The 72,089-nt window shown below is 38.0% G+C and overlaps 1 long non-coding RNA gene and 3 other non-coding genes across 4 annotated transcripts; 1 reads left to right on the top strand and 3 right to left on the bottom strand.

The window, feature by feature from the left end:
* Positions 1-41,858: 41,858 nt before the first annotated feature.
* Positions 41,859-41,965, bottom strand: LOC115721628 (small nucleolar RNA R71). Its single transcript, XR_004012635.1, has one exon. It is a non-coding gene; the product is annotated as a small nucleolar RNA R71 (small nucleolar RNA).
* Positions 41,966-44,050: 2,085 nt separating this feature from the next.
* Positions 44,051-46,432, top strand: LOC115718802 (uncharacterized). The gene is made up of 2 exons (XR_004012042.2): positions 44,051-44,200; positions 46,071-46,432. It is a non-coding gene; the product is annotated as an uncharacterized LOC115718802 (long non-coding RNA).
* Positions 46,433-47,678: 1,246 nt separating this feature from the next.
* Positions 47,679-47,785, bottom strand: LOC115721634 (small nucleolar RNA R71). Its single transcript, XR_004012641.1, has one exon. It is a non-coding gene; the product is annotated as a small nucleolar RNA R71 (small nucleolar RNA).
* Positions 47,786-54,282: 6,497 nt separating this feature from the next.
* Positions 54,283-54,389, bottom strand: LOC115721554 (small nucleolar RNA R71). Its single transcript, XR_004012569.2, has one exon. It is a non-coding gene; the product is annotated as a small nucleolar RNA R71 (small nucleolar RNA).
* Positions 54,390-72,089: the final 17,700 nt, after the last annotated feature.

Raw genomic sequence — 72,089 nt, 5'->3', positions numbered from 1 at the left:
AGATTTGATTGATACCTGCTCACGATTCCAACTGCATAGCAGATGTCAGGTCTAGTGCATAACATTGCATACATTAGACTTCTAACTGCAGAAGCATAAGGAATTTTCACCATGTCCTCTATCTCTTGAGGATCAGTAGGAGACTGTTCCTTAGATAGACGAATACCGTATCTAGAAGGCATATTCGCCCCATTGGTGTTGTTCATGGAGAACCTCTCTAAAACTTTGTCAATGTAGGTTGTTTGAGCGAGAGCAAGAGATCTGTTCTTCCAGTTTCTGATAATCTGAATACCAGGAACATAGGCTGCCTCACCCAAATCTTTCATATCAAATTGAGTGTCAAGCCATTCCTTGATGTTAGTCATTTTCTTGATATTGTTTCCAATAGTCAAAATGTCGTCAACATAAAGGACCAAGAATACTACTACTTGTTCTTCCTTGAGTTGGTAAACACAAGGTTCATCTTCATTCTGAAGAAAGCCGTAGGTCTTGATGATTTCATCAAACCTTTTGTTCCATGAGCGACAAGCTTGCTTAAGTCCATAGATAGACTTATTTAATTTGCAAACTTTCTTTTCCTGCCCTGGAAGAACATAGCCTTCTGGTTGCTCCATATAGATGGTTTCTTCAAGTACCCGATTAAGGAAGGCAGTCTTGACATCCATTTGCCAGATTTCATAATCGAAAGCGGCAGCTATGGAGAGAAGAATTCAGATGGATTTGAGCATGGCAACAGGACTAAAAGTTTCCTCATAGTCCACACCTTCTCTTTGGGTATAACCCTTGGCTACAAGTCTAGCTTTAAAAGTTTCGACTTCGCCTCCAGCGCCTCTTTTCTTCTTGTAAACCCACTTACATCTGATTGGAAGATAGTCATCGGGTGCGTCTACATATTCCAAGACTTTGTTCTTTTTCATGAAATCCATCTCTGAATCCATGGCGGCTGACCATCGTTTCCGTTGCGGACTTGCCATTGCCTGTTTATAGGTTAATGGTGTTGGAAATTATTTTACCAGGATCTTAGATATACTCACAAGTATGTTTATTAACACCCTAAATATGAACTTTCTAAAACGATGAAATAAACACGTATAAAGTTTAGGAAACCTTACATTGGGTGTAGCGGAATTAAATGACTCCTTCCGTTCAGATATCTAGCCCTTGATTCCTTTCTGTAGTAGAGCATTATCAATATCTGAACCTGGATCTATTTCTCTGAATCTTTGATGCTGAAACCTCCTTCTTGCTGAAAGTCTTTCTTCACAATCTTCCTCACTATGATTGAGGTATCACTTGCTGTGTGTGGGCACTACTCATACACTAAGAATTTTGAAATCTCAATGAGGAAGAGAGAGAGAGTGGGTTCGGCCAAAGATAGGGAGAGAGAAGGCTCAGTTTTTTTTCTGAATTAAAAAGTAGAAAATTTAAGTGTAATTTTTCTGAAGCCTTCACTATCTATTTATAGCATTCCACTAGGGTTAGGTTTGAATATTTGGCATTAAAATAATGAAAATATCAGTTTAAATTTCCTACGAAAGATGTCGGCCATGCTTAGTGGACTTGGGCCTCACTTTTTGCAATTTTGCAGTTTTATCTTTTCTGCATCTGATTTTCTCAAAAACGCCAATTTTCAAATTCAACCATTTAAATGCCAATTCTAACTATTTAATAATAATTATTAAATAATATTGTCATTTATCATATTTATTAATTGAACCATACAAAGTATCATAATTAACAAATATGCCCCTAAAACTCTTTCTTTACAATTTCGCCCTTACTTAGTGAAAAATTCACAAATAGACATAGTCTAATTTGAGAATTATAATTGATTAATCAAAACCAATTACATGAGTCTTACAAGCAATATTATCTCAACTAGTGCGGGGACCATGGGTCTATATAACCGAGCTTCCAATAAGTAGATCAAGAATTTAGCACTAAAATTCACTAACTTATTAATTCTTCGTTGAATCCACGCATAGAACTTAGAATTGCACTCTCAGTTATATAGAATGCTCTATATGTTCCACCATATAGACACATCATTAGTTATCCATTGTTATAATCCTAATGTGATCAATGATCCTCTATATGAATGATCTACACTGTAAAGGGATTAAATTATCGTGACACCCTACAATGTATTTATTCCTTAAAACACTTGACCCCGTATAAATGATATTTCAGCTTATGTGAAATGAGTACTCCACCATTTATGTTCGTTTGGTCAAGCTCGAAGGAGATCATCCTTTGCTTACTATTCGCCAGATAGAAGCTATAGATTCCATGTTTATGATAGCGCTCCCATTCAATTGCACTACCGTGTTCCCAAAATGTACATATCACCCTGACCCAAAAGTAGGCTTAACTAACAAATCAAAGAGCACGAATAACACTCTTGAGATTGAACCTAATCATATCAGGATTAAGATCATTTGATCTAGGATCAACTAGGCAATAGTGACTTGAATAGATATTACGGTAAGTTTAATAAATCTATGTCAAAGTTCAATATCGGTCCCTTCCGATGCATACTCCATGCACCCAACCCAAGCTTTACTTTAACCAATTCTCTGGAAAGAACATAGCATTTCTCCAAATGCAAGTAAACTCTTATTGTAGATTATCATATCAGTAAAACCCTATGTCTGATAAATCTAGGAAACTTTATTCACATAGTCATGTTTACTTTCCAATGTGTTGACGGCACAATAAACAGGATCAAGTATGTGAAAAGGGTTTCAGATAAATTCATACATTATGTACATATAAACATGAAATAAATCATGTGAACCATGCAACATTAAATGTTATTTCTGATCTATATTAATAAGTAAATCTGATTATATTGAAATGAGTTTTATTTAGGGCATAAAACCCAACAAATGGGTCGTCATCAATACAGTCACTGAGGACCATATTGATTTCACCATCCAAGCCATAACGAGCTGGTTTTGTGAAAACCCTCCCACTACGACGAGGAGCAGTGATCTTCTGAACAGGAACTTTGGTAGTAGTTTTCTCAGTTGGTTCGACTGAGGGAGTGGGATTATCCTCTTCTTGAGTGGAAGAGGACGGAACATTGGAAGGAGTTATATATCTGAAAGCATTTCCTCTAATACAACTTTACTTTTCGGTTTGTTGTCTTTAATATAGTTTTCTTCAAGAAAAGTAGCATTTGTAGAAACAAACACTTTGTTATCCTTGTGACTATAAAACAGTCCACCCCTAGTCTCTTTAGAATTCCCGACAGACATGCAAACTTCAGTTCGTAATTCTATAATGGCGTAAACTAGGTGTACGACCATTCTATAGTTCGACGGGTGTCTTAGGGACTGCTTTAGATGGAACAACATTTAAAATGTCGTTTGCCATCTGTATAGCATATCCCCAGAAGGACGTAGACAGAGTTGAATAACTCAGCATAGACCTAACCATTTCCAAAAGAGTGCGATTTCTTCTTTCTGCAACTCCATTTTGCTGTGGAGTGCCTGGGGCAGTGTATTGGGATTCAATTCCAAGTTCAATTAAATGATCTTTGAACTGCATATCCATATATTCTCCACCCCTATCAGTTCGCAAGATCTTTAATGTTTTACCTAATTGGTTTTGAGCCAAAGCATGAAACTCCTGAAACTTTTCAAACGTTTCAGATTTCTTTTGCATTAGGTAAAGAAAACTATATCTAGAGTAATCGTCAACGAAAGTGACGAAATACTCATAACCACCTCGGGCTTTGACATTCAGGGGTCCGCAAACATCTGAATGCACTAACCCTAGGGGTTGATTGGCACGCTCTCCCTTTGCAGAGAAAGAACGCTTGGTCATTTTTCCTTCTTGGCAGGACTCGCATACTGGCAATTCACCTAAGACGACATTTTTCAATGGACCGTCTTTGGTTAGCCTTTTGAGTCTATCAAAGCCTATATGACCTAAACGTAAATGCCATAGATAAGTTTGATCATCATTATCAATCTCTTTTCTTTTCAGGTTTCTAGGTTTAGCTACATTGAAAAGTTCACTATTTAGTGAGATTTGTGTACTTGGTCTTAAAACATAAAGCCCTTGTTCCATGTGAGCAACACATATATGAAATCCATTACGAGAAATTGAACAATAAGAACTCGAAAAATTCAATATATAAGATTGTGTTTGTAAACATGAGACACTAATCAAGTTTCTACTAAAGTTTGGAATAAATAAAACAATTTCTAAAATAAAAAAATTTTGTTGAAACTTGGTACGGGCTTTTCCTCTAGCTTTGACCGATACTAACTCGCCATTCCCAACTTTAAGATTTAACTCTTTTGGAAGTAGATTTTCCCAAGTTTCAAGAAGCTGCAATGAAGAACATACTGTTGGGTTTTGTGCCCTAAATAAAACTCATTTCAATATAATCAGATTTACTTATTAATAAAGATCAGAAATAACATTTTATGTTGCATGGTTCACATGATTTATTTCATGATTATATGTATATAATGTATGAATTCTTTTTAAGTCCAGAACATATGAATTTGTTAAAGATTATAGTGTTGTCAGCACAGTGCAATATAATCTTAATTATATGTTCGAAAGTTTATTCCATGATTTGTCAGAACACTGGATTTAGACTAACATGGTATAATCAGCGATAGGTATTCTTACACCTTGGAAAAGTGTTATGTCCTTTCCAGGACATTAGCAAAGTTTACCAGTATCGGATGAATGGAGTATACATCGGAAGGGACTGATATTGAACTTTGATTAGATATATTAAAACTTGTGGTAATATCTATTCAATTCAATATCACCTGTTGATCCTAGATCAAATGATCTTAATCCTGATATGGTTAGGTTCAATCTCAAGAGTGTTATCCGTGTTCTTTGATTTGTTAGTTAAGCCTACTTTTGGGTCAGGGTGATACGTACATTTTGGGAACACGGCAATGCAATTGAGTGGGAGCGCTAACATAAATATGGAATCTATAGCTTCTATCTGGCGAATAGAAAGTAAAGGTTTCCTTCGAGCTTAACCAAACGAAAATAAATGGTGGAGATCTCATTTCACTTTACTGAAATATCATTTATACGGAGCTAAGTGTTTTATGGATAAAATACATTGAAGGTGTAGCGGTAACAGTAGTGCCTTTTCAATGTAGATCATCTATTAGAGGGTCATTGATCACATTAGAGTTATAACAATGGATAACTAATGACGTGTCTATATCATGGAACATATAGAGCGTTCTATATGACTGAGAGTGCAATTCCAAGTACTAAGTGTGGGTTCAATGAGGAATTAATAAGTTAGGCAATTTACTTGGTAAATTCGGTTCAACTTATTGCAAGCTCGGCTATATAGACCCATGGTTCCCATACTAGTTGAGACCATACTACTTGTAAGACTCAGTTAATTGATTTTAATTAATCAATTATAATTCTAAAAGTTATTCTATGTCTACTTTATGAATTTTCACTAAGCAAGGGCGAAATTGTAAAAAAAAGAGATTCTAGGTTTATTTATTGATTAAGAGACTTTATATGTCTAAATTAATAAATATATTAAATGGCAATATTATTCAATAATTATTTTCAAGTTATTAAATAATTAGAATTGGCATTTAAAAGGTTAAATTGGAAAATTAGCATTTTTGAGAAAATGGGAATGGAAAATAACAAAATGGGAAAGTTGCAAAGTGAGGCCCAAATCCCTTTGTATGGCCGGCCACATGCACTAGGAAATGCCATTTGTAGTTTCCATTATTTTAATGCCATACAATTCTAACCTAAACCTAGAGGGTTTTCTATAAATAGAAAGTGTTGGCTTCAGGAAACATACAACTTACACACAACTTTGATCATTTAGTTTCTCTCAGAGAAAGCCACACGCCCCTCTCTCTCTTTTCTTCTCTCTAAATTTCGAAATTCCTTGAGTGATGAGTAGTGCCCACACACATCAAGTGGTATCTCAATCATAGTATGTAAGACTATGGAAATCTGCATCAAAGAAGGAGAAAAGAAGATCCAGATTCAGATCTTGATTATGCTCTGCTACAGAAGGGAATCAAGGGCTAGAGATCTGAATGGAAGGAGTCATAATATTCCGCTGCACCCACTGTAAGGTTTTCTAAACTTTATATGTGTTTATTTTCATTGTTTTAGAATTTATATTAGGATGTTAATCAAACATACTTGTTAGTAAATCTAGATCCTGGTAAAATTAATTCCAAAAACTGGCAGCAGAGCCATGATAATGATTTACTTTCATGTAATATGAATTAAAACGATGATTTATATGTTTTTGTGTTGATTTGGATGGTTTCATGTGGTTTATGTGTTAGTTGATGAATGTATATATTGTACAGTCCTTTTTTTCCATAAAAATATTTTTTTTTTATTTTTGAAAATATTTTGTTTGGATTTCTTGTGAAAATTTAAGCAATTTTCATTTTTACGGAACTTGATTCCGATAAAAATTGAGAAAGTTATGAATTTTGGAAAATCGGGATTTCGGGTATGCATGGGTGCTCAATCGCACGCATCAGGAGCTTCGGACAAGCTCCTCATCCGCGCGCGTGAGCTGAGCACCCAGCCCGTGTGCACCCTGCTGTTCCGCCCGTGTGATCCTGCCATCCGCCGAGGTCTCTCGCCCAGCACCTCCTCATTCCCCAAAATTGCGATTTTTTGGGATTTTTCCCCAAAAATCCAATTTTTTCATGGGATTGTTACCCAAAATGTATTTTTCCAATTTTAAATATTTCTAAATTAAAATATTTTCAATTTAGAATTTTTCCAATTTTAAATATTTCCTTTTTTGGAATATTTCCAATTTTAAATATTTTCTATTGTGGTCAGATTTAAAAATTGTTAACTTCTTTAATATTTATTTGTTATTTAATTATAAGATTAGATATTTTGATATTTAATATATTTTAAATTTAAAGATAACTTTGTCTTTTTATTTAAAATATTATATTAAAATTATCTTATATGACAAATTAAATAATTAATAAATTTAAAATTAACATAGATATTTTTATAGATATACTTACCATAATATTTTGAAATTCAAAATTTGTTATTTAGTTAAACATTTAATTATTTATAGATTATAAGTTTAAAAATGATAATTTTCTATATATATATATCATTTTTTTTCTTATTGGAAATTTATAAATCATATCTTAAATATTTAAATAACATAGATATTTTTTTTGTAGAGATTTGAATATTGCTTAATTTGAGATATTTTGACATATAATTATGGTAATTATTATTCATTTATTATTTTATTCCCAAAATAATAATTATCTAACCAAATCTATTTTAAAATTGGTTTATTTTATTAAATTATAAGATCTGAAAGTGATATTGAAGATTCTTTCCTTTCAAATCATTGATCTTATTAGATATTTAATTTAATTTGATTCAAATAAACCTAGATATTTTAAAATTAGTTTCCTTTATTTGGTTAGTTTAAGAATAATAATTTAATTATATTAATATCTTATTTCACATCTGTTACATGGACAATGTTTGTTTATTTTATATTGTTTATTCAAATTTTTTTTTACAAACCTATTATTTATCTGATCTAAATTGCTATGATTAACTTGTTGACAGATCCAATGATCTGATTTTAATCATAGTCCAATTGTCAATAGATCTTATAAATAATTTGTAACAGGTAAATTTTGTACTTCTTTCATCTGTGTAAACCTAGTAACATGATAGGGCCCATCCAAATTATTTGACCTGTGTGAGCCTATATGTTTGCTTTCGGGCTTAGATACATATAGGAAGCCCATTTAAGTTTTACTAAGTAAATTGACTAGGTTGCTAAAATAAATTTTGACATAAGGAAATTTATTTAGGTCCAATTAGATTTGGGCTTATTCAATGAATAACAATTGTTTATTTAAAGGTTAAATTCCTCTCTTTTGGGCCTTGTGTGAGAGTTGGGGGTCAATAGAAGTGGGTACGACATACTGAACCCAGCTTCCCCTCACATGAACTACCCCAATTGTGAAGGCCCATTTGCCTTATTTAAATAATTGTATTAGGTTAATTATATTAGTCTAACCTAATTAAAATTGAATTAGCAACATAATTAACTTTTAAAATATATGAAATTTATTTTTCATTTTAATATTTTAAAGTTAATTTTAGAAAAATACTTAGTTAATGATATATATTCTAGATAGTTATTTCTAGTACTAATTATTATTTCTAATATTAAATAGGAAAATATCATTGATTGTGAAATTAATTGTCTCATAATTAATTTTGGTACAATCTAAGTTTAGTATATTTTCCTAGTATTAAACTAGAATTAATAATTAAGTTTCCTCTATACTTAATTATTTATTTCTTGAATTTAATATATTTAATTAAATTGTAAAATTTTAATATCTAAGTTGATTTTCATCATGATACTTAAATATTGTTATGTTATTTAATTAAAGTTGGAAATTATTTAAAGTTTGGAATCTTATTTCAGAATAACTTAAATTTGAATAATTTTCAATATATATTTTATTTTATTTTATTAATCATTTTCCCAAAATTTCGAAATTGCATTTTTTTTAATGCAGAAATTTCGAATTTTATTTGAAAAATAGATTAAAGTTGAAATTATTTATTTAATTTTGGACCAACTTAAATCAATGATTTTTTCATTTAATGATTAATTAAAATAAATGAACTAAAATATATTATAATTAGAAATTGAATTAATTAGATTATGAAAGTCTAGATAGTTATTATCTGTTTTGGTTGAAGTATTTTTCTAGTGTATTTAATTAAATAGAAAATTGATATTTAAGTTGATTTTTTATCATGGTACTTAAATATTTGAAATTTTTTTAGATATTTAATTAAATAGGAGATTATAATTTTTGTTGAAAATTAATTTTTTATTAATTTTGGGCCAACATAAAATTAGAGTAATTTTCCAGGATTTATTTTTATTTTATTTTAAAGTATTTTCGAAAGTAGTATTCTTATAGACTTCATTTTTCGAAATGCAATATATATTTATGGAAAATTAAATTTGAGTTGTAAATTAATTTAAATTAATTTTGAAACAACTTAAATTGAATAATTTTCTAAATATTTATGGAAATTATTACTAAGATGGGAATAATTCACGTTATTTTTTATATCCATCTAAGTATAATTTATAAATATTAAATTAAAATTTATATTTGGAATTTTTCATTCTGAATTGGAAATTTTAATTAAATAAATATATATTTAAAATAAATTGATTAAAATAAATATTAGGAGAAAATACAATCTTCATTAAATAATGAGCTTTATTATTATAAGGATATTCGATCTCCATTGTTGGTTTTACATAGCTATTGTTTTAGTGAGTAATCCTCCCTAATAGAGGAACATTCATTAGCAAGTTAGCACCGTTTAATCTCGAAAGATAAGTAATCTTCTAAGTTTTTCATATAGTATTGACCACCCTAACGGTGGCGACTGTATAAGACTTGCAAGAATATGAAACAATGGTGGAAGCTCATAAGATAGAATAGCCTTGACTCTTGCCTAAACGGGACAACGCGGATTCACATCTTGATCGAATAAAAGGTTGCTAGAATGTTTGTCATTTTAGATGAGCTGACAACTCTATTCAATGGATGGTAGCTTTGACTCTCGCCTAAACGGGACACTGATATCAGTTTGTTGAAAACCTTGGAAATTATTTAGGATTGTATGTTTTAGTATTTTCACTTATCATTCCTACTTGCTATGTGATTAATAATTTCTGAATTGTGTATGAATTTGTATTGAACCATGTTATTTTCTGTTATTAAATTGTACTTTAATTTCGAATCTTCATTGTTGGTCTAACTTGGTTTGTTTTTCTAATGAGATAAATCCCTAATGGATTTTCACCATTAGATTAACATAATAGTGTTAGATCTCGAAAGATAAATATTGTATATGCAACATTTAGCTGTTCATCAATTGATGACACCTTAGACTAGTATTTATCAATGTGAAACAAGAAGATTGTATAAATAAGATTACTTTGACTCTCGCTAATCGGAGCATCGTTGGATTCTTATTTAAAACGAAATTATCCTAATTCCTCTTAGCTTATTCATTTCGAATTAGCTCAATAACATATCGTTGGATGAATGGTCTATAAATCATTTCATGTCATTTTATATTTTCTCTTAAGAAATTAGATGACGAACTTGATTATATTCCCGAAATTCTATCCCAAAATGATATAAATCCTCAATCTTAGAAATCTCCTACTTGTATGGGCAAATAAGACTTAGATTTAGATTAGTAGTGGTGGTCCAAGAAAGAATTACTAATTATACAGTTACACTTTCAAAAGTGTTTCATAACCATTTTCTTTCAATGGATTTAAACTGTATGAGTTTAGTATTCTGAGACCAGAATCCACTTGCACTATTCTAAGAACTCTTTGATATAACTAAACTTAAGTCATCAAAAGATACAACCACATATTTTATAAATCTATGGCATTTGTATCTTGTTCATAGTGGTTTTGACAAGATCATTCTCTGCAAAGAGTTAATATGCTTATATCTAGTGAAATTAAGTTCATCTCATTCGCAGATGGATGTACATTCAGGGGTGGATATGAGTCTTTGTTGTATTCTTAAAACGATCACTCTAGATTTTACCTTATGCAAAAGAAATTTGAAATGTTTGAAAAAATTTCATGAATTTCTAGCAATGGTAAGTTGTTAAAGATGTTGCGAATTGATAGGGGTGGAGAAAAAGTTAGTAGATATGCAGTTCAAAGATCATTAATTTGATTTTTGAATTATATCCAAACTTACCTCCCCAGAAATTCAATTTGAATTAGTTACTAGTCGTTGCCTAAATCCTTCTATGGTAATATAATTTCAGAATGATGCAATGGTTGTATACTTAATGTAAATCATTACTAGATTCATGGATGACCTAATCGAAATCTTAAGAAAAGCTAGAACTGCTAACCATGGTTTGCATGTTTGTTAGCTATTCTAAGTGATTAGGGGTGGATCATCCCATAGTCATTAAATAAGAAAGTGTTTGTTTAAACAAATACTACTTTTCTAAGAAAATGACTAAGTCTGAAAATAAAGTAGCAAATAAAGGAGATATTTTTTTTCTTGATTCCATAAGTGTTCTATCATCTTATTTGTTACAAGATGATCCCACTGCCTCTGTTGTCTTAACACAACCGAAGAGGTCAATACCATTTTAGTTTTCTTAGACATAATTCACGGTACCTTGTCGTAGTGGGAGAGTTTCAAGGAACTTTACCTTCTCATGACTTGGAAGATACTAGTGATTAAAATCTATTGTGAGTTTAAACAAGTAAGGGATTGTCAAGATAAAAAACTAAGAAGAAAGCCAATAGAACTATGGTTTGATCCATTCACATGGAGTGACCTAAAGTTTTCTGTAACAAGGACATAAAAGGAAATTTTCGTTAATAAGTCTATTCAATGGACTTAACAAAACTTCCTGTTCCTAGTATTACAGGTTTAAGTTTATCTAAACCTATGGCTTATGGTATACCTGATAATTACTTACTCTAATGCAAGCAACTTACTTTAGTAAGATGCTGAAGCATTTTCTTTCCAATGGCAATCTATAGAAGCTTCACAACTTCTTAGATATAGATTTTATTTATCTAAGGAAAAGTCCCAACTATTCCAGAGAAGATAAAGCCATGAATGAATTTCTTAAATCAACAGTGAGAGGTCTCAGATATGCTTTAGTATGCCTTAGACCAGACACCTGCTGTTGAGTGAGAGTAATGAGTAAGTATCAGACTAATCCATGAGAGGAACATTGGAAGACAATCAAGTAAATTTTAAGATCAAGAAGAGGAACTATATGTTAGTCAATAAGGGTGGTTTTGAAACTCTTAGACTACACCACATCAGATTTCGAGACTTGTCTGTGTGCTAGAAAGTCTGCTGATAAGATGGTGATTACTTTGGGGGTGGAGTAGTGATTTTGGAGAAGTGTAAAAACCTATCTAAAATCTCTTAGTCTACCAGAAAGAGACTGAATGTTAAAGTTGCAGGAAAGGTACTGTTGACCGAGGTTTTCAGCAACTAATAAAATATGATTATACTATTGAGCTGTAAGAAAGTGAGAGAAGGATTTTTACGTGGTTGGGGCGTTAATGAGCCTTAGTCCACGAGTCTTTGTTATTAATGGATGTATTTAATACAGATTTTATACTTGGGAGAATGTCACCCTTAAAAATACAGAGAATGTTCTTGGTGAGTATTTACTCTTCTTGCTCATATGCAGCCCAAGATTCTCGATCCCATTTAATGAGCTTTGAGGGGGTATTTATAGTGTTTTGGTGGGGTAATCCCTAGAATTGTTCTTACAAGTGTATCTGTAAGTATCCATAAAGTTGGGTATTCCCAATGAATATACCATGAGTAATCCATGGTCAAATCCCTAGGTGCTGTAGGGTTTTTATAAGGAATGTTGTAAAGCCCGCTTAGTTAATTTGGAAATTAGCAGTTGTTTATGTTTAATTATGAAATTATTTATAGCTATTTAAATAATTTATTACTATTATTTATGGAATTCTGAAACGCATGATTATGTTATCAGTAGTTTTTCATATTTTGCATTTCCGGTGTCCGGTATTTTGGAACTCGGCGTTTGGCTCAGTAGAAATCACAACTTAGTATGTTAGTAGTTTGGGGACGGGTTTTAGACATTGGGAATGTCGGGAATGGCCGGGAATTTAGAATGTCCCAAAAATACCCCTTTAGTTTGATTTATGTGATTTTATGGTGGAGGGGCAAAATGGTCTTTTTGCCCCATTAGTGTTTTGTCTTTTAGTGACTTTTTATTTGGAAATTAAATGTTTATTTTAATTGTTATTTGGCTGAAATAAATGAGATATATGGCTTTGAGTTATTCACCAATTTTTACAAAAATTAGACTAAGTGTTGAAAATAGAATTTTCCAAAGAAAACACTCTCTTTTCTCTCTCTCTTTTTCGGCTAAAACCTGGGGTTCAAGAGCTGGAATTTTTGGTGGTGATTCAAGCTTGGGTTGCAAGCTCTAGTAATCCTTTGTTGAGGTATTTCTTTATGTGATTTCTCTACCTTGTTTTCTTGAGTTTGTTTGATGAAAAAGTTGAGAAAATGCATGTTAAATTGAAGTTCTTGCTGCTGTGAATTGTTGTTGTTTTTATGTTCAAAATGTTGGATTAATTATGTTTAGTTAGGTTGGAATGCATGCTAGTTGTGTTGTTCAAAGCCTTGAGATTTTTAAGCTTAAATATGTGATTTTGGTGAAAATAGTGTGAATCTGTTGCTGGGTTGTTGTGTATGATTTTACTTGATTTCAGAGGCTTATTTATGCATGATTTAGTAGATTCTAGCTTGTTTGAATGCTTGATTGTGGGAATTGCTCAAGTTTGAGTTTAGAACTCAAAGCTTGAGCTTTAATGGTAATTTTTGCATCTGTGAATTCTGGGTTAGTTTGATGCCTTAGATTTGTTCTTTGGGGTATTTAGAGCAGGTCTGGAAGGTTTGGAACCAATTGGGTTTGATTTGGTCGAGTTAGGAATTTTTGAAAAATTCCTGCGAGGAACCTAATCGGTTGTGCAACCGGAATTCCGGATGGGTGTCCTGTAATTCCCAGAACCGGAATTCCGGTTGGGCAACCGGTCTACCGGTTGGGGAATTTTTCCGAACCCTAGTTTTCCTCGTTTTTAGGTTTTTAGGGTATTGCCATGCTTTTTATCGATAGGGAAACTTTTAGTTCCAAGTTTTAGTCCCCGGGAAGTGATTTAGCGTGTCACTTATAGCGTTGTGATTTTTATGGTTTAGGAGCCGATGTCCGCCGCTCAGCTTCAGTTCCAGTCAGGTTGACCGGCACACCTGAAATCGGAATCCAGGTAAGATTAGTATAACAGTATGTATATGTAGATTACATGTTTAGCGTGCATGTAGGATGCCTGCTAGATTACATTAGTTATGTATATAGGCTTCGAACCATCCAACCCTGTCACGTCGGTACAGGCTGGAGTATGACCGACGGCGGATTATGACCGGTTCGGCCGATCAGTCGACATTTGGTTGGTGGTTCGATCTTATTGACCTATCCCGTCGGTACAGGCTGGAGTATGACCAGCAGCCGCAGTATGACCGGTTCGACCGATCAGGAGGATACTTGTCAATAGTACCGTCCCTATGAACGTTCAGAACTCAGTACCATGTTGGACATGGCAGTAGTGGCTCAGTACCATGTTGGACATGGCAGTAGCGGGACTCAGCATCGTGTTGGACACGGCAGTTAGTATTATGTATGATATTATTATGCTTTTCTAACTGAGTCTGTCGACTCACAGTTTATGTTCATGTGTAGGTAAAGGCAAGGCTATAGGCCCCGATGGGCCGAAGTGAGCGAGCTTATGAGATTGTACATGTCGGGGCGGTTAGGCCTGGAGCGTACGATCCTCGGGACAGCAAGGCTGAGTTTTTTGTAACTGGTCGTTAGACGACTTTTATTTTATGTAACAGTTAAACAGTTGAAACTTTTTGTAAATGATTTTATAATCGGGATCCCGAGTCTTTTGTAATGTGGTTTATAAATTTAATTAAAAAGCAAAATTTTAATTAATCACGTTTTTCCATAAACCTCGTTGATTAGCAACGAGCTGCACAGTACGTTTAAAAATCACGTAATACGCCTATGGTAGTTAGGGTTTTACAATTTGGTATCAGAGCCGCCAGGTTGTCTTCCGAAGATCGTCACGACATGTACAATCATCATCAGCAGTTAGCTCGGTTCACGGTTCAGTAAGCCTTTATTGCTTTAGTAGTTTATTTTATTCAGTTATGAAAAAGAGAAGCCTGTTAGGAAGCATGTTAGTAGCCTGATAGTAGAATAGGCGCATGTTTCGTTTCTAATTTCCAAATTAAGCGGCATTAGTAAGCTCGCCTTGAATACGACCTGATATGCCAACTCTTTGTTTCGCAGGCGGTTCTAACTAGATGGACGCCAGGCGGACTACCAGGAGTCAGGGCAACTCCGTAGGGTCGAACCAAGGACAGGGAGCTCAGTTTCCCCCATCTGCTAGGGGCCGAGGTAGAGGTCCCCGAGGCAGGGCTCGTGGTCGGGGTGATGAGAACCCGCCACAGGCTGCCCAGGCTCCCCCAGCCGATCAGGGAGCCCCGAACTGGGAGTTACGGTTTGCGGAGATGCAAGCCCGGATCGAAGAACAAGACCTCGAGATACAGAGGTTGAGACAGCAGGGTGCTCCTGCAGTTCCAGTGCCTATAGTTCCAGTGGCACCTGCCCCTGCTGCCCAGGCCGAAATAGTGGTGGCAGCCCATAGATTGGAACCATTGTATGAGCGGTTCCGGAAGCAAGCACCTCCAGTATTCTTGGGAGATCCGGACGTAATGAAAGCCGAGCAATGGCTGACGGTGATCACCAAGATACTGAATTTCATGGGTGTCACCGGTAATGACAGAGTGGTGTGCGCCACGTTTCAGTTCCAGGAGGACGCTTTGGTATGGTGGGACATGGTGTCTCAGATCCATGACGTCACCACCATGACCTGGGAAAGGTTCCAGGAACTCTTTAATGCGAAATACTACAACGAGGCGGTTAGAAGCGCCAAGAGGAAAGAGTTCGTTCACCTGACCCAGCGGGAGAACATGAGCGTCACTGAGTATACTACTCAGTTTGATCGGTTGGCGAGGTTAGCCTCGGGAATCGTGCCGACCGACTTCAGCAAGAAGGAGAAGTATCTAGACGGGTTGAATCCCAAGATCAGGCATGACCTGATGATCACCACCGACGACAGCACCACCTATGCTCAGATGGTGGAGAAGGCACTGCGAGCTGAGGGCGCAGTGGGGTGTATGTCAGAATCAGCCAGTACTCCGGTGAGTGGCGGAGCTCCTACCCCTCCTGCATCAGGATATAGCAGGGGGAGTAGTGGTTCGACCATTGATCAGAGGAAGAGGGCACCCACTGCTTCCGGCAGCTCGAGTCAGAACAAGAGGTTCCGGGGGAACCAGAACAGAGGGAGTCGTCCTGGTGGTACTGAGACTCGATTCTCCTACCCCGAGTGCCCTAGCTGCAAGAGGCACCATCGGGGTGAGTGCAAAGGTCAGGGATGCTTTCATTGTGGCATGCCCGGACACTTCAAGAGGGAATGTCCCCGGCCCGAGCCGGAGGCACCGCGAGCTCCAGCGATACCCACTCCAGCCAGGGTGTTCGCTATCACGCAGGCTGATGCAGATGCCAGCCCATCAGTAGTCACAGGTCAGCTTTCTACTAACAACTCACTATATTCAGTGCTGTTTGATTCTGGGGCTACACATTCCTATGTGGCGGCCAGAGTCTTTAGTAAATTGGGTAGACCCTTTGATAGATATGAATCAGGGTTTGGAACCCTGTTACCTGGCGGAGAATTGGTTATCTCCAATAAGTGGATTAGGTCTATGCCGATCAGGATAGATGGTAGAGAGTTAAGCGCTGATCTGATAGAGATGAGCTTAGTCGAATTTGATATTATTTTAGGAATGGATTTCCTATCTAAATATTCGGCGAGCATTGACTGTAAAAGGAAGATGGTGGTCTTCCAACCGGAAAGTGAAGAACCGTTTGTATTTGTGGGTTCAGTTCAGGGATCTCGGATTCCGGTGATCTCGGCTATGTCAGCGAGAGAATAATTGCACGGCGGGTGCTTAGGGTTTCTGGCCGTGGTGGTGGACACCACTCGGCCAGACACCAATCGGCCAGAGGACATCAGAGTGGTTCGGGAATTTTTGGACGTTTTTCCCGAAGAACTTCCAGGGTTACCACCTCAGCGGGAGATTGATTTCGTGATTGACTTGGCACCAGGGGTGGATCCGGTTTCCAAAGCCCCGTATAGGATGGCTCCAGCTGAACTTAAGGAATTAAAGATTCAGCTCCAAGGGTTGCTAGATATAGGGTTCATTCGGCCCAGTGTGTCACCCTGGGGAGCCCCGGTTTTGTTCGTCAAGAAGAAGGATGGATCTATGAGGATGTGCATCGACTACAGGGAGTTGAACAAGCTGACGGTGAAGAATAAATACCCATTACCTAGGATCGATGACTTGTTCGATCAGCTTCAGGGGAAGACAGTCTTTTCTAAGATTGATCTCCGTTCGGGTTATCATCAGTTGAGAATCCGAGAGGAGGACATTCCAAAGACGGCTTTCCGCACTAGGTATGGACATTACGAGTTTCTGGTTATGTCATTCGGACTAACCAATGCTCCTGCAGCATTCATGGACCTGATGAATAGAGTATTCAAGGATTTCCTCGATATCTGTGTGATTGTGTTTATCGACGACATCCTAGTGTACTCTCAATCAGAAGAGGAGCATGAGTTACATCTTCAGATGGTACTGCAACGACTTCGAGAACATAAGCTCTACGCCAAGTTCAAGAAATGTGAGTTCTGGTTGTCTCAGGTGTCCTTTCTAGGGCACATTGTGAGTAAAGATGGGATCAAGGTGGATCCCGGGAAGATTGAATCCGTCAGGGATTGGCCGAGACCGAAGACAGTGATGAGATCGAAGCTTCTTGGGATTAGCTGGGTACTACCGTAGGTTCGTGGAGGGGTTCTCCAAAATCTCAATGCTCCTAACCGAGCTTACAAAGAAGAATCAGCGGTTTATCTGGTCAGATAAATGCGAAGCTAGTTTTCAAGAGCTGAAACAGAGGTTGGTTACTGCTCCGGTACTAGCTTTGCCTTCGGATAAGGAAAAGTTCGTAGTCTACTGTGACGCATCCAAACAGGGTTTGGGGTGTGTATTGATGCAAGCCGATCGGGTTATCGCTTATGCCTCCCGTCAGTTAAAGAATTATGAACAGCGATACCCGACTCATGATTTAGAATTGGCCGCAGTGGTTTTTGCACTGAAGATTTGGCGGCATTACCTTTACGGGGAGAAGTGTGAGATCTATACCGACCATAAAAGTCTCAAGTATTTCTTTACTCAGAAAGATTTGAACATGAGACAAAGGCGTTGGTTGGAATTAGTGAAGGATTACGATTGTGAGATCCTGTATCATCCCGGAAAAGCCAATGTAGTGGCCGATGCCCTGAGCAGGAAGGGTCCCGGGCAAGTAGCTAGCATGGTTCAGATCTCACCCCAGCTAGCTGAGGATATGGTTAGATCCAGCATTGAGTTTGTGGTAGGTCAGCTTCACAACTTGACGCTGCAATCTGATCTATTAGAAAGAATAAAAGTCGCTCAGATGACAGATCCAGAGTTAGTGAAAATCCGAGATGAGGTATTGGCTGGTCAAGCCAAGGACTTTTCAGTGTCAGATAGTGGGATGCTTTTGTATAAAGCCAGGGTTTGTGTCCCGAACAGTGTGGAACTTAGAAATGAGATCTTTGAGGAGGCTCATTCTACCCCGTATTCTCTGCATCCCGGCACCACCAAGATGTACCAAGATTTGAAATCGTACTTCTGGTGGAGCGGTATGAAGAAGAATTTGGTAGAATTCGTATCGAGATGCCTCACGTGTCAGCAGATTAAGGCTGAACATCAGAGACCAGTAGGGTTGTTGCAGCCTCTAACCCTACCAGAATGGAAATGGGAGGACATTACAATGGATTTTGTGGTCGGGTTACCTAGGACCACGGGTTTATTTGATTCCATCTGGGTAGTGGTGGATCGATTTACGAAATCTGCTCACTTTCTGCCGGTTAGAACAACGTTCACAGTGGATCAGTTAGCAGAACTGTACGTCAGAGAGATAGTAAGACTTCACGGGGTACCGAAGTCTATAGTTTCGGACAGGGATCCGAAATTCACCTCCAAATTTTGGCAAAGTTTGCAACGGGCAATGGGTACAAAGCTAAAATTCAGTACAGCGTTCCATCCTCAGACAGATGGTCAGTCCGAAAGGATAATTCAGATATTGGAGGATATGTTGAGAGCCTGTGTTATGGACTTTGAGGGCTCATGGAGTAAGTATCTACCGTTGATAGAATTCTCTTACAACAACAGTTATCAGAGTACGATAGGGATGGCTCCCTATGAACTGTTGTACGGTAGGAAATGCAGATCCCCTATCCACTGGGATGAGACAGGGATGAGGAAATACTTAGGTGCTGAGTCGGTACAGCGGACCAATGAGGCGATAGAGAAGATAAAAGCTAGAATGCTTGCCTCACAGAGCAGACAGAAGAGTTACGCAGATCCGAAACGCAGAGATGTTGAGTTCCAAGTAGGGGAACATGTATTTTTACGAGTATCTCCGATGAAGGGGATTAAACGTTTCGGGAAAAGAGGCAAGTTATGCCCTAGATTTACAGGACCTTTCGAGATTCTCGAGAAGATAGGTCAAGTGGCATATCGGTTAGCATTGCCTCCAGCCTTGTCAGCAGTGCACAACGTATTCCATGTCTCAATGTTGAGAAAATACGTTTCAGACCCCTCTCATATACTCAGTTATGAGAGTCTTCAGCTTCAGCCAGACATGACCTATGAGGAACAGCAAGTGCAGATCCTGGATAGAAAGGATAAAGTCCTTCGGAATAAGACCATAGCTTTGGTCAAGGTTCTCTGGAGAAACAGTAAAGTGGAAGAAGCCACCTGGGAGCTTGAGTCAGATATGCGAGCTAAATATCCAGAGTTATTCAGGTTAGATTTCGGGGACGAAATCCTTTTAAGGGGGGGATAGTTGTAAAGCCCGCTTAGTTAATTTGGAAATTAGCAGTTGTTTATGTTTAATTATGAAATTATTTATAGCTATTTAAATAATTTATTACTGTTATTTATGGAATTCTGAAACGCATGATTATGTTATCAGTAGTTTTTCATATTTTGCATTTTCGGTGTCCGGTATTTTGGAACTCGGCGTTTGGCTCAGTAGAAATCACAACTTAGTATGTTAGTAGTTTGGGGACGGGTTTTAGACATTGGGAATGTCGGGAATGGCCGGGAATTTAGAATGTCCCAAAAATACCCCTTTAGTTTGATTTATGTGATTTTATGGTGGAGGGGCAAAATGGTCTTTTTGCCCCATTAGTGTTTTGTCTTTTAGTGACTTTTTATTTGGAAATTAAATGTTTATTTTAATTGTTATTTGGCTGAAATAAATGAGATATATGGCTTTGAGTTATTCACCAATTTTTACAAAAATTAGACTAAGTGTTGAAAATAGAATTTTCCAAAGAAAACACTCTCTTTTCTCTCTCTCTTTTTCGGCTGAAACCTGGGGTTCAAGAGCTGGAATTTTTGGTGGTGATTCAAGCTTGGGTTGCAAGCTCTAGTAATCCTTTGTTGAGGTATTTCTTTATGTGATTTCTCTACCTTGTTTTCTTGAGTTTGTTTGATGAAAAAGTTGAGAAAATGCATGTTAAATTGAAGTTCTTGCTGCTGTGAATTGTTGTTGTTTTTATGTTCAAAATGTTGGATTAATTATGTTTAGTTAGGTTGGAATGCATGCTAGTTGTGTTGTTCAAAGCCTTGAGATTTTTAAGCTTAAATATGTGATTTTGGTGAAAATAGTGTGAATCTGTTGCTGGGTTGTTGTGTATGATTTTACTTGATTTCAGAGGCTTATTTATGCATGATTTAGTAGATTCTAGCTTGTTTGAATGCTTGATTGTGGGAATTGCTCAAGTTTGAGTTTAGAACTCAAAGCTTGAGCTTTAATGGTAATTTTTGCATCTGTGAATTCTGGGTTAGTTTGATGCCTTAGATTTGTTCTTTGGGGTATTTAGAGCAGGTCTGGAAGGTTTGGAACCAATTGGGTTTGATTTGGTCGAGTTAGGAATTTTTGAAAAATTCCTGCGAGGAACCGGAATTCCGGTTGTGCAACCGGAATTCCGGATGGGTGTCCTGTAATTCCCAGAACCGGAATTCCGGTTGGGCAACCGGTCTACCGGTTGGGGAATTTTTCCGAACCCTAGTTTTCCTCGTTTTTAGGTTTTTAGGGGTATTGCCATGCTTTTTATCGATAGGGAAACTTTTAGTTCCAAGTTTTAGTCCCCGGGAAGTGATTTAGCGTGTCACTTATAGCGTTGTGATTTTTATGGTTTAGGAGCCGCAATCCGCCGCTCGGCTTCGGTTCCGGTCGGAGTTGACCGGCACACCTGAAATCGGAATCCAGGTAAGATTAGTATAACAGTATGCATATGTAGATTACATGTTTAGCGTGCATGTAGGAAGCCTGCTAGATTACATTAGTTATGTATATAGGCTTCGAACCATCCAACCCTGTCACGTCGGTACAGGCTGGAGTATGACCAGCAGCCGGAGTATGACCGGTTCGACCGATCAGGCTGACATTTGGTTGGTGGTTCAGTGCTATTGACCTATCCCGTCGGTACAGGCTGGAGTATGACCAGCAGCCGGAGTATGACCGGTTCGACCGATCAGGAGGATACTTGTCAATAGTACCGTCCCTATGAATGTTCAGAACTCAGTACCATGTTGGACATGGCAGTAGTGGCTCAGTACCATGTTGGACATGGCAGTAGCGGGACTCAGTATCGTGTTGGACACGGCAGTTAGTATTATGTATGATATTATTATGCTTTTCTTACTGAGTCTGTCGACTCACAGTTTATGTTCATGTGTAGGTAAAGGCAAGGCTATAGCTGATGGACCGTGAGCGAGCTTATGAGATTGTACATGTCGGGGCGGTTAGGCCTGGAGCGTACGATCCTCGGGACAGCAAGGCTGAGTTTTTTGTAACTGGTCGTTAGACGACTTTTATTTTATGTAACAGTTAAACAGTTGAAACTTTTTGTAAATGATTTTATAATCGGGATCCCGAGTCTTTTGTAATGTGGTTTATAAATTTAATTAAAAAGCAAAATTTTAATTAATCACGTTTTTCCATAAACCTCGTTGATTAGCAACGAGCTGCACAGTACGTTTAAAAATCATGTAATATGCCTATGGTAGTTAGGGTGTTACAAATGTCCTTTTTGCCTTGTGATTGATGTGACTCTTCGCAGTGTAGCCGTCGCTAGACTTAAATGATCATTACTGTGGCGCTGCTGGTTGGAGGTTGTGCCGTCAGACTTTATTGCGTGTTGCAGTCCCAACACGCTTCCTCCCATGCAGCATTAAATGCGACTTGATTGCTCAGGAGAAGCCTGACACCTCACGGAGAGGCTTTATGCTATGCGAGCTTCCGAGAGCACCTTGCACTCCGGGTGCCTCCTCCGGGACCTATGCCCAGGATGTTTCCTAGTGGCATTCAAAGACTTAGCAAATATTTATAAATTATCTGATCCACGTGTCCCTGTCCGGTTGGTCCACGTATATTGGGTGAAATTAGGAGCAACATTTACCCTCCAAGCCTTGTTTACTTGAAAAATAAACCAAGGCTTGCTCAGGTGCCTCCGGTTGACTCCTCGGTTTCCTGACTCAAGCTTAGAGCGCGTGAGGGCGCATTTAATGATGGCATTTAATGCAGCGATTCGCTTTTTGCAGAGTTGTCTCCGGCCGACTCCTCGGTTTCCCGGCACGAGCTTAGAGCGCGTGTCGGTGCATCTAATGATGGCATTAAATGCAGCGATTCGCTTTTTGCAGAGGTCGATTCGTTTCATGCCCATTGATTGATGCAGCGCATTGATGGTGTCAGACGGATACTCAAACGTTTCTACCGCCTTTATTACAAATCAATCTGGCCCGTTGATCTTTGGGTATTTGAATCGTGCGTTTCCCCCACCGTTCGATTGGTAGGTGGTGACGCCTGTTCCTCATGCACTTTTGCCTATAAAAGCCACCATCTTTCCTTCATTTCGGTTACTTCCCATTTCTTGCCAACTTTGCTCGAATTTCCTAGAGAGAAAATTCTCAAACCCAGCACGAGACCTTTGAACACTTTGCAATTTTCCCAGCTCTCCCTTGCTTGCTGCTATCAGTCCTTCTCGTCTTTACTCGACTCACATCAGGACCCCCAGTTCAACACTTCATTGTAAGTTTTCTTGCATCCTCTGGTAGTGATATGCTTTTACTCGTTCTGTTTGTTCTTTTCTGGGTTTGCATTTGAGATTTCTGGGCATGCAAGTGTTTAAGTTCTTCAAGTATTCTGTTTTGCATTTACTGCTTTAGTTGTAGGATCGCCATTATCATACCTCTGTTATTATTGTGCATTTTCGTTGAAGAAGACCATACGCTCTTCGTTCAATGGTTGTTTAGGGCATAGAATAGGGTCTTTTTCTTTCTGTTCCCCTTATTGTGTAAAACCACCTTCTGCGATTTTACTGCACCCGACACTTGTTCAGGGAATCTTTCTAGGGTTTCCCGTGTGACACGTGTCCGGAGGGGGCCTCTTTCCAGCGGTTAGGGGACCCCCATTCCCTTTTTCTTGACTTAGAGTTTGGTATGGGGCCTAACTGCTGGAATTTTCTCTTTCTTCTTTTTTTTTCACGGAATAGAAAATGTCTGCCTCTGGTTCGAAGTCTTCGAAGAAAAGCGGGAAACGCATGGCTACTTTAGAGGAGGTCTCCCTGGGACCCGTTGCCCAGGAGGGGTATGAGTCCCGGGCAACCGGATGGGAAGCGGCTGAGCCTCATTCCACCTTAACTTGTCCCCATCAACTGGAGAATATTGTGGAAGTTGCAGGGATCAAGCCTTCCACCTCAGGAACCTATCATCGGCCACCTCGCGACTCGGAGACGCCCAACCATAATTACGGCGGCTTTGGAGCCTGGAGCCAGACGCACCTGATGGCCGGTGCCATGCTTCCTCTTCGGGACTACTTTGTTAATTTTCTTGTTTTTGTCGGCCTTGCGCCATACCAACTCATTCCCCAAGCTTATCGCCTGCTCTCAGGCTTATTTATTTGTTATGCCGCCCGCGGATGGGGATCTCCCCGCCCGGCGGAAATTTTATATTTTTATGAACTTGTATCCGTCCCCAAGAAGGGGGACAAACTTAAGGACAGCTTTTATGGGTTCCGGATCCATCCTGCTAACGAAGGGGTGGTTCCGTATAATAGGCAGACTCACGTCAAGGAGTATCGCCGCCGCTTTTTCTTTTCCTCCGGGTTCAGGGCAATAGACCACCCGGAGCTCCTTACCGAGTGGGTGAGGATCCCTCCCTATCAGCGGACGGCCCCTACACAGACCTTCCTCCGGAGGGCCCAGGCCTTTGCATCCTATGACCGAGCCGATCTTGACGTCGGGGGTTTGGTCACCACAAAAAACTGCAGGAAGGCCAAACTTATCCTTCCGCATCAATCTGTGGAGGACTCTAACCTCTCCCGGGTCATCTGTCCCAATGTAAGGGCGCCGGTCGCGGAGAAGACCTTCCGGGACGAGATTATCGCCACGGCAGAGAAGAAATACCAAGACTATCGCTACCGGAAGGCCCAGGAGAAGGCATACTCTCAGGCCCAGGCGGCCTCTGGGAGGGGACTTCGTGTGGGAAGTCCGGTGGTAAGAAGAAGCCAGGCGATTGCCGGGAAGTCCGAGGCTAAATTTTTTGACAAGATTCTTCAAGAAGAGGTTGGAGATCGTCCCGCCGGGAGGCCCCTTCGCATTGAGGATTCTTCGGAGAGAAGGGCTCCCAGGCCACAGGCTTCGGTTCTAGAGCCAAACTCAGGGGCTCCTGGTGCCAGCACTTCCGGTGCCGGCGGTAAGTCTCCTTAGATAATTCATTATGTTCCTTCCGTTGGCGAATACGCCAGTCGTAGGCCCGTAGGGTTCGACGAGCGTCTACATAGGTTTAGGATGCCATCGACCCGGTGGGGGGATCGTGTGAAGGAATTTTATTTTTCAAACTTAGGAGACTTTCTAGGTCGGTCCCGGATGGGTTCTGGCCCTCCGGAACCTGTTCCCTTAGGTCCTTCAGCTTACATTACATCCAGCTGGTTCCGGCCTTCGGACAGCTATCTCGGAGATGATGCTGCCAGCATTAAAGTTCATGACTTTGCTAGGGCCGAATTAGGAAGTCCGGGTAGGAGTAGCTTATTTGCCATATCTTGTGTAAGTGGTTTCCCACGGATGTCTAACACTTGCCTATTTTTGTAAAACAGGTATCTCCATGGACGCCATCTTGGACCAGCTTGCCGGAGTTCACACTCCCGTGGCTCCTCCGACCTTTACCTCTTCCCCAATAGCCCCTGCCCTAAAGGTCTCTTCCAGCGCTCCCCCTGACACTATTGATTTAGTGGACGACGAGGAGGTGCTACCGGGAGAAGGTCAAGGAAAGCAATGGGGCTTTTCTGAGGAAGTCGCAAAGGGTGCGGGAGAGCTCCGGGCTCTTCCGGAGGAAGCTGAAGAAGGTGAAGAAGAGCCTGAGGTTGGTCTGATTCCCAAGCTCAAGGGCAAGATGGTTGCCCAGGACGAGCCCAAGCAGCCTCGGAGAGCTGACACTCCTGCCCATGGTCTCGACGGTGGGGTCTCCCCCATGGAAGAACATCCTGCTCCTTCCAACATTGTGCTGACTCCAGTTCCTGGGGACGAGGTGAGGCAAGAGCTCCGGATAGCCAAGCATAACTATGCCATGGACGAATACTCCCAGGGGTATGCCGAGGTGGAAGCCCTTAGGAGGGTTTTGCGGGTTGAGGTACAGGAGAGTATCAACAACCCGGAGTACCAGGATCCGTGGGACCTTAAGTTGGACCCCCTGTCGGACTGGTTCCGTCGCTTCCTTGGGCCCACCTTGGCTCCTTTCGCCGCAGAGATGACTGGCGAGTTCGCTTCTCAGCTTACCCGGTGCGCGCCTAAGCGGTTCGCAACTTGCGCCTCCCTAAACTCTATCTTCCAGGTCCAGGACCTCAGCCATTCCCTCACCGTGGTAAGTACTTTACAATTTCGCTTTTCCCTTAATTTTTCTTCTTGGGAATTCTTTCTTACACTTGTGTTATTGTTCAGCTTGCTGCTGAGGCTGGCCGCCTCTCCAAGAACATCATTAATCATGGCTTCGTTCTGTCTGATTTTTGGGACATGAACGACGTCAGGAAGGTCCTTCAGGACCTCACTACGGAGAGGCAGCTCTACCAGGAGGCTGCTGAGCGCCGGGAGGCGGCTGCCAAGGCCAATGAGGAGGAGGCCAAACGGAGGGAGGCCCAGGCGGAGGCTATGATCCGGGACGAGGCCCAACGGAGGGACAGGCTGGAGGCCCAGCATCAGGAGGAGCTGAGGGCACAAAGCGAGGCTGCTGATAAGGCCAACCGGGAACTCCGGGAGGCCAGGGAAGCTTTGGACGAAATGGTTGCCAAGGTGAGATCCTTAGAGGAAACTCACCAGGCGAACTTAGAGTCCAAGGCCGCTCTAGCCGCGGAGCTGAAGGAGCTCAGGGACTTCAAGGAGCAATCCATCAAGAAGGCAAAAAGAGCCGAGCTCCTTTCTCCTGTTTCCTGCGCCCGGTGCCCAAAGCGCTTCGATGATGGGGTCTACATGGCTTGGTCTACCAACGACCAAAATATCAAGCTTACCTTCTATCCCAAACCTGAGGAAATGATTGCCAAATTTCGGGAGAAGAAGAAGAAGCTTGATGCCATGGTAGAGGCGCGTATTGGACCTCGCCTTCCTCCACGCATTGACTGAGCTGCTTTGAGATCGACCCAGTACAACCAGGATTCCACCCACTTCTTTTATTATTATTATCTCTTTTTTTTTTCTTTGTACATATTTGCTGCTGCCTTGGAACGATATATTTAGGTAGCAGTTTTTATTCGAAGGGGAGACAATTCTTTCAGGCCTATCCCCGGGCCGTCTGTATGTATATGACCTGCCCTTTGGGTCAGGATATTTATATGTGATCTTTTCTTTTGCCACATATTTCTCTTTTTAACTTGTCCTTTGGATCAGGATTTTTATACTTATGCTTTTTATTTTTGTGCATACTTTTTGACCTGCCCTTTGGGTCAGGATATTTTACTTAGTTTGTTTTTCTGTCTGTCCGTGCGGTATACCCTAGTACCCCCCTGAGTGGCATAGAAACTTTGTTTTTAAGGCACTCAGTTTTATTTAACATGTAGAGGAGGTATACATTTGGACGGTACAAACTCTTTGAACAAAGTCTAAGTTTTATTTCGCTACTGGTAATATCTTCTGAGGTGATCGGCATTCCAGGCTCTTGGCACGGTGGTTCCGTCCATTCTTTTTAATTTGTAAGTGCCGGAGCCGATTTCGTCCTCGATCTCATATGGTCCTTCCCAATTTGGCCCAAGTACCCCCACTCCGGGTTCCTGGGTGGCTGGGAAGACCCTTCTTAGGACCATATCCCCAATAGCAAATTTTATGTTTTTAACCTTAGAGTTGAAATACTTGGTCACCTTCTTTTGATAAGGAGCCATCCGTATTTGAGACTCATCCCGGAGTTCTTCGACTTGATCCAAAGCCTCTTGAAGCAGAGCCTGATTCGTGGCAGGATCGTAAGTCGTCCTCCTGTGGGATGGGAATAATGTTTCTACCGGGACCATCGCTTCACAACCGTACGCCATTGAAAAAGGCGAGTGACCGGTCGTGGTTCTGGGGGTCGTCCGGTAGGCCCATAATACCCTTGGCAATTCTTCAGGCCAGTTGTTTTTGCAGGCCAGCAGCTTCTTCTTCAAGGTGACCTTTAGGATTTTATTGACTGCTTCCGCCTGGCCGTTTGTTTGAGGCCTGGCTACCGCGGAGAAGCTTTTCACTACTCCGTGTTGGTTACAGAAGTCAGTAAATTCCTCGCAATCAAATTGCTTTCCATTGTCAGAGACTATTTTGTGAGGCAAGCCGTATCGACATACTATGTTTTTGATAACAAAGTCCAATGCTTTCTTGGCAGTTATTGTCTTCATAGGCTCAGCCTCTGTCCATTTGGTGAAGTAGTCTACTGCTACTATTGCATACTTTACCCCTCCTTTTCCTATTGGCAGGGACCCGATAAGATCTATTCCCCAAACCGCGAAGGGCCAGGGACTGGTCATCAGGGTGATCTCATTTGGAGGGGCTCTCGGTATGTTCGCGTACCTTTGGCACGAGTCACACTTTTGGACATAGTCTATACAATCTTTTTTCATTGTTGGCCAGAAGTACCCTTGCCTCAATATTTTCTTTGAGAAGCTGGGTCCTCCCGTATGATCTCCACAGAACCCTTCGTGGACCTCTAGCATGATTTGTCTAGCTTCAGGGTCCGATACACACCTTAAATAAGGCATGCTGAGTCCTCTCCGGTAGAGAATTTGATCCATCATCGCATAACGATGAGCCTGATACTGAATCTTCCGAGAGAGTGCCCTCTCTTGGGGCAACTCACCTGTTGTTATGTATTTTATGATGGGGACCATCCAGCTGGGTTCTTGCTCAACCGTTAGTGTGGTCTCTTTTATTTTGATGCTTGGCTCTGCCAAGCGTTCCACTGGTACTACCCCCAGCTCTTCGATTTTGCTATCCGAGGCTAACTTAGCCAGACAGTCCGCGTGAGCGTTCTTTTCTCAGGGGATTCTCTCTATTTTGTAGTCCGCGAACTCGTGGAGCAGTTCTCGGACTATTGTTACGTACGCGGCCATCCGCTCGCCGCGGGTTTGGTATTCTCCGGATACCTAGTTTACGACCAGTTGGGAGTCACTGTAGACTTCCACTCTTTTGGCTCCTACAGCTTTTGCCAATTTCAGCCCTGCTATCAGGGCTTCATATTCGGCCTCATTGTTTGAAGCTGCGAAGTCGAATCGGAGGGCCGACTGGAGTCGCAGTCCAGTTGGTGATATCATAGCCACTCCGGCTCCGGAACCGTTCTCATTAGAAGCTCCGTCTACAAATACTTTCCAGGTGGGGATTGGCGGTACCGGCGTATTTGCTGTTGCCTCGGCTTCGTTGCATTCAGTAATGAAGTCTGCCAAGGCTTGGCCTTTTATAGAAATCCGGGGCACGTAGTGCAAGTCGAATTGACTTAGTTCCATCGCCCACTTGAGGAGCCTTCTGGATGCTTCAGGCTTTTGGAGAACTTGCCGGAGCGGGTGGTTGGTCAGAATCTTGATCGGATGGGCTTGGAAGTATGGCCTTAACTTCCTTGACGCCATCAGGAGGCAAAATACCAGTTTTTCAATGACCGGGTATCTCGTTTCGGCCCCTATCATGCGCTTACTGACATAGTACACGGGATGCTGAGTTTTTTCTTCTTCCCGGACCAGGGCAGCGCTGATCGCGTGTTCGGAGACGGCCAAATAAAGAAACAAGTCTTCTCCGAGGACGGGTTTTGATAGGATAGGAGGCTTGGCCATGTGGTCTTTTAGCTTTCTGAATGCCTCCTCGCATTCGTCCGACCATTCGAACTTTTGGCATTTCTTTAGCACGTTGAAGAAGGGTATGCACTTGTCCGTGGACCGTGAGATAAAACGGCTCAATGCAGCTACCTTTCCGGTCAAGCTCTGCACATCTTTATGCTTCTTGGGGGATGGCATATTCAGGTGAGCCTGGATTTTTTCCGGATTTGCTGCAATCCCCCTTTGGCTGACTATGAAACCCAGGAACTTTCCTGATTTGACCCCGAAGGTGCATTTCTTTGGGTTGAGTTTCATGCCGTATCTCCGGACAACTTTAAAGCATTCTTCTAAATCGCTTGCATGGCTATTGCATGCTTTGGATTTGACGAGCATGTCGTCCACGTACACCTCCATGTTTCGCCCCAGGAGGCCTTTAAACATCCGGTTAACCATTCTTTGATAGGTTGCTCCGGCGTTTTTCAGTTCGAAAGGCATGACTAGGTAGCAGTATACCCCCTTATCGGTCCTGAAGCTAGTGCACTCCTGGTCTGTCGTATGCATTTTTATTTGATTGTACCCAGCATAGGCATCCATGAAGGATAACAGCTTGAATCCGGAAGTGGCATCTACCATTTGGTCGATCCTGGGCAGCGGGAAACAGTCCTTTGGACAAGCTTTGTTTAGATCGGTGAAGTCTATACAAACTCGCCAAGTTCCGTTCGGCTCGGGCACCAGGACCGGATTGGCCAGCCACTCCGGATAGTACACGTCGCGGATCATGTCGTTAGTCAAAAGTTTGTCCACCTCTTTCTCTAGAGCTTCGGCTTTCACCGAGTCGAGCGGGCGTCTCTTTTGCTGGACAGGGGGCATGTCCAGGTTGACATTGAGTACATGTGTGATGACATGAGGGCTTATGCCAGTCATGTCTTCTTGGCGCCATGCAAAGATGTCGATGGCGCCCTTCAGTGTTTTTATTATTTTGTCCTTTTCCTCCGGGTCCAGGTTCTTCCCTAACCAGAGTACTTTGGTGGAGTCGACGTCGCACACTGGTATTTCTTCGACGTCCTCCATTGGTTCCACGATTCTTTCGGACCCTACACGAGGGTCCAACTCATCCTCTTCAGCCATTTCTGGCTCAGCAGACTCCCAGACCATAAGTACGGGCAGGTGGGTTGCGACATTATAACATTGCCTTGCTTCCCCCTGATTTCCCCTTACAGTTCCGACTCCGGCCTCCTGGGTAGGGAACTTTAGGCACAGATGTCGGATTGAAGTGACTGCGCCAAAGTCTACTAGGGCCGGTCGGCCGAGGATCGCGTTGTAGGCTGTCGGACACTCCACCACCACGAAGGTGCAGTATTTGAATGTGCTCTGGGGAGTGTCCAGGCACAGGGTGACTGGGAGCCTCACCTTTCCCATTGGGATAAGTGTCGTCCCGTTAAACCCTGTGAGCTGGGATCCACTAGGCGAGAGGTCACGATCTGTCAAGCCTATCGCGGTGAAGGCTTCTTTGAAGAGCAAGTTCACGGAACTCCCATTGTCAACCTTTTATTCGATCAAGATTGGAATCCAGTGTTGTCCCGTTTAGGCGAGAGTCAAGGCTATTCTATCTTATGAGCTTCCACCATTGTTTCATATTTTGTAAGTCAAATACAGTCGCCACCATTAGGGTGATCAATACCATATAAAAACACTTACAAATATACTTATCTTTCGAGATTAAACGGTGCTAACTTGCTAATGAACGTTCCTCCATTAGGGAGGATTACTCACTAAAACAAAAGCTATGTAAAACCAACAATGGAGATCGAATGTCTCTTGATTAAAGCTCATTATTTTAAAATATGTATTTTATTTAATCATTTATTCCGTATTATAATAATGAAAAATTACAAATTAAAGTTGGATTTGAAAAAAAAAATTACATATTAAAAAATATCCAACTTTAATTAAATTTCAATTATGATTTAAATTCGAAATTTAAAATAGAATAAATTTGAAAAAACATCTTGTTTAAGTTGTTTAGTAGAATCTAAAATATCCAACTTAAATATCTTTCAAATTAGATTTAATTAAATATAAAAATTAAGTTGTAACCACTTAATTTGAAAATATTCCATTTTAAGTTTATATTTGAAAAAATATCAACTTAAAAAATATCTAAAGAATCTTAATAACCAATTCCTAAAATTCCTCAACTTAATTTTGAAATTTAAAATTCAAAAGATATTCAGATTTAAGTTGATGAGTTAGAAATAACTAATTTTCAACTTAAATAGGAATATTTAATGAAATAATTTAAATTAAGCTTCAGAAAGAATCTTGTTGGTTATAATTCTATATTTAATTAATACAAGAAAATACATATAGCTTAGCTTTGAATATAATTCATTAAACTATGGTTTTCTTAAATTAATTCCAAAATAAATGAAATTAATTATGTTGCTAATCAATTTTATTAGGTTAAACTAATTTAATTAACCTAGTACAATTATTCAAATCAGGCAAATGGGCCTTCACAATTGAGGTAGTTCATGTGAGGGGCAGCTGGGTTCAGTATGTCGTACCCACTTCTATTGGCCCCCAACTCTCACACAAGGCCCAAAAGAGAGGAATTTAACCTTAAAATGAACAACTGTTATTAATTGAATAGGCCCAAAAACTAAATGGGCCTAAATAAAATCTATCAAAATCTATGACATTTTATTTAGCAACAACAACCTATATGCATCTATAACAAAATTAAACATATAGGCTCACACAGGCACACTTTTGGATGGATCCTATCATGTTGATAGGTCATACACAGATGAAAGAAGATTGTAAAATATACCTGTTACAAATTATTTACTTGACCTATTGACAATTGAACCATGGGTTAAAATCAGATCATTGGATCTGTCAACAAGTTAACCATGGCAATTTAGATCAAGCAATAATAGGTTTTATAAAACTTACACACAAGCTAAAACACATACTCCTGCAACAAGATGAATTGGATAGTTGGATGTAGGAATTATTTAATTTTAAATAATAATTTTCGAAAAATAATTAATAAAATAAAAATATTTTCGGTATTTAAATAAAATTAAATTAAAAAAAAATTAAAATTAAACCTACAATTTTTGAAAAAATAGGTTTCAACTAACCTAAATATCATTTCAAAAATATTTGCTAACCACCTTTTTAAAATTTTTTTTAAAGTTATTTTATAAATTAAAATAAAAAAATATATTTTCAGATTTTATAATTTAATTTAAATAAAAAATAACAAAATTTAAAAAGTTAGCAAAATATCTTACTTCTATTTAACCTTACATGATTATAGTAATCTTATTTTAAATTTAAATAAGGTCAAATAATTTTAAAAAAATTAATTTAAAAATAGTTAATATCTGACCTTTAAATTTAAAAAATAAGACAAAATAATCAAATTTAAAAATAAGATATAAAATCAAGCAAAAAGATAGATTTTTACTTGTTTTCAAATTAAAATTACACAAATATCTAAGATTAATTTTAAAAAATTCAAATTAATTTATTTCTGATATTAGATTTGAAAATTGAAAAGTAAAAATCAAAATACAAAACTACACAAAAAATCGGAAGTTAATTCCATGAAATAGCATGAAAAATCGAAGAAAACGAAAAAAATTTGTGAGCTGTACGGACAGTATGCAATGCATACTGTCCATGGGCGTGCAACAGGGTGTCTGACCGAGAAACCTCAGCGCAGGAGGCTGCATGCAGCCTCTCTACGCGCGCAAGGCTCAATTTCAGACACGAAACCGTGTCTGAGCGCGTGTTCTCCGAGGGAAACCCTCATGCGTGCGCGTAGGTGAGTGACACCTCCCTGATTTTTTTTTATTTTCAAAAAATCATAACTAATTCAAATAAAATCGAAATTGAGTTCTGTAAAAAAGTAAATTGCTTAATTTTTCCCAAAATATCCAATAAAAATAATTCCAGAAACAGATTTTCAATTATATTTCACGAAAATTCACAAACATCAATCAATCATCATACAACACACAAAACAACATGATACCATCCAAATAATCAAACAAATCATTTTAAGTCCAAATTTCTTGCAAGCAAATCAATTACCATGGCTCTGAGGCCAGTTGTCAAAAATTATTTTACTAGGATCTTAGATCTACTCACAAGTATGTTGATTAACACCCTAAATATGAACTTCTAAAACGATTATAAAATTAAACACATATCCTTTCTGTCGCAGAGTATTAACAAGATCTGAACCTGGATCTCATTCTCTCCTTCCTTTAATGCTGAATCTCCTTCTTGTTGAATGTCTTTCTTCACGATCTTCCTCACTATGATTGAGGTACTACTTGTTGTATGTGGGCACTACTCTATCACTAAGAGGTTCGAAATATTCAAGGAAGAAGAAGGAGTGGAAGGTGGCGGCTAGGTATAGAGAGAAGGCTCAGGTTTTTCTCTGAAGGAAACAAGATCTGAAAGTCTATTTTTCCTAAAGCCATTAAAATAATGAAAATATCAGGTGATAAAACCTACAAAGGTGGTCGGCCATGGCTTAGTGGATTTGGGCCTCACTTTTCCAATTTTGCTGTTTTATCATTTTGGCATCTCATTTTCTCAAAAATACCAATTTTCAAATTCAACCATTTAAATGCCAATTCTAACTATTTAATAACTATAAATAATTATTAAATAATATTTTCATTTATCATATTTATTAATTGGACCATACAAAGTATCTTAATTAACAAATATGCCCTAAAAACTCTTTCTTTACAATTTCGCCCTTACTTAGTGAAAAATTCACAAATAGACATAGTCTAATTTGAGAATTATAATTGATTAATCAAAACCAATTAAATGAGTCTTACAAGTAATATTGTCTCAACTAGTGAGGGGACCATGGGTCTATATATCCGAGCTTCCAATAAGCAGATCAAGAATTTATATCCTAAATTCACTGACTTATTAATTCTTCGTTGAATCCACGCATAGAACTTAGAATTGCACTCTCAGTATATAGAACGCTCTATATGTCCCACCATATAGATTCGTCATTAGTTATCCATTGTTATAATCCAAATTTTATCAATGATCCTCTATATAGATGATCTACACTGTCAAGGAATTAAATTACCGTGACACCCTACAATGTATTTTATCTTTAAAACACTGAACCCCGTATAAATGATATTTCAGCTAAGTGAAATGAGTACTCCACCATTTACTTTCGTTTGGTCAAGCTCGAAAGAAATCATCCTTTACTTTCTATTCGCCAGATAGAAGCTATAGATTCCATATTTATGTTAGCGCTCCCACTCAATTGCACTACCGTGTTCCCAAAATGTATGTATCACCCTGACCCAAAAGTAGGCTTAACTAACAAATCAAAGAACACGAATAACACTCTTGAGATTGAACCTAATCATATCAGGATTAAGATCATTTGATCTAGGATCAACTAGGCGATATTGACTTGAATAGATATTACGGTAAGTTTAATAAATCTATGTCAAAGTTCAATATCGGTCCCTTCCGATGCATACTCCATGCACCCAACCCAAGCTTTACTTTAACCAATGCTCTGGAAAGAACATAGCATTTTACCAAATGCAAGTAAACTCTGTTGTAGATTATCATATCAGTAAAACCCCGTGTTCTGATAAATCTAGGAATCTTTATTTACATAGTCATGTTTACTTTCCACTGTGTTGACAACACAATAAACAGGATCAAGTATGTGAAAAGGGTTTTGGATGAATTTATAAATCAAATAGACAACCAATTGATGAGATGAACCAAAACATACAAATGAATGAAAAATACTTCTATTTCTTTATAGATATTGAATAAAATGGATTACATTGAAATGGAGTTTTATTTAGGGCATAAAACCCAACATTTACCACCAAGACTAGCAATTCTAGAAGGACCAAATAAATCAATATGAAGCAATTACAAAGGTCTAGTAGTTGAAATCTCTTTCTTGGAATGAAAAGATGTTTTAATTTGTTTTCCAAATTGGCATGCATCACAAAGTTTATCTTTGACAAAAGGAATAGATGGCAAACCAATAACAAGATCTTTTCTAACCAATTTTGAAATAGAATCCATACTAGCATGTCCTAATCTTCTATGCCACAACCAAGAATTATCATTCATAACGGTTAAACATTTATTTTTACTATCAAATGAATCAACATCAATAACATACACATTATCCTTCCTTACTCCAAGGAAAATAACTTCATTGGTTGAAACATTTTCAATGGAGCATTTTGAGGTTTCAAACACAACACGAAAACCTATATCACATAATTGACTAATACTAAGCAAGTTATGTTTAAGATTATCAACAAGAAGCACATTTTTAATACATGGAGAGTATATGTTACCAATATCACCAATACCTAAGATTTTTCCTTTTGAATTGTCTCCAAAGGTGACAAAGCCACTTTCCTTGCTTTTAAAGCTTGAAAATCTTGATGGATCACCGGTCATATGCTTTGAACATCCACTATCCAAGAACCATAAGCTTTGGCTCTTTCTTGTTGATTCCTAGAAAAACAAGTTCATTTGTTGGCTTTTGGTACCCATATAACTTTGGGTCCATTCTTGTTAGTTCTAGAACCCTTTGGTACCCATTTAGTCTTGCCTAGATATGCAAATTTCTTCACATGACAATAGGAAATAGTATGACCATCTCGGTTACAATATGTGCATGTAAAGTGAGGTAGACTAGATGATTTCACAAAGAATTTTCTCAAGAACTTTTGTTTTCTACTAGGATCATAACCAATACCATTTTTTGAAAAACCACATGATTGGCTTCCTACCATGAGATCATAGCCTTCTTTACCTCTACTGAAAGTATATATGTCATTTTTTAGGCTTCTCACATGGGCTTTTAATTCAACAATTTCTTTCTTATGTGAAGCACATGTAGCACATTGAGATTTAGCTATAAGTTCTTTTTCGTTAATTTTCAAAATCTCAATTTCTTTTAAAAGCATGTTGGTCTTCTCTCTAAGGGTTTGGTTATTAACAAGCAATTTACCAAAATCATCAAATAGTTCCTTAAATGAATTAGACAACTCATCATATGACATATCTAAGTTATCATCATCATTTTCGCTATCATAATCATTTTGGTTAGAAATGCTTACCCCATCATCAAATGCCATCATGCACATGTTTGCTACTTCATTCTTTCCTTCTTCTTCGGAGTCCTCTTCATCACTATTGAGCCAATCTGCCAACATTGGCCTTCCTTAATATTTGTTCTTCTTCCTCATTGGACAATCCATCTTCATATGTCTGGGCTTCTTGCATTCAAAGCAAATTGGTGGATCATCTTTGCTTTTTCTTTCTTTTGAGTCACTCCCTCTTTGTGGCTTCTTCCCAAAGTTCTTTTTGAATTTCATGAACTTTTTGTATTTCTTAGAGAAGAGTGCCAAGTCCTCCATGTCACTACATAAGCTTTCCTCATCTTCTTCACTAATGGCATGGGAGGAGGAAGACTTGAATGCAATAGTCTTCTTTTTCTTCTCAACTTCCTCTTCTTCTTGAGCACTCATGAAAATTTCATGGTTCATGAGTGAGCCAATTAGTTCTTCCAATGGAAGTGTAGAGAGACCCTTGGCTTCTTGAATGGAAACCACCTTTCCTTGATAAGCCTCGGTGAGACTTCTCAAAATCTTAGTCACCATATCCTTTTGAGTAAGTACCTTGCCAAGAGAATTCAAACCATTAGTAATTGTAGTGAAGCGAGTATACATGTTAGCAATGGTTTCATCCGCTTTCATCTTAAAGTTCTCATATTGAGTGGAATAAATTTGAATTTTAGTTTCCTCCATAGCACTAGTTCCTTGATGAGTAACTTCAAGCATTTTCCACATATCATAAGCGGTAGAGGCTTGTTCAATATTTTTAAATATGTCTCTATCCAAACCACATATAAGTGCATATTTAGCTTTAGCATTTTTAGAAAGCATTTTCTTATCATTTTCATCATATGCCTCATAAGTCTTAATTACTTCAACACCATTTATGACATGTTTAGCAACATAAGGACCACTAGACACAATATGCCACAAATCATAGTCTATAGATTGAAGGTATGTTTCCATTCTAATTTTCCAATAAGGAAAATCTACTCCATTGAAGTATGGTGCTCTATTTGTGCTAAAACCTTCTAACATGTTATTTTGTGAATTACTTGGAAACGCCATGCTCTAGATTGTGAAATCTAATCAAATAATTTGAGCCCTTGCTCTGATACCAATTGTTAGCCCAAGATATGTTTCCAAGAGGGGGTGAATTGGAAATTTAAACTAATTTTGGTAAATTAAAACTTTTAGCACGAAATTATGTAATTAGTCACTTAATCAAATAAAAGCAAGTAGTATGGCAAGCAATATATTAAGACAAATAATCAAACTTGTAAAGTAAAGAGTTTAAGGATTAGAAAATGCAAACTCTCAATTTTTACAAGGTTCCGTAGAGCTATGCCACCTACGTCCTTGGTCTTCAAAGCTATGGACCTAGCTTTGAGTTCCAATATCGAGCCAAGTTAACGGGCTTGACTAACCCCTACAACTGGGAAATTTTAACCCCCGAGGACTATTAACCTCTTTCTCGGATTGTTGAAGTGCCAATCTCACTATAACCGGCTTGTTTCCAATAATGGTGCCAACCTCACCTCAATCACAATATGGAAATGTGTTTGATATTACAAGCTAAAATCACTCTAGAAATATGATGATACAATGGAAACCTAGAGTAAAAAGCAAGCACACTCAAGATGAATAAAATCAAATTTTTGCTCAAAGAGTGTGAAAAGTGTTTGTTGGATTTCAAACTTGGAAGCTCATTAATCTCACTTAGATAGGTTAGATATTTGAAATAAATGCTCAACGAACTTATTTTTTGAAAGAAAAATCGAGTTTATATAGTGTCTAAGAGAAAAGTAGCCATTTATAGCCGTTAGCACGTTTCCCGAGATGAAGTCAGCCGTGAACCGGAATTCTGGATGGGAACTGGAATTCCGGATTGATGACAACTAGAATTTCGGATGGCTGACCAGAGGCAAAAAGCCATTTTTCGGGACTTAAACGCGCATAATAGGGCTGAACATCGGGCGGGTTTATCGGGTTTCGGGTTGGCGGGTTTCGGATTCACGGGTTTCGGGTTCGAAAAATTGAAACCGAACCCGGACCCGAATAGGGCACGGGTTGGCGGGTTGGCGGGTTGGCGGGTCACGGGTTGGCGGGTTTCGGTTGGTTGGGTTTAGCGGGTTGGCGGGTTGACCCGGTCAACTCAGTCAACTCGGTCAACTCTTTAAAAAAATTAATTTTTTATTGAAATAATTATTATTTTTTTATTTTTTTATTTATTAAATTAAGCATATATAATATAACAATTTGTTCATAGTATTTACTATTAAAGAAAAAATGCATTAATCAATCCAACCAACAAACAAACAACTTATTTATCAAAGATTCAAATCAAACTTCATATTCATGTTCATGAATCATGATAAAAGTGAAAACTAAAATATTTCAAAATACATCCATATCCAATATCCATCGTCCATAAAAATCTAAAATCCATATTATACATATAAAAATAGTAATAAAAAAAAATATATAATATATTTATAAACCGGGTTCGCGGGCGGGTTCGTGGGTTCAACCCGAAACCCGGTACCCCTAAAATCTCAACCCGCCAACCCACCCGAAGGGTACCGGGTTGAACCCAACCCGCCCGAAACATTTTTAAATTTTTTTTTTTGCGGGTTCACCAGTTCGGGTTCGGGCGGGTTGCTCGGGTTCGGGTCAAACCCGCTCAAAATGTTCAGCCCTAGCGCATAACTTCTTACTCGATTATCCAATTTCAGAAATTCCAACTTTGTTCTCTTAGTTAAATAAAATGTGATTTAGAAATTCAATCAAAAAAATTTTGAACTATCGTGTGAGAAAACTTGTTGCACAAGTTAGTGAATGGGCCAAAATTTTAAATTTATAAAACTTAGTGTGCTATGCAAATAACTTTAACAAGACTAAAGTAAATTTTTACCATTCGATTCTGAGTAGTCTTGATGTAGATGAGTCTCCTAGCTTGATTTTCATGTTTTTGATCCCATGTTGACTTTTCCCGAGAGTTAACCGTGACTTTGACTTTGACTTTCGGGTTGACTTTTGACTTTGGGCTTCTGAAGACCTCTTTTGAATAGGCTCTTGAGTTGTTGATCCTTTGATGAATCTTTTGCTCTTGATATGCTTGTTGAATCCATTTAGGTTGCTTTCAAAAGTTTGGTAAAAATACCAAAAGATTTATTTTCTCTTTTAAATTTGCTACAAAATCAACAAATCATTAGAAACGAATAATAATCAAATATTTGTTAATCTTCAAAACAAGGAGATCTAAAAGTTTGAGTTAACACTTCACTATAAAGTCTTGAACCTTCTTTGATGTGATAGCTGCGAGTGGTTCGGCTTCAGTCCACTTAGTAAAGTAGTCGACCGCTACCACTGCGTACTGCACTCCGCCTTTACCTTTAGGCAACTATCCGATTAGGTCAATTCCCAAAATGGCAAAGGGCCACGGACTTTGCATTTGTGTCAGCTCGTTGGGCGGAGCTCTTGGTATCTTTGAAAATCTCTGGCATTTGTCGCACTTCTTGACATAGGCTCTCGAATCTTCAATCATCGTCGGCTAGAAGTAGCCTTGTGTTAGGTTATAATTAGCCTATGTTTCGGGTCTTTAAAGTTAGCATTATCTCGTCTATTGGTGTCTTTTGGAGCAGTTTTACGCTTGATTTTCATTATTTCAGGGTCCCGGATTGTTAAAGTTCAAATTCATTCAAATGGCGAAAAACTGGGATAAACTGGAAAAAAAGTTGGAAAATTCGGTTCCAGAAGCTACAGTAGTCGCGACTTCATGAGAGCCAGGTCGCGACCCTTTTTCCAGGTCGCGACTCTAGTCACGACTTCGAGATTTGGCAGAACCTCTGACTTTCGAGGACTGCCTGTAGTCGCGAACAGCTTAAGGGCTAGTCGCGACTTGGTACGGAAGTCGTGGTTTTGACCTAATTTTGATTTTTCTCTCAATTGGAGGCACACTACTCATCCCTATATAAGGAATACGACACTGAAGGTCAGAATTAAGCAGAAATAGACCTAAATAGTGGATGCAAGTGGAGAGGAAGCTATCTTGAAGACCCGAAGCGATATCACCTTCTAGTTTCTTTCTTTTACCCTTAATTTCTTCTTTATGTTTGTTTTTGTTTCTGAATTAATCATGGATGTTTTTAGAGTTATGTTGAACTAAATTTCTCAATCAGGGAGGATGATGATTGTTGTTTAAGTTTATGCCTAGTTAATAAATAATTGCCATTCCTTCATCTTATGAATACTATCTTTATTTGGGTTTAGTTCCATGTGCAAGCTTGATCACCTTTTACATGTTCGATGATCTCAATTCGAAATCTGAAAAGTGAGAATTGAGAATGCTAAAATTTGGATAGTCTAGGTTTTGATGTGAAACGAAAGTATTTACATAGCCTCAGTGACTAATAGATTATTGCTTAATGCTGATTTTGTGTTGATTTAATTAAGAAGTTAATTAGAGAACATAAGATTTAGAACCTAAAAGATCTGAAAAGAGTTAGGTTAATTCTTAATCTGTCATTCACATTAAGATAAGGATCGCAATTAGATATTAACATTGGTAGCTTATCAAAAGGATTCACCTCCCTAACCTCTCATCTTGATTAATCTTCGTTTATTTTCTCTTTAATTTTTTGAGTTATTTACTTTCAAATTGCAAACTTATTATTTTACCAAATAGAATCATAAGTATAGTTTAGTAGTACTTAATCTAATTCCCTGTGGTTCGACCTCACTTGCGTGAGATACTACTTGATTGTGTATACTTGCATAGTAAACATAAAATTCGTAACAAGTTTTTGGCGCCGTTGCCGGGGAATTGTTTAAAGATTAATATTACACAAAATTATACTAACTTCTACTTTGGTATATTTTTCTCTTGCTAATTTTTCTAACCTTTTTTCTTGCAATATTTTCGTGATCCATTTCAGGAATCCTAAGTGTATGCGCCGTCAAGGACAAGCTGTCATTTTACCAGTTGATCCTGAAATAGAGAAAACTTGTAGGAGAAACCGAAAGAACAAGAGGCAAGAAGGAGTTTCAGCAACTGCTGAAACTTCAGAAATCATGGCTGCTAATGTGAATGCTAATGCTGCGAACAATGGAGGTAATAACAGTAATAATGGTGGCGCCGTGGAAGATCAAGCTAATGGCCGCAACTTGAGAGATTACATTCTCCCTACTCTGACGGGAGTGCAGTCATGTATCAGGCCACCGGCAGTGGATGCGAACAACTTTGAGATCAAACCTGCCATACTTCAAATGGTGCAGTCTTCAGTTCAGTTTGGTGGCCTCCCTTCTGAAGATCCTAACCTGCATCTCTCTAACTTCATGGAACTTTGTGAAACTTTTAAAGTTAATGGAGTTAGTGATGATGCCATTCGATTGAGACTGTTCCCATTCTCTCTCAAAGAACACGCCAAGAGTTGGCTAAACTCCTTGCCACCCAACTCTATTGCCACCTGGAACGATCTGACAAAGAAATTCTTGTCAAAGTTCTTTCCTCCAGCCAAGTCTGCAAAGCTGAGAGGAGAAATCAATAACTTCTGCCAACAAGATAATGAATCTCTCCATGAGGCTTGGGAGAGGTTTAAAGATCTGATCAGAAAGTGCCCTCATCATGGTATAGAGAAGTGGATGCTGGTCCACAACTTCTACGATGGGTTGGTAGGAAACACTAGAACTCTAATAGATGCGGCAGCTGGTGGAGCCTTTATGAGAAAGAGTGCTAATGAGGCTTATGATCTATTGGAGGAGATGGCTTTAAACAATCAGCAGTGGCCACCTGAAAGGAGTCAATCAAAGAAGGTAGCTGGTGTGTTAGAGGTTGATGCCATCACAAAGTTGACAGCTCAGGTTGAGGCATTGACAAAGCTAATTGCAGGGCAAGCTAAACAAGCCCAAGTTGTTTGTGAGTTATGTGGAGGAAGTCATCACTTTTCAGAGTGTCAAGCAGATGTGGATGATTTGACAATGGATGAAGCTAAAGCCATTGGAAATTATTCACAGAATAACAACAACAATTATGGGTTCAACCAGGGTAATAACCGAAGAAACAGTGGGTTCTATCAGCAACGAAATCAGAACCAGAATCAGAACCAACAGTTTAATCAGCAACAAACCTCTTGTGGAAATTTTAGTTTGCAAACAGATTTATTGCTTCAATTCATGACTGAAACTAGATCTTCAATCAAAGACCTGCAGACACAGATGGGCCAACTAGCAACTCAAGTAGCAACCCGTTCTCAAGGGAATCTGCCTAGCACAACTGAAGTAAACCCCAAAGAAAACTGCAAGGCAATTACCCTGAGAAGCGGTAAAAATTATGATGGTCCTAAAATGCCACAAGTAGCGAATGCAGAAAAGGAGAACGAAGCTCAACCAATCTCTGGCATTTGTCGCACTTCTTGACATAGGCTCTCGAATCTTCAATCATCGTCGGCCAGAAGTAGCCTTGTGTTAGGTTATAATTAGCCTATGTTTCGGGTCTTTAAAGTTAGCATTATCTCGTCTATTGGTGTCTTTTGGAGCAATTTTACGCTTGATTTTCATTATTTCAGGGTCCCGGAGTGTTAAAGTTCAAATTAAGTCAAATGGCGAAAAACTGGGATAAACTGGAAAAAAAAGTTGGAAAATTCGGTTCTAGAAGATACAGTAGTCGCGACTTCATGAGAGCCAGGTCGCGACCCTTTTTCCAGGTCGCGACTCTGGTCGCGACTTCGAGATTTGGCAGAACCTCTGATTTTCCAGGATTGCCTGTAGTCGCGACCAGCTTAAGGCCTAGTCGCGACTTGGTACGGACGTCGTGGTTTTGACCTAATTTTGATTTTTCTCTCAATTGGAGGCACACTACTCATTCCTATATAAGGAATACGACACTGAAGGTCAGAATTAAGCAGAAATAGACCTAAATAGTGGATGCAAGTGGAGAGGAAGCTATCTTGAAGACCCGGAGCGATATCACCTTCTAGTTTCTTTCTTTTACCCTTAATTTCTTCTTTATGTTTGTTTTTGTTTCTGAATTAATCATGGATGTTTTTAGAGTTATGTTGAACTAAATTTCCCAATAAGGGAGGATGATGATTGTTGTTTCAGTTTATGCCTAGTTAATAAATAATTGCCATTCCTTCATCTTATGTGTGAATACTATCTTTATTTGGTTTTAATTCCATGTGCAAGCTTGATCACCTTATACATGTTCGATGATCTTAATTCAAAATCTGAAAAGTGAGAATTGAGAATGCTAAAATTTGGATAGTCTAGGTTTTGATGTGAAACGAAAGTATTTACATAGCCTCAGTGACTAATAGATTATTGCTTAATGCTGATTTTGTGTTGATTTAATTAAGAAGTTAATTAGAGAACATAAGATTTAGAACCTAAAAGATCTGAAAAGAGTTAGGTTAATTCATAATCTGTCATTCACATTAAGATAAGGATCGCAATTAGATATTAACATTGGTAGCTTATCAACAGGATTCACCTCCCTAACCTCTCATCTTGATTAATCTTTGTTTATTTTCTCTTTAATTTTCTGAGTTATTTACTTTCAAATTGCAAACTTATTATTTTACCAAATAGAATCATAAGTATAGGCTCTGTTCGGTAACAATTTTAAAAGTGGATTTTTATTTTTTTAATCAAAATTATAAAAACATTATTTGAAAGTAATGTTCGGTAACTAATTTTACGTTTTGTTTTTTTAATTTAAAATCAAATTTAAACAAATTTTAATAACAGATATTTTATGATTATAAAAAATTTTAAAATCACTTTTTTTCTCATTCATTATCTCTCTCTCTCTGGATCGTTCATTGCTAAGTTCTATTCCGAAAATTCATCAATGGCTTCAGCTATTCCAGGTAAAGATTTCTTCATCTCCATATCTCTCTCTCTCTCTCTCTCTCTCTCTCTCTCTCTCTCTTCCTCTTGGTCTCTCCCTCTCTCTCAATTTTTTTCTAAGTTTGAAAAAATCTTCATCTCCATATATGCTTTCTACTTAGGGTTTGCAGGTTTATACTGTCATTGTAATCTTGTTTGAGTTTTCTGCATATTTGGCATTTGCTTGTTCCCATGTACTTTTCGTGGGTGTTCATGTAAAATATTTCCAGATTGTTTGTTGGGTCTAAGTGATTATTCATTTAGATGGTGAGCATCTGTGTTAATAATTTTCTTCGAAGAATTTCAAATTTGCATTTTAATATTTCAACTGATTTCGTTTTGTACTTATGTTGATTCTACTGCTGCCATTTCTTTTTCTAGCTTAGTTTCTTTCTTCGTTTTTTTTGGGAATAATTTCTAGTTGTAAAAACAGCTTTGTGGTGTATAGGTTTTGTTGAAAAATTTGTATGTATTAATCTGCCTTTCTAGTATCTGTTACCTGTTTGATTAAATGCCTCAATGGTTATGAAGTACATTTTGATGAAATGCCTCATTATCGTTTTCATTCAAGAGTTCGATGTAATTGACTAACGGGTTATCTATGATACTGTTTTAGAATATACCTTATTACTTTTTTCTTTTTGGTTCTAAGTTGGAGCAAACACTATAGCCACTTTGTGAGAGTGTAGGATTTGTTTGTTGGGTTCAAGAGCAAGCCAAGAGGAAAAAGTGTCATAATTTAGTTTAATTGTGAAGTTGTGTTCTCTTTTCAACATGGCAACATCATCAACATCAAGATCTGTCATGGCCTTTTTTATACTTCTAGCATTACTATGAAAATTTCCCTAGTTTTGAATGTTGTAATTGTACAAAAGTTGGTCCAATGAATAACTGTTTAAAGCTCCATCACTTTAGCTTTTGTGAACATGGTCACTGGCCGCTGTTTAGCATCTTGAAACAGAGGGTATTATTTGTTGTTATGAATTTTGAGCTCTTTAAATCATAAGATTTCCATCTCTATATATCAATAGCTCTACAAATCACAATGCTCATCTTAGTAATACCTTCTTTGACATATGATATATACAAATTTATATACCTTTTATTTGAGTTGTTTCGTACTGATCAGTACAAAATTATTACAATTGTTTTATCTTCATGTTCGTCTCAAAGATTACTTTTTAAGGGACAGGAAATAAATTTATATAATTTTTACTGCCATTTTTGCTCTGCGTATACTGCCATTTTTACTGCTTATTTCATTGAGTTATGTTGCATTTGTTTTACTCTGTTATCTGGTCCTTCTTCGCTGGTTTAGTCTACTTGTTGATGTGCTTCTGGTTGTTATTAGTTCATAACAATATGTATTTACCTTGTGAGCAATATTTTTATGATGATGTGCTTTGCATGTTAAAATTTGCAAATGCGTTCACTAATATCATTATGTTGTATGTATGATACACCTTGTGAACAATTATGTATAATTATTGCATGTTGTCTTATCCATAATTTTATTAGGAGGGAGTTGTCATCTGATCTAAAGTTGCAGAAATTTGTAAACTTTAATTTCGTCAAAGCTTTAATAATGCCTCGTGTTATCTTGAACACTTGTCAGTATGTTGTTTTCTGCTTCATTTCCTAAGTTTAACAATGTCTCTCATATATTGTTTAATAGTTGGCCAATGTCAATTTACTTATTAAAAATAGATTTCATAGGTACGTATGATGCACACCATTTTCCTTATTAAAGAAGCAGTTCTTATTTTCTTGTGCTATATCTTTTTGGTTCTGAGCTGGAGCAAACACTATAGCCATTTTGTAAGAGTGTGAGGATTTGTTTGTGGATGGCAGCAAAAGAAGAGATAAATCAATTGGCACTACGAGTTCTCGATCGGCGAAAAAAGCAAAGTTCTCACTTGCATTGGCAGAAACATTGACGGTATATAATGAAACTGCAAAGCGAAAGATAGAAATGTATGAGAATTCAATGACATTGACAAAACATCACTTATTGGATGAGTGTATTGAAGCTCTTAATCAAATTGACGGAATTAGTGGAGAAGTATACACAAAGGCTATTGAGAAGTTTGAGAGCGAGGTGTCTAGAGCATTATTTCTAAAGATGCCAAAACATTATTAATAATTACAACTTTTTAAATATTTTGTTACAAGATTGGACAATTATTAGTTCATATTTTATTATGATTTTGTCAGTTTTGTGTTATAGATAATGAGTTTCGTGATTTCAAATTACTTGAATTTTTTTAAAATGCTAATGAGTATTTTTTATTTAATTTTTTTATAATTATATATTTATTTAAAAATAAAAATAAATGATATTCATAATTTTTTTAATTAAAAAAAGAAAAAAAAAATCAAAATTTATGTTTTTTGTTTTTAAAATTAAAAAATAAAAATAGTTACAAAACACATTTTTGTTTTTTGTTTTTAAAAACAGAAAACAAAAGTGATTGCAGAACACACTTTTATTTTCTGTTTTTAAAATTTGAAAACACAAGTGGTTGTAGAACGCATTTTTGTTTTTCAAAAACAAAATTTTAAAAACAAAAAATCTACTTTTATTTATCTGTTTTTAAAATTAAAAAGCAAAAGTGTTACCAAACGCCACCATAGTTTAGTAGTACCTAATCGAATTCCCTGTGGTTTGACCTCACTTGCATGCGATACTACTTGATTGTGTATACTTGCGTAGTAAACATAAAATTCGTAACAAGTTTTTGGCGCCGTTGGCGGGGAATTGTTTAAAGATTAATATTACACAAAATTATACTAACTTCTACTTTGGTATATTTTTCTCTTGCTGATTTTTCTAACCTTTTTTCTTGCAATATTTTCGTGATCCATTTCAGGAATCCTAAGTGTATGCGCCGTCAAGGACAAGCTGTCATTTTACCAGTTGATCCTGAAATAGAGAAAACTTGTAGGAGAAACCGAAAGAACAAGAGGCAAGAAGGAGTTTCAGCAACTGCTGAAACTTCAGAAATCATGGCTGCTAATGTCAACGCTAATGCTGCGAACAATGGAGGTAATAACGGTAATAATGGTGGCGCCGTGGAAGATCAAGCTAATGGCCGCAGCTTGAGAGATTACATTCTCCCTACTCTGATGGGAGTGCAGTCATGTATCAGGCCACCGGCAGTGGATGCGAACAACTTTGAGATCAAACCTGCCATACTTCAAATGGTGCAGTCTTCAGTTCAGTTTGGTAGCCTCCCTTCTGAAGATCCTAACCTGCATCTCTCTAACTTCATGGAACTTTGTGAAACTTTGAAAGTTAATAGAGTTAGTGATGATGCCATTCGATTGAGACTGTTCCCATTCTCTCTCAGAGAACGCGCCAAGAGTTGGCTAAACTGCTTGCCACCCAACTCTATTGCCACCTGGAACGATCTGGAAACGAAATTCTTGTCAAAGTTCTTTCCTCCAGCCAAGTCTGCAAAGCTGAGTGGAGAAATCAATAACTTCTGCCAACAAGATAATGAATCTCTCCATGAGGCTTGGGAGAGGTTTAAAGATCTGATCAGAAAGTGCCCTCATCATGGTATAGAGAAGTGGATGCTGGTCCACAACTTCTACAATGGGTTGGTAGGAAACACTAGAACTCTAATAGATGCGGCTGCTGGTGGAACCTTTATGAGAAAGAGTGCTAATGAGGCTTATGATCTATTGGAGGAGATTGCTCTAAACAATCAGCAGTGGCCAAGTGAAAGGAGTCAATTAAAGAAGGTAGCTGGTGTGTTAGAGGTTGATGCCATCACAAAGTTGACAGCTCAGGTTGAGGCATTGACAAAGCTAATTGCAGGGCAAGCTAGACAAGCCCAAGTTGTTTGTGAGTTATGTGGAGGAAGTCATCACTTTTCAGAGTGTCAAGCAGATGTGGATGATTTGCCAATGGATGAAGCTAAAGCCATTGGAAATTATTCACAGAATAACAACAACAATTATGGGTTCAACCAGGGTAATAACCGAAGAAACAGTGGGTTCTATCAGCAACGAAATCAGAACCAGAATCAGAACCAACAGTTTAATCAGCAACAAACCTCTGGTGGAAATTCTAGTTTGCAAACAGATTTATTGCTTCAATTCATGACTGAAACTAGATCTTCAATCAAAGACCTGCAGACACAGATGGGCCAACTAGCAACTCAAGTAGCAACCCGTGGAATCTGCCTAGCACAACTGAAGTAAACCCCAAAGAAAACTGCAAGGCAATTACCCTGAGCAGCGGTAAAAATTATGATGGTCCTGAAATGCCACAACTAGCGAATGGAGAAAACGAGAACGAAGCTCAACCAATGCCAACACCAACACCCACATCAGAGAAGGCTACTGACAGCCCAACACAACCACAACAGTCTCCACCAATTAATAGTGATCACCATGTGAAAATACCCTACCCTCAAAGGCTTAGAAAGTCAAGCCTAGACAAGCAGTTCACCAAATTCTTAGAAGTCTTCAAAAGACTTCACATTAAAACTCCTTTTGCTGAAGCCTTGGAACAAATGCCCCGTTATGTGAAGTTCATGAAGGAGATATTGTCTAAGAAGAGAAAATTGGAGGACTATGAAACAGTGGCATTAACTGAGGAGTGTAGCGCCATTTTGCAAAAGAAACTACCGCCCAAGCTTAAAGATCCGGGTAGTTTCAATATTCCATGCTCTATAGGGGGTTCGGTGGAAACTAAAGCTCTATCTGATCTAGGAGCAAGCATTAATCTAATGCCTTTGTCTGTCTTCAAGAGGCTAGGATTGGGAAAAGCAAAGCCTACAACAGTGACTTTACAACTGGTAGATCGTTCTTTGACTCATCCTCGTGGGATAATTGAAGATGTACTGGTGAAGGTTGGTAAGTTTATCTTCCCTGCTGATTTCCTAATTCTTGATATGGAGGAAGATTCAACTATTCCCATTATTTTGGGAAGACCATTCTTAGCCACGGGCAGAGCAGTAATAGATGTTCAAAAGGGAGAGTTAAAGTTGAGAGTGCAAGATGAAGAGGTCAATTTTAATGTTTTTGCCCCAACTGACATTCCTACCTGTTGCAAGATTGAGATGGTGAAGGGTTCTTTTCTTAAAACTGATAAGAAGAAAGCAAAGCCTAAAGAGCGACTTCGAACAATTTAGCGTCGTTGGAAAAGATTGATGTGTGGTAGTTCTGAAGGTGAGCTTACTCTTGTGCAAAAATTTGAAATCAACACTATTGGTGGTCAATTTTCTTCATTTAGTACGAGAGCTCTTTTGGATGAAAAGGGTCCACCCAACCCTTTCTGAGAGGGTCTCAGGTAAGTCTCTTTTCTCTGCATATTACTGTACACATTGGGGACAATGTCATATTTAGTTTGGGGGGAGAGACTTAAAAATTTTAAATTCTGCATTTTAATTTTCTGTTTTAGTTTTTTGTTTTAGTCAAGGAATGGCAATAAGCTTGATGATAGTTGTATACTGCTGATTAGTGTGATGTGATCTGAAACTGTAAAATAACTGTGTGCTTGATTTTGTTAACTCTTTGGATTAGTTCGGATGTTTTGAAACCTGTGTTTTTCTACAAATACTCAATCTGTGAAAATTGTTATAACTGTTTTACTATTGTTTGTGGTAAGATTGACAGGATAGCTTAGAACTTGCATGTTTATTCTTTTGAGGCAAAATCCTTGATAGTGTTCAATTGGAATATGACTTAGGCATTTGTTGGATAGTTTGAGCCTTTCAAGCCTACCATAATAATGTGTGTCCCTAGTTTCCCTTTTTGAGCCTTAACCTGTTATGTTTTTCTCCCATTGATTTGAAAATTTTGCAACCACACTATTAATTTTTCTTCACCATGTTATCCAAGATATCATAAGCTACATGATTAGTTTGGGGGAGGAGAAACATTTAGTGTGAGGAAATAGTGAGAGGTAGAAAAACTTGTAAGATTGAGAAGAAAAAATTGTGTAATTCCATGTAACTGAAAAAAAAAAAGAAAAAAAAAACAGCACAATGAAAAAGTAAAAAATATGTGTTCAAAAAAAAAAAAGATGTCTTCTCTCAATCTTGGTAAACTTGGGAACATTATGGGTATTGAAAAAGAAAAGGAAGAAGCTTGTGGGTTCTATTTGTGTGCTTATGATATGTTGAGCCAAAAATTGTCTTTTGTCTATCCCTGAATATCTGAGCCATTATACTTAAGCCTTTAAAAGACCTAATGATTCCAAAGAATACTGTCAACATTAGTGGAGAAAGGTAAGCATGCAAGCTTATGAGTTATCGGGTTGTGGAACTGTTGGAAAGAGTAAAATTTTTATAACAATGTTTCACATTTGAATAAATTGTTGCAGTTGTACATAGTGTTATTAATTGAGTATCCGAGTTAATTGTTAGAGTTAGTAGCATCAAAATTCTAGTTTATGCAAGGAAGAAAACAGAGCATAAGTCAGCAGCATAGTAATTATCTGATAGCGTAGTTAGTTTTTTTTTATCTTACTCAAGGGCGAGTAAGAATCTAGTTTGGGGGATTTTGTTAGGTTATAATTAGCCTATGTTTCGGGTCTTTAAAGTTAGCATTATCTCGTCTATTGGTGTCTTTTGGAGCAGTTTTACGCTTGATTTTCATTATTTCAGGGTCCCGGAGTGTTAAAGTTCAAATTCAATCAAATGGCAAAAAACTGGGATAAACTGGAAAAAAAGTTGGAAAATTCGGTTCCAGAAGCTACAGTAGTCGCGACTTCATGAGAGCCAGGTCGCGACCCTTTTTCCAGGTCGCGACTCTGGTCGCGACTTCGAGATTTGGCAGAACCTCTGATTTTCGAGGATTGCCTGTAGTCGCGACCAGCTTAAGGGCTAGTCGCGACTTGGTACGGACGTCGTGGTTTTGACCTAATTTTGATTTTTCTCTCAATTGGAGGCACACTACTCATCCCTATATAAGGAATACGACACTGAAGGTCAGAATTAAGCAGAAATAGACCTAAATAGTGGATGCAAGTGGAGAGGAAGCTATCTTGAAGACCCGGAGCGATATCACCTTCTAGTTTCTTTCTTTTACCCTTAATTTCTTCTTTATGTTTGTTTTTGTTTCTGAATTAATCATGGATGTTTTTAGAGTTATGTTGAACTAAATTTCCCAATAAGGGAGGATGATGATTGTTGTTTAAGTTTATGCCTAGTTAATAAATAATTGCCATTCCTTCATCTTATGTGTGAATACTATCTTTATTTGGGTTTAATTCCATGTGCAAGCTTGATCACCTTTTACATGTTCGATGATCTCACTTCGAAATCTGAAAAGTGAGAATTGAGAATGCTAAAATTTGGATAGTCTAGGTTTTGATGTGAAACGAAAGTATTTACATAGCCTCAGTGACTAATAGATTATTGCTTAATGTTGATTTTGTGTTGATTTAATTAAGAAGTTAATTAGAGAACATAAGATTTAGAACCTAAAAGATCTGAAAAGAGTTAGGTTAATTCATAATCTATCATTCACATTAAGATAAGGATCGCAATTAGATATTAACATTGGTAGCTTATCAACAGGATTCACCTCCCTAACCTCTCATCTTGATTAATCTTCGTTTATTTTCTCTTTAATTTTCTGAATTATTTACTTTCAAATTGCAAACTAATTATTTTACAAAATAGAATCATAAGTATAGTTTAGTAGTACTTAATCCAAACTTGATTGCGTATACTTGCATAGTAAACATAAAATTCGTAACAAGTTTTTGGCGCCGTTGCCGGGGAATTGTTTAAAGATTAATATTACACAAAATTATACTAACTTCTACTTTGGTATATTTTTCTCTTGCTGATTTTTCTAACCTTTTTTCTTGCAATATTTTCGTGATCCATTTCAGGAATCCTAAGTGTATGCGCCGTCAAGGACAAGCTGTCATATTACCAGTTGATCCTGAAATAGAGAAAACTTGTAGGAGAAACCGAAAGAACAAGAGGCAAGAAGGAGTTTCAGCAACTGCTGAAACTCCAGAAATCATGGCTGCTAATGTGAATGTTAATGCTGCGAACAATGGAGGTAATAACGGTAATAATGGTGGTGTCGTGGAAGATCAAGCTAATGGCCGCAGCTTGAGAGATTACATTCTCCCTACTCTGACGGGAGTGCAGTCATGTATCATGCCACCGGCAATGGATGCGAACAACTTTGAGATCAAACCTGCCATACTTCGAATGGTGCAGTCTTCAGTTTAGTTTGGTAGCCTCCCTTCTGAAGATCCTAACCTGCATCTCTCTAACTTCATGGAACTTTATGAAACTTTTAAAGTTAATGGAGTTAGTGATGATGCCATTCAATTGAGACTGTTCCCATTCTCTCTCAGAGAACGCGCCAAGAGTTGGCTAAACTCCTTGCCACCCAACCCTATTGCCATCGATTTGGCAGAACCTCTGATTTTCGAGGATTGCCTGTAGTCGCGACCAGCTTAAGGGCTAGTCGTGACTTGGTACGGACGTCGTGGTTTTGACCTAATTTTGATTTTTCTCTCAATTGGAGGCACACTACTCATCCCTATATAAGGAATACGACACTGAAGGTCAGAATTAAGCAGAAATAGACCTAAATAGTGGATGCAAGTGGAGAGGAAGCTATCTTGAAGACCGGGAGCGATATCACCTTCTAGTTTCTTTCTTTTACCCTTAATTTCTTCTTTATGATTGTTTTTGTTTCTGAATTAATCATGGATGTTTTTAGAGTTATGTTGAACTAAATTTCCCAATAAGGGGGATGATGATTGTTGTTTAAGTTTATGCCTAGTTAATAAATAATTACCATTCCTTCATCTTATGTGTGAATACTATCTTTATTTGGGTTTAATTCCATGTGCAAGCTTGATCATCTCAATTCGAAATCTGAAAAGTGAGAATTGAGAATGCTAAAATTTGGATAGTCTAGGTTTTGATGTGAAACGAAAGTATTTACATAGCCTCAGTGACTAATAGATTATTGCTTAATGCTGATTTTGTGTTGATTTAATTAAGAAGTTAATTAGAGAACATAAGATTTAGAACCTAAAAGATCTGAAAAGAGTTAGGTTAATTCATAATCTGTCATTCACATTAAGATAAGGATCGCAATTAGATATTAGCATTGGTAGCTTATCAACAGGATTCACCTCCCTAACCTCTCATCTTGATTAATCTTCGTTTATTTTCTCTTTAATTTTTTGAGTTATTTACTTTCAAATTGCAAACTTATTATTTTACCAAATAGAATCATAGGTATAGTTTAGTAGTACTTAGTCCAATTCCCTATGGTTCGACCTCACTTGCGTGAGATACTACTTGATTGCGTATACTTGCAAAGTAAACATAAAATTCGTAACAAGTTTTTGGCGCCGTTGCTGGGGAAATGTTTAAAGATTAATATTACACAAAATTATACTAACTTCTACTTTGGTATATTTTTCTCTTGCTGATTTTTCTAACCTTTTTCTCGCAATATTTTCGTGATCCATTTCAGGAATCCTAAGTGTATGCGCCGTCAAGGACAAGCTGTCATATTACCAGTTGATCCTGAAATAGAGAAAACTTTTAGGAGAAACCGAAAGAACAAGAGGCAAGAAGGAGTTTCAGCAACTGCTGAAACTTCAGAAATCATGGCTCCTAATGTGAATGCTAATGCTGCGAACAATGGAGGTAATAACGGTAATAATGGTGGCGTCGTGGAAGATCAAGCTAATGGCCGCAGCTTGAGAGATTACATTCTTCCTACTCTGACGGGAGTGCAGTCATGTATCAGGCCACCGGCAGTGGATGCGAACAACTTTGAGATCAAACCTGCCATACTTCAAATGGTGCAGTCTTCAGTTCAGTTTGGTAGCCTCCCTTCTGAAGATCCTAACCTGCATCTCTCTAACTTCATGGAACTTTGTGAAACTTTTAAAGTTAATGGAGTTAGTGATGATGCCATTCGATTGAGACTGTTCCCATTCTCTCTCAGAGAACGCGCCAAGAGTTGGCTAAACTCCTTGCCACCCAACTCTATTGCCACCTGGAACGATCTGACAACAAAATTCTTGTCAAAGTTCTTTCCTCCAGCCAAGTCTGCAAAGCTGAGAGGAGAAATCAATAACTTCTGCCAACAAGATAATGAATCTCTCCATGAGGCTTGGGAGAGGTTTAAAGATCTGATCAGAAAGTGCCCTCATCATGGTATAGAGAAGTGGATGCTGGTCCACAACTTCTACAATGGGTTGGTAGGAAACACTAGAACTCTAATAGATGCGGCAGCTGGTGGAGCCTTTATGAGAAAGAGTGCTAATGAGGCTTATGATCTATTGGAGGAGATGGCTTTAAACAATCAGCAGTGGCCAACTGAAAGGAGTCAATCAAAGAAGGTACCTGGTGTGTTAGAGGTTGATGCCATCACAAAGTTGACAGCTCAGGTTGAGGCATTGACAAAGCTAATTGCAGGGCAAGCTAAACAAGCACAAGTTGTTTGTGAGTTATGTGGAGGAAGTCATCACTTTTCAGAGTGTCAAGCAGATGTGGATGATTTGCCAATGGATGAAGCTAAAGCCATTGGAAATTATTCACAGAATAACAACAACAATTATGGGTTCAACCAGGGTAATAACCGAAGAAACAGTGGGTTCTATCAGCAACGAAATCAGAACCAGAATCAGAACCAACAGTTTAATCAGCAACAAACCTCTTGTGGAAATTTTAGTTTGCAAACAGATTTATTGCTTCAATTCATGACTGAAACTAGATCTTCAATCAAAGACCTGCAGACACAGATGGGCCAACTAGCAACTCAAGTAGCAACCCGTTCTCAAGGGAATCTGCCTAGCACAACTGAAGTAAACCCCAAAGAAAACTGCAAGGCAATTACCCTGAGAAGCGGTAAAAATTATGATGGTCCTGAAATGCCACAACTAGCGAATGGAGAAAACGAGAACGAAGCTCAACCAATGCCAACACCAACACCCACATCAGAGAAGGCTACTGACTGCCCAACACAACCACAACAGTCTCCACCAATTAATAGTGATCACCATGTGAAAATACCCTACCCTCAAAGGCTTAGAATGTCAAGCATAGACAAGCAGTTCACCAAATTCTTAGAAGTCTTCAAAAGACTTCACATTAACATTCCTTTTGCTGAAGCCTTGGAACAAATGCCCCGTTATGTGAAGTTCATGAAGGAGATATTGTCTAAGAAGAGAAAATTGGAGGACTATGAAACAGTGGCATTAACTGAGGAGTGTAGCGCCATTTTGCAAAAGAAACTACCGCCCAAGCTTAAAGATCCGGGTAGTTTCAATATTCCATGCTCTATAGGGGGTTCGGTGGAAACTAAAGCTCTATGTGATCTAGGAGCAAGTATTAATCTAATGCCTTTGTCTGTCTTCAAGAGGCTAGGATTGGGAAAAGCAAAGCCTACAATAGTGACTTTATAACTGGAAGATCGTTCTTTGACTCATTCTCGTGGGATAATTGAAGATGTACTGGTGAAGGTTGGTAAGTTTATCGTCCTTGCTGATTTCCTAATTCTTTATATGGAGGAAGATTCAACTATTCCCATTATTTTGGGAAGACCAATCTTAGCCACGGGCATAGCAGTAATAGATGTTCAAAAGGGAGAGTTAAAGTTGAGAGTGCAAGATGAAGAGGTCAATTTTAATGTTTTTGCCCCAACTGACATTCCTACCTGTTGCAAGATTGAGATGGTGAAGGGTTCTTTTGTTAAAACTGATAAGAAGAAAGCAAAGCCTAAAGAGCGACTTCGAACGATTCAGCGTCGTTGGAAAAGATTGATGTGTGGTAGTTCTGAAGGTGAGCTTACTCTTGTGCAAAAATCTGAAATCAACACTATTGGTGGTCAATTTTCTTCATTTAGTACGAGGGCTCTTTTGGATGAAAAGGGTCCACCCAACCCTTTCTGAGAGGGTCTCAGGTAAGTCTCTTTTCTCTGCATATTACTATACACATTGGGGACAATGTCATTTTTAGTTTGGGGGGAGAGACTTAAAAATTTTAAATTCTGCATTTTAATTTTCTGTTTTAGTTTTTTGTTTTAGTCAAGGAATGGAAATAAGCTTGATGATAGTTGTATACTGCTTATTAGTGTGATGTGATCTGAAACTATAAAATAACTGTGTGCTTGATTTTGTTAACTCTTTGGATTAGTTCGGATGTTTTGAAACCTGTGTTTTTCTACAAATACTCAATCTGTGAAAATTGTTATAACTGTTTTACTATGGTTTGTGGTAAGATTGATAGGATAGCTTAAAACTTGCATGTTTATTCTTTTGAGGCGAAATCCTTGATAGTGTTCAATTGGAATATGACTTAGGCATTTGTTGGATAGTTTGAGCCTTTCAAGCCTACCATAATAATTTGTATCCGTAGTTACCCTTTTGAGCCTAAACCTGTTATGCTTTTCACCCATTGATTTGAAAATTTTGCAACCACACTATTAATTCTTCTTCACCATGTTATCCATGATATCATAAGCTACATGATTAGTTTGGGGGAGGAGAAACATTTAGTGTGAGGAAATAGTGAGAGGTAGAAAAACTTGTAAGATTGAGAAGAAAAAATTGTGTAATTCCATGTCACTGAAAAAAAAAAAAGAAAAAAAATAGCACCTGATGAAAAAGTAAAAAATATGTGTTCAAAAAAAAAAAAAAAAAAAGATGTCTTCTCTCAATCTTGGTAAACTTGGGAACATTATTGGTATTGAAAAAGAAAAGGAAGAAGCTTGTGGGTTCTATTTGTGTCCTTATGATATGTTGAGCCAAAAATTGTCTTTTGTCTATCCCTAAATATCTGAGCCATTATACTTAAGCCTTTAAAAGACCTAATGATTCCAAAGAATACTGTCAACATTAGTGGAGAAAGGTAAGCATGCAAGCTTATGAGTTATCGGGTTGTGGAACTGTTGGAAAGAGTAAAATTTTTATAACAATGTTTCACATTTGAATAAATTGTTGCAGTTGTACATAGTGTTATTAATTGAGTATCCGAGTTAATTGTTAGAGTTAGTAGGATCAAAATTCTAGTTTATGGAAGGAAGAAAACAGAGCATAAGTCAACAGCATAGTAATTATCTGATAGCGTAGTTAGTTTTTTTTTTATCTTACTCGGGGGCGAGTAAGAATCTAGTTTAGGGGATTTTGTTAGGTTATAATTAGCCTATGTTTCGGGTCTTTAAAGTTAGCATTATCTCGTCTATTGGTGTCTTTTGGAGCAGTTTTACACTTGATTTTCATTATTTCAGGGTCCCGGAGTGTTAAAGTTCAAATTCAGTCAAATGGCGAAAAACTGGGATAAACTGGAAAAAAAAGTTGGAAAATTCGGTTCCAGAAGCTACAGTAGTCGCGACTTCATGAGAGCTAGGTCGCGACCCTTTTTCCAGGTCGCGACTCTGGTCGCGACTTCGAGATTTGGCAGAACCTCTGATTTTCGAGGATTGCCTGTAGTCGCGACCAGCTTAAGGGCTAGTCGCGACTTGGTACGGACGTCGTGGTTTTGACCTAATTTTGATTTTTCTCTCAATTGGAGGCACACTACTCATCCCTATATAAGGAATATGACACTGAAGGTCAGAATTAAGCAGAAATAGACCTAAATAGTGGATGCAAGTGGAGAGGAAGCTATCTTGAAGACCCGGAGCGATATCACCTTCTAGTTTCTTTCTTTTACCCTTAATTTCTTCTTTATGTTTTTTTTTTTGTTTCTGAATTAATCATGGATGGTTTTAAAGTTATGTTGAACTAAATTTCCCAATAAGGGAGGATGATGATTGTTGTTTAAGTTTATGCCTAGTTAATAAATAATTGCCATTCCTTCATCTTATGTGTGAATACTATCTTTATTTGGGTTTAATTCCATGTGCAAGCTTGATCATCTCAATTCGAAATCTGAAAAGTGAGAATTGAGAATGCTAAAATTTGGATAGTCTAGGTTTTGATGTGAAACGAAAGTATTTACATAGCCTCAGTGACTAATAGATTATTGCTTAATGCTGATTTTGTGTTGATTTAATTAAGAAGTTAATTAGAGAACATAAGATTTAGAACCTAAAAGATCTAAAAAGAGTTAGGTTAATTCATAATCTGTCATTCACATTAAGATAAGGATCGCAATTAGATATTAACATTTGTAGCTTATCAACAGGATTCACCTCCCTAACCTCTCATCTTGATTAATCTTCGTTTATTTTCTCTTTAATTTTTTGAGTTATTTACTTTCAAATTGCAAACTTATTATTTTACCAAATAGAATCATAAGTATAGTTTAGTAGTACTTAATCCAATTCCCTGTGGTTCGACCTCACTTGCGTGAGATACTACTTGATTGCGTATACTTGTGTAGTAAACATAAAATTCGTAACACCTTGCATTAGAATTTTCTTTGATAAGCTCTGTCCGACTGCATGATTTGCGCAGAATCCGTTGTGAACTTCATATAGAAGTTGTGCGGCTTCATTTGGTGTGACACATCTGAGTAATGGCATCGAGAATCCTCTTCTGTACATGATCCCTTCTACTATGATGTACCGTGTTGCCTTTCTTCTCATTTTCTGAGCTTCATTTCGGTTATTTGGGAGTTCCCCAGAGTTGAGATAGGCTGCTATTGGCGTCATCCAATTTGGAGATGTGTCGATCATTTCGATTTCTTCCATGCTAGTGATGCTAGGCTCTTCAAGGAACTGGATCGGGACCAGGTTTGCCTTGTCACTTATATTGCTGCTCGCCAATCGGGCTAACGCATCTGCCGTTGTATTTTCTTCTCTTGGAATTTGTCTGAGGCTGTAGCTTTTGAATTGTGCGAGCAGATCATGTATTTTGCTCAGATATGCTATCATTTTTTCTCCCCGAGCCTCGTATTCGCCAGATACATGATTTACCACTGGCTGTGAATCACTGCAGATCTCAATGTGCTCGGCCTTCATCTCCTTCGCTAGTTTATGTCCAGCGATTAGGGCTTCGTATTCGGCCTCATTGTTAGAGGCTTTGAATTCGAATTTGACCGCTGCATGCAGGTGTTGCCCCCCATGTGTGACAAGGGCAACTCCTGCTCCAGATAATTGATCTGTTGCTGACCCATCCACATGTAGCTTCCAGGTCGGTTTGTTTTCAGTATTACTCGGCTGTGGTATTGACTCGAGATCGCTTTCTGGTATGCTTTCAGTTTTGCCTGTGCATTCCACCACAAAGTTGGCCAAGGCTTGGCCTTTGATAGCTGTTCGGGGTTGGAAGTTGATTTCGTACTGACCCAATTCTACTGCCCACTTAAGTAACCGTCCAGAGGCATCTGGCTTTTGCAGTACGTAGTGGTTGGTCGGTATACACCCGAACAGGATGAGCTTGAAAGTAAGGTCTCAGCTTTCTTGTTGCTAGAATGAGGCAGTAGGAGAGCTTTTCTATCAACGGATATCGGCCTTCGGCCTCGACGAGTCTTTTGCTGATGTAATAGACTGGATGCTACACGCCGTCTTCTTCTCTGATCAGTATGGCACTCACGACATGCTCCGTTACTGCTAGGTATATCCCTAGTTCCTCACCGTCCAGAGGTTTAGAAAGGACGGGAGGTTTTGCGAGCTGTGCCTTTAGATCTTGAAAAGCTCTTTCACATTCTTCCGTCCATTCAAACTTTTTGTTTCCTCGCAGGATGTTGAAGAATGGAACACATTTATCCGTTGATTTTGACACGAATGTACTAAGTGCGGCGATTCGACCAGTTAGGCTTTGCACCTCTTTGGTTTTTGTTGGCGAGTTCATATCCAGGAGGGCTTGGATTTTTTCTGGATTGGCTTCAATTCCTCGAGCATTGACGATGAAGCCTAGAAACTTTCCTGAGCTGACTCCAAAGGAGCATTTTAAGGGATTTAGTTTCATGTTGTATTTCCTGAGGACTTTGAAACATTCATCTAGGTCGTCTATGTGCCCCACAGCCTTTCTAGATTTGACGAGCATATCATCCACGTACACTTCCATATTTCTGCCAATCTGATCTTTAAACATCTTGTTGACCAATCTTTGGTAAGTAGCTCCGGCGTTTTTAAGACCAAACGGCATGACTTTGTAGCAGTAGAGACCCATATCTGTCCGGAAACTTGTATGTTATTGGTCTGATGGATGCATTTTGATTTGATTGTAGCCCGAATAATCATCCATGAAGCTTAATATTTCGTTTTAGACTGTTGCATCGACGAGTTGATCGATTCTTAGAAGTGGGAAACAGTCTTTATGGCATGCTTTGTTGAGGTCTGTGAAGTCAATACAAACTCGCCATTTCTTATTTGGCTTAGGCACGAGTACGGGGTTCGCGACCCAAGCCGGGTAAAAGGCTTCAATGATGAAGTTGTTGTTGCGCAGCTTTTCAACTTCATCTTTCAAGGCTACTGCTCGTTCTTTATCCAACAATCTTTGTTTTTGCTGAACTGGGCGGATGTTAGGATCGATATTCAGGACGTGCGAAATAATAGAAAGATCGATTCCGACCATATCCGCATGTGACCAGGCAAAAATATCCAGATTTGCTCTCAAGAATTTTATCAATTCTGATTTTACTTCGAGCAACAAACCCTTTCCAATTTTTAGCTTTCTGGCCGGGATAGCTAGATCGATCTCGATCTCTTCTAACTCTTCCACAGGTCCAACATTGCTGCTTGGGTCCCCAAGTCGAGGATCCACATCTTCATCCTCGCCTTGGGAAGTTTCCTACTTCGGAAGGTTTATTCCCTTTTCTGGGCTCTGGCTGGAGGATATTTCCTTCTTAGCCTTGGCCACTGCAAGGTTGTAACATTCCCGAGCAGATTGCTGATTCCCTCTAAGACACCCTACTTCGTTTTTGGTTGGGAACTTCAGGCACGAGTGAAATATTGATGTGACAGCTTTTAAGTCATACTAGGCTGGTCGGCCTAGCATTACGTTAAAGGCTGAAGGAACATCCAATATCAAGAATATTGCCATGATAGTTATGCCCATCGGAGCTTGTCCAACTGTGAGGGGTAGCCGGATTTGTCCTAGAGGTGCAACTCCTTGACCGGAGAAACCATAGACAGGCTAGAGGCATGGGGTTAGATCCTTGAGCTGGAGCCCCATCTTCTCGTAAGCAGTCTTGAACAAAATGTTTGAAGAAGCTCCATTATCGATCATGGTTCTGGCCACCATTTTGTTTGCTATCTGGACTTCCACGACCAGCGGGTCGTTGTGCGGGAATCTTATCTGGACAGCATCTTCGTCGTTGAAAGTTATGGTTGGCTCTCCTGCGCATGGAACTTTGGGCTTCCTCTCTTCCACGGCCAGGCACTTCTTCTTGCTCGTACTGAGCTGTTCGGGCATATCTCTCTCGAGCTTTGCCCGTGTCTCCAGTGATGTGCGGGCCTCCAATAATGACTTGCAAGTGTCCATCTATTGGTGGAGGCAACAGATCCTGGTTGTTCTAACCTTGGTTGGCCTTGACATACTTCTGTAAGTGCGGGTTGTTTTTCTTGATCAGGAATTCTATTTCCCACTTCAAGTTGTAGCATTCGTTGATGTCGTGGTCGTAGTCTCCATGGAACCAACAAAATTTCGTCATGTCCCTTTTGCTGGCATCTTTCTTCATGGGCCCGGGCTTCTTGTACGGAATTAACGACTGAGTTGCTATGTACACACTCTCTATATCTTCAATTAGGATAGTGAATGCAGTGTGTTTGGCGTGATCACGGGGAGTCTGTCCGGACTTTTCGGTGAACTTTCCTTTCTTCCCGTTTCCTTGCTTGTGGTTGTTGCTTGAACGCTTGCCACTTGAAGTGCTGGAATAATGGGGAAGTTGGGCGGATGTTCCAGTGGAAGGAACCTTCGTTTTGCTCGGCTTTTGCTCACCTTCTGCTCGCTGAATGGCTTCCTCGAGCTTGATGAAACCTTTGGCCCGGTCAAGGAAATCACTCATTGAGTCAACCGGTCCATTTTTCCTTATATCCTTCCACAGTTCGCCAAGGACTTCAATGGCCCCCAGTATCGCGGATAACTTCCCATCCTTGGTTACCCGCAACACCTTGGTCGCTTCAGTCATGAATCTGCTGATGTATGCCCGGAGTGGCTCGCCTGGTCGCTGTTTTACTTCGAACAAATCTCCCAGATGCAATGGCAGCTGGCGTGAGGAAGAGAATTGTGCATGGAATTCCGAAGAGAAGGTTTTCCATGAACTAAACTTTCCAGGAGCCAATGTGAAATACCATTGCTGTGCGGCTTCCGACAGAGTGGCGGAGAAGATTGTGCAACATACGTCCCTTCACACTCCTTGTAAATCCATTTGCATCTCAAAATACTTGAGATGAAAGAGAGAATCTTCTCTCCCAGTGTACATCTTCCACGTTGGCATCTTGAACTTGTAGGGCAGTGGCAGGAGATTGATCTTCGGTGAGAAGGGAGTTCCGCGTGCACGGTCTAACTCAAGATCATTGTTACGCTGTCCGGCCATGCCATGAAACATATTCTTCAATTCGTCGAGCTGAGCCTGTACGGCTGGGCTGACTTGATTGGAATTTTGGTCGGGTTGGATTACATCAACGTCTTTCTGGGCGAGGATTTAAGTATGGGCTTCGGGCTGCACGATCGTTGTAGTATTCTGCTCGTCTGTTCCCCTTCTTCTGTTTAGATCGTCCCTTAGGTCATGGGTCGTTCCGAGCCTATTGAACACAGAAGAACCTGGCTGCCTCAGCAATTGGTTCGCTTGGTTGACAGGCGGAATGGCTCCATTATTCTGCGTGGATCCGTCGGGTATGGCTCCTCCTAATGAATTCTCGGACAAGGTCTGCCCGCCTACCTCTTGGCCCACGAGTGGAACTCATGATCGGGGATTGGACGGCTGACCGTTGGTTGTCTGGGAGGCATTCATCGTTGGTCATCCTCCGTTTCTCCAAAGGGAATGACGCTCGACGTTTGTTGGCCTACAGTCTGATAGGCTCTTCGTATCAGCACAGTAGCTTGCTGACTACGATCTTTGATTTCTGCATGGTGAGCCCTTAATGCCTCCATCTCTTTGTCCCTCCATTCGGCGAACATACGCCTCTATTCGTCAAATGCGAGGTTTACTGCGGCATGCAGTTCCTCCTGATCTGATGCAGACTATTGTTGTGACCCTGCATGGGTCCGAGCGCAGCACAGAGATTTTGTAATTCGGTTGCGTCTCTGATGGTCGTTTTGGCGTTGATGCCTGGTGGAATAGTCGTGTTATGAACGCCCTGGCTGTGTGCGAAACCGTTATTCCCAGTCTCTTGCACACCAGGCGCAGTTTCAGTAACAGGAGTTGTCCCACCATTCACCACGCTTCCCGTCTCTCTAGGATTGACAGCGGGTGGAACCCTTGAACTCCCTGGGTCCTGCAATGTCGGATCCAGCGTCTGTGAGCTTGCTGGGTCAGACAGGCCTCTACGAGTTTGCTCCATCGTGTCGAATATTGAAAAGAGCGATCTGTGATTGTCCTCTCAATGAAAGCACCAAAATGTTGACTTCGCTTTTAGCCAACGACAATGAGTCTTTTTGATAAGCGATAAACGATATGTCGTAATGAGAATATATAATAAAGCAATAATAAGACATAGAAATTCTATAGAGGTTCAGCCCTGAGCAGTTCGGTAATAGCCTAATCCTCGTTATTTGTATTGACTTAAGAACAAGGAATGTATTTCCTTTTCTTATAGCTCTTACAATAGTATCTCTGAATATATAATTCTTAGATAATAATATAACCTTAGCTTACTGCGTATTGGCTTATAATTTTCCGGTCCTTTGCCCAGTGAACATTCCTCACTATTTATAGGGCTGGAAACTTGAGGAGGAAGAGTTTCCTCTCTCGTTACAATGCACATAAACAGAAAGATCGTGTGATCAATGCTGAATGCAAGGATCGTGGGATTGAGGCTGAATACACCGATAGTGGGATCGTGTATGTGCCACATCCACGTAAGTTGATCCCTGAGTTGTAGGGATTGAGCTGGTGACTCATGATGCGTTAAGCTGAATTCGCTAAGTGTTGATCATTCTGGACGGCTCGTTGAATATTCCATTCTGGATGTGCCAGCGAGGCATCCTACTCGGCATATCGTTCCGGGTAGATTCTCCAAGTGGAGACCACGTGTCACCATTCTTGTGATGTCACGTCATAGTGCCAAATTTGGGATAACAATAATATTTTAAATTGAAATTTCTTTTTATAAAATATTTACATAATTTTTTTTTATTTTAATTTAAAGTTAAACTAATAAATTTAAAAATATGATTAAAAATATCTATAATATTTTAAGTATTTTAAATTTAAAATAATTTTTTTTTATTTGAAATATCTATATAATTTTTAATTTTAAATATATATAATAATATTATAAAATTAAAAAAAAAAATATTCTGTTAATTAATAGGATATTCTGTTAAAGTTAACGTAGAAATTTAAAAAAGCATCGTTAAACTAAAAATTTCTGTTACATAGCCACATTTTATATAGAATATATATATTCCTAATAAAATTACATAATTTACTCTCAATGGATTTTAAAAAATTACTTAAATGGTAGAAATTACACTATATATGACAAAATTATAAGAGTTTATTTTTTTTATGGCATAAATAAATAATACCATCGAGTTATGGATTTTTTTTTTTTTTTTTACATTTATATGAACTTTTTTATGCCAAAATCTCATATTTGTAAAACAATAATATGTTTTGCCAAAAAAGTCACCGGTACTAAAAAATTTATTGGAAAAGTTGGTGCTGGAAAACTTGCCGAAGAAGTTATTGCGCCAGAAAAGTCGTCAAAAAAGTTGCCAGAAAAAGTCATAGTCGCTGGAAAAGTCACTGTCACCGAAAAAAGTCATCAGAAGTAGATGTCTCAAATATAAATAAAATAGAACCGCTTCTATAACATATTGAATAAAAATAGATGACACATAATAACTCAAACCGGTTATAATTGAAATATAACTAGTTCTATAACATAATGAATAAAAATAAATAACACAAGATAACTCAAACCAGTTATAATTCAAAATAGAACTAGTTCTATAACAATGTTACAATGAATAAAAATAAATACACGAAATAACACAAATAGTTATAACTAAAATAGAACCGGTTATATAACATAGTCAATGGAAGTTTTTAGGGTAGATATGGTATGAGTGTAACTATTTGGTATGTTGGAGCATGTTGAATGGATATTTTTGTTTGAGTTATTTTATTTAACTGATTTTTGTGTGTGAGTTTTTATCGTAGTTGCTTTACGAAACCACTTTTTTTTTGTCTCAAATTTTTAACTAGTTGATAAATATAACCAGTTTCGTTATATTATATTTTGAGTTATTGTGTGTTATTATTGTGTGTTATTTATTTTACTATTTATACCTCAATATTTTTCAGAATTTATCCCTACTTTTTTTTAAATTAAATTATAAATGATTTTATGAGGTATTATGTGTTGTGAGGTATTTTGTTGTGAAACTAGTTTTATTTTTAATTTATGTAAAAGTGGTTTAGGAACTGATTTTCTCTTTATTTTTTAATTGTAATCAGTCTAAGTTATTGTGTGTACTTGTTTATATTTATTATGTTATATAACTGGTTTGAGTTATTTCATGTTATTTGTTTTTATTCATTATAACACTGTTATAGAATCGATTCTTTTTTTAATTATAAATGGTTTAAGTTATTTTCTGTTATTTGTTTTTATTCATTATGCTACAGAACCAATTATATTTCAATTATAACCGGTTTGAGTTATTTGTTTTTATTCATTATGTTATAGAATCGGTTCTATTTTAGTTTATATCTGAGACATCTACTTCTGGTGATTTTTCTAGTGGCTTTTCTGGCGACGGTGACTTTTCCGACGACTTTTCCAGCTAAACTTATTATTACAAGTTTTATTCAATTGATTTATTTATTTTTCTATACTTTTAACTTTAATTATTTTTTAATGCCATATTTTTTTTCATTATTTATTTATGCCATATAAAAATAAACTCTACCCTATTTTCTCATATTTATGGAAAAACCCTTATTATGATAGTTTTAAGTGTGGTTATTTTATATAGTGTTCTTTTGTTTTTATACCATTTTATAATATTATATTTTATAATATTTATTATGTTATATTTTATAATATTTACTATGTTATACTGTTCACGTCATGTTCAGGTGGAGTGGCTGCAATTTGTGGCCTAGGTAGTTTGAAGATTGGAGGAGTTGGATAAATACTCCTAGAACAGGTGTGGCAGTTGCTGTGAGGAATCTTTTGCTTGCTGCTACAGTCGATACTTTGTGGAAAAATTAAAATAGGTGCATCCATGAAGGGTTTACCCGAACACCCTTATATTCAGTTAATGAAATCTTGGGCATAATGAGATGTAGATTGTACAACTTGGCTAAAAAAAAGCTAAGCCTTAAAGATCAATGTTTATATATTTTTTTTGAATGAAATATCAACTTCATTGAAATAAAACTAGCATTCTGAATACAAAATATTCTGAAGTTCAGAGAAAATTGGGAAATCAGAAATGCTACAACCCGTATAAAATCGAGACTGCCTAGCAACATAATGTGCAGCACGATTTGCTGATCGTTTAACAAAATATAAATGGACATTAGGCAAAGATAATAAAGCAACACGACAGTCCTGAATAATCAAACCAAAAGTAGACCCCATTGATTGAGTGCTTCGAATCGCTTGGACCGTGACTAAACTATCTGTCTCAATCACAACATGGTTCCAATTTTTAGCTTTGATCCAACTAAGTGCCTCTTTGATACCCAAAGCTTTTATGACTGCAGCAGAATGAACTCCTCCAAAAGAGCCTGCCCGTGCCTCTAAGCAATTGCCAAAATGATCTTGAGCCACAATACCAAAGCCATATTGCTCATCTCTTTCAAAAAGTGCTGCATCCACATTTAACTTGATTTTATTCATATCAGGTTTAGACCAACGCTCAGCCCCATCATCCTTGTTGTTAAGACATAACGATGATAGTGAGATTTTGTCCTGAGCTTTCCTCCAATGATCAAGTGCAACCATGGCTGATACAATAACTTTCGAAATAGAGGTCTTTTTTTCTTTCCAAACCGTATTGTTCCTAGCTTTCCAAAGTGTCCAGCAGACCATAGCAACTTTATTTACTTGTTCTGCAATGGCCGTGGCAAAAAGAAGCTCCAACCAGCTGCAAAAATGGCCTCCAGGATCGAAGACAATTGAAACTCTGACCTTCCTCCAAAAGGCGAGAACAAAATTGTAGAAAATGAGTGCATGAGCTGTTATTTCAGGCTGAGTTTTACACACAGGGCATACAGTAGACACTTCAACATGTTTAATAACAAGGTTCACACAAGTGGGGATATTGTTTGTGGCAGCCCTCCACAAGAAATTTTTAACTTTAGGTGGTATACGCAGGCCCCAAAGATGGTCCCATAAACTTGAAACAACATTAGGTAGCTGAGATTTTTTCTACTGTTGGAGAAGATTATATGCACTCTTTACCGAAAACTCATCAGTGTTCTCATACATCTAGGACCAAGAGTCACGGCTTGCATTTTGACTGAGAGGAATTCCTAGAATTGCAGCAACATCTGAGACATTAAACATATCTCTAACAATATCTGCATCCCCTGCTCGAGTATCGGTTAGAAAGAGAGAATCAACATATTTATTTACTAACCCAGGATGGTGCATCGATACATAAGGATTCTTCAAATTGGGGAGCCACGGATGATGAAGAATGTTAACACTCGTACCAGAACCAATAGTTCTTCGAATTCCAGAACGCAACAACTCTTGAGAACTCCAAATGCTTCGCCAAACGAAGCTAGGATTGTTACCCAATTCGGCAGTAAGGAAGTCCGAATGAGGATAATATCTAGCTTTATAGATTCTCCTCGCAAGAGAATCGGGATTGCACAGAAGTCTCCAACCTTGCTTAGCAAGCATAGCAAGATTAAAGTGTTGGAATTATTTTACTAGGATCTAGATTTACTACCATGTATGTTTTTAACATCCTAATATCAATTTCTAAAACAATGTAAATAAACGCATATAAAGTTTAAGAAACCTTACATTGATTGCAGCGGAATATAATGACTCCTTCCGTTCAGATCTCTAGCCCTTGATTCCTTTCTGTAGCAGAGCATTATTAAGATCTGAACCTGGATCTCTTTCTCTCCTTCTTGTTGATTGGATTGTTCATAGTCTTACATACTATGATTAAGGACCAACTTGATGTGTGTGGGCACTTACTCAATCACTAATGGCTGAATATTATTTGGTAAGAAAGGCTAAGTGTTTCGAAATTGAAGAGGAAGAAGAAGGAAGATGTCTCATCTAGGTTTTTATCTTTGGAGGCATTAGTTTGGATGAAAAGACCATAGCCTTCCTTTTATACTATCTTCAATAGGGTTAGGGTTGAATTATTAGGAATAAAAAAAAATGATATAAATAGGATAAAAAATACTTGATGGCCGACCACTAAAATGAGCCCCACTCAAGTTTGGGTTTTGTTATTTTTCCCAACTATTTTACCTATTTTTCATAAATACCACTTTTTACAATTTCAACCCTATAAATGCCAAAACTATTTATTTAATAATTAAATAACTATAAAATTAAATTTTCAGTTATAATATTTAATAATTAGACTCCCTAAAGTCTCTTAATTAACAAATAAACCCCAAAATACTATTTCTTCACAATCAAGTCATAACATAGTGAAAAATTCATAAACTAGACATAGTCTAATTTTAGAATTATAATAACTAAAACTAATTAACTGAGTCTTACAAGCAGTTTGTCTCAACTAGTATGGGGACCATGGGCCTATATAACCAAGCTTCCAATAAGCAGACCTAGAATTTACCAAGTAAATTCAGTAACTTATTAATTCCTCATTACATCCACCATAGAACTTGGAATTGCACTCTCAGTTACATAGAACACTCTATATGTTCCACGATATAGATACGTTATTAATTATCCATTGTTATAATCCCAATAATCAATGATCCTCTATAGATGATCTACATTGCATAGGGATAAAATTACTGTTACACCCTTTCAATGTATTTTATCCTTAAAACACTTGGCCACCTATAAATGATATTTTGGTGAAATAATATAATCACTAAAATGAGATATCAATCATTTATCTTTATTCAATTAAGCTCGAAGGAAATCATCGTTTCACTTCTATAGAAGCTATAGATTCCATATCTATGTTTAGTGCTCCCACTCAATTGTACTATCGTGTTCCCAAAATGTATGTATCACCCTGATCAAAAAGTAGGCTTAACTAACTAATCAAAGAACACAAATAACACTCTTGAGGTCGAACCTAATCATGTCAGGATTAAGATCATTTGATCTAAGATCAACTAGGTGATATTGAATTGAATATATATTACGGTAAATTTATCATATCTAATCAAAGCTCAATATCGGTCCCTTCTAATGTACATTCCATACATCCAATATTGGTAAACTTTGCCAATGCCCTGGAAAGGACATAACACTTATCCAAGGTGTAAGTATACCTATCGTTGATTATCATGCCAGTCTAAATCCAGTGAACTGACAAATTAGGGAATTAAACTTTTTGAACATATAATCATGATTATATTCCACTGTGCTGACAACACTATAATCATGAACAAATACCTATGTTCTGGACTTAATAGAATTTATAATCATGAAATAAATCATGTGAACCATGCAACATAAAATGTGATTTCTGATCTTTATTAATTAGTAAATCTGATTATATTGAAATGAGTTTTATTTAGGGCACAAAACCCAACAAACTCCCACTTGCACTAATATAAAACAAAAAGTGCATTTCAAATAATCTCAATACCTTGATATCCAAATCAAGTGTAGTTTGTAGTATACTCTCTGTAATAGGATATGATAGGTTGTATTCAATACAACCTTTCATCCACCATTACATTTCCTTAATCACAAAATTCTTGATATTGTGAAATTCCTCTCTATATGTCTACTCCTTTAGGGATACTAGATTCTTTACTTTTTGGCAACTACTTTTGTGTTAGTCAGGAAGTAACACTAGTAATTAATTAAATGTTGGAACAAATGCCAAAAATGTATAGAACTTTCCTTAGAATGAATAAGTATCTTTCCTGCAACTTTAACATTCAGTCTCTCTGGTAGACTTAGAGATTTCTGATAGGTTTTTACACTTCTCCAAAATCACTACTCCACCCCCAGAGTAATCACCATCTCATCAGCAGACTTTCTGGCACTAAGGCAAGTCTAGAAATCTGATTTGGTGTAGTCTAAGAGTATTAAATACACCTTTATCGGCTAACATATAGTTCCTCTTCTTGATCTTAATATTCACTTGATTGTCTTCCAATGTTCCTTTCCTGGATTAATCTGATACCTTCTCATTACTTCCACTCAACAGCAGGTGTCTGGTCTAATGCATAGGAAAGCATATCTGAGACCTCTCACTGTTGATCCTAAGGAATTCTTTCATTGGCCTTTATCTTTTCTGGAATAGTTGAAATTTTTCCTTAAATAAATAAAATCTATATCTAGAAGTTGAGAAGCTTCTATAGAATGGCATTACAAAAATGCTCCAGCATCTTACTAAAGTAAGTTGCTTGCACTAGAGTAAGTAAATTACCAGGCATACCACAAGCCATAGGTTTAGATAAACTCAAACCTTTACTACTAGGAACAGGAAGTTTCGTTAAGTCCATTGAATAGACCTACTAACGAAAATTTCCTTTCTTGTCTTTGTAATAGAAAACTTTTGGTTGTTCCATATGAATGGTTTTAACCATAGTTCTCTTGGCTTTGCTTCTTAGTTTCCTATTCTAACAATCCATTACTTGTTTAAACTAACAATAGACTTTCATCACAAGTGTCTTCCAAGTCATAGCAGGGTGAGTTCCTTAAAACTCTCCCACTACGACAAGGTACAGTGACTTTTGTCGAAGAACACTAAATGGTATTGACCTCTTCAGTTGTGTCAAAATAACAGAGGCAGTGGGACCATCTTATACAGAATTAGATGATTGAACACTTTTGGAATCAAGAAAAATATCTCCTTTATTTGCTACTTTGTTTTCAGACTTAGTCATTTTCTTAGAAAAGTAGTGTTTGTTAAAACAAACACTTTCCTATCTTATGACTATGGGATGGTCCACCCCTAATCACTTAGAATAGCTAACAAACATGCAAACCTTGGTTAACAGTTCTAGCTTTTCTTAAGATTACGATTAGGTCATCCATGAATCTAGTAATGGTTTATACATAGTACACAACCATTCCATCATTCTGACATTGTCCTTTTACTAGGGTATTTCCTTAGAAGGACTTAGGCAACGACTAGTAACTAATTATAGACCTATACTATCATCAATATGCAAATCAAATTTCTGGGGAGGTAAGTTCGGATATAGTTCAAAAAATTAACTTAATGATCTTTGAACTGCATATCTACCTAATATTTCTCCACCCCTATCAGTTCGCAAGATCTTTGACCACTTACCTTAATGGTTTTTCACCATTGCTAGAAATTCATGAAATTTTTCAAACATTTCAAATTTCTTTGCTTAAGGTAAAATCTAGAGTGTACATCCATATGCGATATTAGATGATTAACTTTCAAGTGGATATAGGCATATTGACTCTTTACAGAGAATGATCTTGTCAAAACCACTATGAACAAGATACAAATGCCATAGATTTATAAAATATGTGGTTGTGGTCTTTTGATGACTTAGGTCAAGTTACATTGAAGAGTTCTTAGAATAGTGCAAGTGAATTTTGGTCACAGAATTCTAAACTCATATTCCATATACATTAACATACAGTTTGAATCCATTGACAGAAAATGGATATCAATCACTTGTG

Source organism: Cannabis sativa, chromosome 2, assembly GCF_029168945.1.
Source record: "Cannabis sativa cultivar Pink pepper isolate KNU-18-1 chromosome 2, ASM2916894v1, whole genome shotgun sequence".
Classification (NCBI taxonomy): Eukaryota; Viridiplantae; Streptophyta; class Magnoliopsida; order Rosales; family Cannabaceae; genus Cannabis; species Cannabis sativa.
The sequence above is the reverse complement of the archived record's forward strand: the minus strand, read 5'-3'. Positions and strand labels throughout refer to the sequence as shown.